Source organism: Carex rostrata, chromosome 8 (assembly GCF_964058835.1).
Source record: "Carex rostrata chromosome 8, lpCarRost1.2, whole genome shotgun sequence".
NCBI lineage: Eukaryota > Viridiplantae > Streptophyta > Magnoliopsida > Poales > Cyperaceae > Carex > Carex rostrata.
The window spans coordinates 1,226,954-1,299,042 of record NC_135925.1 but is presented as its reverse complement, the minus strand read 5'-3'; the positions used below and the strand labels follow the sequence as shown (position 1 = coordinate 1,299,042).

At 34.2% G+C, this 72,089-nt stretch overlaps 3 protein-coding genes across 3 annotated transcripts; 2 read left to right on the top strand and 1 right to left on the bottom strand.

Moving 5' to 3' along the window:
- Positions 1–1,535: 1,535 nt before the first annotated feature.
- On the top strand, positions 1,536–5,551 carry TTG1 (Transducin/WD40 repeat-like superfamily protein). Its single transcript, XM_078307080.1, has 3 exons — positions 1,536–2,181; positions 3,039–3,560; positions 5,231–5,551. Exons 1-2 carry the CDS (start codon positions 1,645–1,647, stop codon positions 3,549–3,551), a joined length of 1,050 nt encoding a protein of 349 aa, XP_078163206.1. The 5' UTR covers positions 1,536–1,644; the 3' UTR covers positions 3,552–3,560; positions 5,231–5,551.
- Positions 5,552–25,663: 20,112 nt separating this feature from the next.
- LOC144558303 (agamous-like MADS-box protein MADS3) lies at positions 25,664–33,127 on the bottom strand. Its single transcript, XM_078307118.1, has 8 exons — positions 32,796–33,127; positions 30,917–30,998; positions 30,058–30,119; positions 28,617–28,716; positions 27,983–28,024; positions 27,595–27,636; positions 27,356–27,498; positions 25,664–25,997 (listed from the first exon to the last, which is right to left on the bottom strand). Exons 1-8 carry the CDS (start codon positions 32,975–32,977, stop codon positions 25,913–25,915), a joined length of 738 nt encoding a protein of 245 aa, XP_078163244.1. The 5' UTR covers positions 32,978–33,127; the 3' UTR covers positions 25,664–25,912.
- A 32,270-nt stretch (positions 33,128–65,397) lies between these two features.
- LOC144557720 (uncharacterized) lies at positions 65,398–66,509 on the top strand. Its single transcript, XM_078306283.1, has one exon. It carries the CDS (start codon positions 65,473–65,475, stop codon positions 66,370–66,372), a length of 900 nt encoding a protein of 299 aa, XP_078162409.1. The 5' UTR covers positions 65,398–65,472; the 3' UTR covers positions 66,373–66,509.
- The last annotated feature ends 5,580 nt before the right edge of the window (positions 66,510–72,089 follow it).

Sequence of the window (72,089 nt, the reverse complement as noted above, 5' to 3'; positions counted from 1 at the left end):
ATTTTTATGATTACTATTTGAGATGTTATATTGATTAGTTTGTTAATTTACTCATTATATAACATTTTTATGATGATCAAGTCACATCTGACATCAATTGCGCATGTATTTAATGATCTTGGGTTCAAAATTATTCCCACGTCTGGTACTGCTAAGATTCTCCAGTTGGCCGGTATATCAGTGGAACCTGTATTGAAAATGCATGAAGGTAGGCCTCATGCTTGTGATATGTTCTGAAGCAAAGAAATAGCCTCTCAAGTTAATTGATTTTGCTCGTGATATGTCATTATCAGGTCTGTTTTATCTGCTTCGTCTCTACATGTAAATTAATTAAATATCAGCATGAAGGTAAGTTTCATGGCAAATGAAGATATACATGTATTAAAAATATGAGTCAGCTCGTGAGCCAGCTCGTGAGTTCGTGAGCCGAGTCAAGCTTTTTCTTTTATGAGCCGAGTCGAGTCGAGCTTTTTCTTTCATGAGCCGAGTCGAGCCGAGCTTTTTCTTTCAAAAATGAGCCGAGTTAAGAGCTGAATCATTGGGCTACAATTGACAAGCCGAGTCGAGTTTGAGCCGAATCTATCATTAGCAGCCCTACCCCCCCGGTCCAGATCCCCTAAATTAACAAAATCTTTGAGTTTTGGATTGGGACCATCCGATTTGAATATGTCGTTCGAGTTTGCTTCGCGATTCAAATTCATCCCTTGAGATGTGTGCACTCCACTTCGGATAGATTATCTCGGATTCGAATCGGACGGTCCCGATTTAAAACCCAAAAATTGGGTTACTTCGCTGGATCTGAACTCCCCCCCAGCCCCCACCCCTAGGTCCGAATCCCCTAAAGTAACTCAACTTTTTGAGTTTTGGATCGAGACCGTCTGATTTGAATCCATCGCTCGAGATCGTTTCAGAATTCAAATTCATTGCTCAGGATGCGTGTGCTCCATTTCGGATGAATTATCACAGATTCGAATTGGACAGTTCTAATCTAAAACCCAACTTTTGAGTTACTTCACTAAATCTAAATTTCAAGCCCCCACCCCACAAACAAACGAAAAAATCGATATTAGAACTGTCAATGGAGTAGAACTAGGGTGTTCTTAAGTTCATCAAACTCCTTGATGAACTCAAGTCTAAAACCCGTCAAATTGATTTCAAATGACGAATCTGAACCGTTAAAACCCGCCTACCTTACGAGTGATGCATCTACATATAAAATTTTTAAATATTCAAATTAATTTAATATGAAGTCCATCGGTCAAAAAACTTTCGAAAAATGAATGTATTAAAATTAATTTATTAATCTTATAATTTGTTGACCCTAAGATAAAACAATATTTCTTTATAGATCCGGATCGTCCTATCAAAATACGCACGAATATTAAGAAGATCCTATGCATTGCATCTCAAATCGATTGGCCCAAATTTTGATCGAACGGTCCTGATCTAAACATAAATATACCGTTACCTCACAGGATGTATTCGAGAGCACGTGATTTTGACCTCATCTCTACCCTTCTTTGACCTACGGACAAGTCCTCATCGACGGCGACCCGGCGCCTTCGTCTGATTAAATTCACAAAACCCCCTCAAAAAAATCCCCCAATCTTCTCCCTCTTCTCCCTCTTCTCCCTCCAGTCAACAATGGAGCACACCAGCTCTATCCTCAACCCCAACCCCAACCCCAACGCCTACACCTTGGACTCGCCGCACCCAGTCTATGCCATGGCGTTCTCTACCTCCACCTCCGCCCCCTTCCGCCTCGCTCTGGGCTCCTTTCTCGAAGAGTACAACAACAGGGTCGACATCGTGACCTTTGACGAGGAATCAACGACTTTTCGAGCCGAACCAGCTCTCTCCTTTGACCACCCATATCCAGCAACCAAGCTTATGTTTCACCCTCGAGAGATTCCGGGCTCCACATCGTCCTTGATCGCGTCGTCCGGGGATTTCCTGAGACTTTGGCAAGTAAACCATGACGGGGATGGTGCAGGGAAGAGCGAGCTCAGGTCAGTGTTGAATAATAGCAAGTCCAGTGATTTCTGTGCCCCTCTGACGTCGTTTGATTGGAACGATGCCGAACCAAGGCGAATTGGTACATCATCTATTGATACCACGTGCACTGTGTGGGATATTGAGCGTGGTGCTGTTGAGACTCAGCTCATTGCACATGATAAGGAGGTGAGGATGCAAGTCATTGTGTATTTAGGTACCTTTTCTGATTCAAATTGTATTGATAACCATCCGTACTGTTGAAACCAGATTTAGTTTGTGAGGCACACCAGTACCAGTTGTGAAATGTTACACTGATCTCAGGGCATTACTGATTGGGATAGAAATATTACAGGAAGAGACAGTGTATGGAGGAAGTTCAGCAAAAAATATTAGTAAAAGATAAAATTTAGGTTCAGCTAAAAAGGAACATAGGGACAAAACAAGCCATGGGACGTGAATACTATAGAAATATTGCTTGTATTATTAGAGATTATTATGCATGCCTGTACTGTGTCTAGACTGGGATCACTCATGGTTGGAAGTCTTGTACATAAGTATATAAGACTATTGGTGAAAAAGGAGGAACTAAAAAAAAATGCACACATATTTTTTTTTTTCAAGTTTACAAGTTGCTATGAGCCGTACAAAATAATGAAATATCAGTCTTTTTGTGTATGAAAAAATGCCACAAAGTATATAATAAGTCAGTGAGGAAAATTCTTTTCCTTTCTTCCCAATTTACATTTGTGATTATGATATCTCAATACAGTATAGTTCAAAAATAACAAATTTTTGAAAGACACAAAAATAGGGAGATAAAATCATCAATTAAATAAATTTTAAAATATAATGACGCTATAATGACAGAATTAATGGCTGTTACTTGTTCGCACCTTCTGGGACATCAAAAATATAGACATAATTAGAATACCAGAGGTTAATCAGAAGTCTGGAGTCAAGAATATAAGCTAAAAAATAAGATAAAGAGTAAAATAGTAACCCTAATTACCTGTACTGAAACTTGTGGTTTAAACACATGGCAGGTGTATGACATCGCATGGGGAGAAGCTGGTGTTTTTGCCAGTGTCTCGGCTGACAGTTCCGTTCGCATCTTTGACTTACGTGACAAGGAGCACTCAACTATAGTCTATGAGAGCCCGCGGCCTGACACACCCCTCCTCCGTCTCGCTTGGAACAAGTCCAACCTTCGGTACATGGCGGCCATCCAGATGGACAGCAACCGCATCATCATCCTCGACATCCGCTCACCTGCTGTACCTGTTGCCGAGCTGCAGCGTCACCGTGCCTGTGTCAATGCCCTAGCATGGGCCCCGCAGGCACCACGTCACCTCTGTTCAGCTGGGGATGACGGCCAGGCATTGATATGGGAGGTCCCAGCAGCTGACACACCAGGGACAATGCTCCCGCCTGAAGGGCTGGACCCACTGCTGGGATATTCAGCACCAGCCGAGATAAACCAGCTGCAGTGGTCAGCGGCACATCCGGATTGGATTGGGATTGCCTTTGCGAACAAGGTTCAACTGCTTAGAGTTTAGTTAGACATGGTTGGTTTCTCTACCTCCTTTGTTTTTCATTTTAATTGATTTACGGAGTGAAACATGTAGTTTAACATAAATAATGTTCTTAATGACGTGCTTTAGTACTCAGATGTCACTGTTTTAATTTCGACAATGATATGTCAATAGTAGTTTCAACGGGTACGAGTTTCCTAGCATTGCTATCTTTTAACGGTTTATTATCTCTGTTATTTATAAACTCTTTTTATAGGAGCAAGGTAGTATTTACTTTTTCACATATAGTTTTATCTAACAGTTCCTCACAAGCTGAGCGGGCAAAATCTAGGTTATTGACTCAACTGTGAATAACCTGACTGAACCAAACCCTCATCCACTTCAAACTTTTTGAAAAATGTGCGACCGACCTTGATCAACCTGCAGCTCAAGCTGTCTGAATTTGAATGACCCCGAATTCCGACAGCCCCGAAATCAATTTTATTACAATAATAAGTTGAAATGATCTGGATTAGGACTTGATTGATAATAACCTAAACTGAAGCAATCTAAAACCCTGAACAAATTGAGGCCGAAAATGACCTGAACTGAGACCAAAAAAAAAAAAAAAAACCTTTCTGACTTAATTGTTCCAAGATAACTCCTCCTGCCACTATAATAAAAAGGCTAAGACTATGTTTGTCTGTGGATCATGACTTTTTTTGAAGATTGGCGGCGAAATGCCGCCAACAATTGGATTGGTATATATAAAAAGGTTTATTTACAAACAAAAGGCAGCCCTAAATGAGCATGCAATTAAAATAACAAAACAGAAGAAAGAAAGAAAAAGGCCCAAAAGAAAGCAAAGGAGAGATTCTCTAGCTATTTGAAATTGCCACCAGGAGAGCGGAATAAACACCATCATGCCCTATGATACCCCCTCTCCTATAGCTATCTGCTTTGCAGCCAAAAAACAATATTGAGAGTTGTATCATTAATTAACAAAACCATCAGTTTCCTCTTATTCTCTCCCACCACAAGGCCCAGACTCCTGCCATCCAAATCACATTGTTTCAATCGCGAGTCCTTGTTACATTCGGTTGTCCCAATTTCCAGCTTCGACGAATGCTACCTCTATCCACGAGCTGCATGTTGTGATGTGCGAGAAGGCCTTGCCAAAAACTTCTCGCATAACTGCAGGTCCACATGATGTGGTTAGATGTCTTCATTAAGGTGGAGTCGCACAAGTGGCAGCCTAGTTGAACTATACAGCCCCTCCTGGACAACTGTGGATCATGATTTTACTGGCTTTGTAACTTGTTTGTACATGACCTTGATTCTATGTGCATTTTTTTTTCTTTTTTCGTTTGCTCTCTGTAAATTTAGCGATGCTTCTGTTTAATTTGTGCTCCCCAACCCTAATTAACTTTTACACAATTTTCTTCAAATAGGCGGAAGGTATGAATCAGCTGTATCATACGACATGGTACCAATATCGGTTAATAGATGGTATAGATGTTCTTTCCTTCCATGCAAAATTTTACCGACAGATTCATTGTGTTAATTATTATATTGAAAACTTACAACTTTGGTTTTTTTGTTTTTGAGTGCTTAATCAGTTTTTTTTTCCTCATTAAGGTTAAGGTCCTTGTTTCAACTGACTAGCTGTGGATCTTCTATAGTTCTATTGTTAGATCTGAGACATTATTTTTTTGTAATTTCAGATAACTGATATTGCAATGAAACTTGTTGGTGTAGATGCTCTGTTTGCTGAGAAATACAAGTGCAAGTGACATGGTAAAAATGCTGTTGTAGAAAACTAGCACATTTGTAAGTTTGGGAAGTAAGATTAAATTCTAGGATCTCTGTTTTCTCTCTCTCTCTCTCTCTCTCTCTCTCTCTCTCTCTCTCTCTCTTTCCTGTATGCCTTATCGTTTTAGTTTCCTTCGTTATGCAATAATTTAATTTTTGGTGGTGATTATTGTATAGCATTGATACTCAAATCTTTCAAAATACTATAACATGGGCTTATGATTTCCTTGTGATTTAGGTCCGTTGAAGTGTTTACGGTGGCTTTTAGCAATTTGGGTTTTCTGGATTCCTTAATGTTAAATTTTATGGTTCTTAGGATTACGCAAGGAGAAATGGAAAAAGAGTTGGATCAATTATATCTTGATAATACGAACAACATTTTATCAGATAAAAAAAAAGTAATTTGACTTAGATAAAACAATTATAGGCGTATGATACTTTATAGATTAGTTGTGTCAAACTTCATGTAATTTTAGTGTTATTTGAATGGAATTCACATCCTCTCCAATACCTGATAAGGAAATCTCTTACAATTATTAGATCTGGATAGTTCTTTTTAACTTGGCACGAATCTCAAAGTCCAAAAATACTACCCCTATGATGGCCCGAATTCCAAACCGGTTGAAATTTAATCTCAAACTGTAAAGTGAGGGTGATCCTCTGCAATACCTGAGAGGATATGGATTCATTTGAATGTACATAGTTATTGCAGAGAGGATATGGATTCATTTGAATGTACATAGTTATAATTGATACGAACTCTTTCTCTTAATTAATGAAGTTTGTTGGTTGGCTATTGGCTGACCGACCCTCAAATGTTTTTTAAGTGTTATTTGATATTTCATCAAAGAATTTTAAATAAAGATTTTGTAAATTATAAATCATTGAAAGATAAAATTTGCATCAAATTTTATTATTTTACCTGTGTATAATATGCAAATAGTATTGACAATTATTTATCGGTCAAATTTTCAAATTACAAGTTATTTTGATAATTATGGTGATTGTAATAAATTTGTTGTTGATGAATTTCGACTGTAGAAGGAAAGTAAAGAAAAAGGTTGTCAATAAGGCACTAGCAATGGCCACCTCTATGAAAAATACTGTTTGTCCAGATCAGCAAAAAAAAAAAAAAGCAAGAGAGAGAGAGAGAGTTAGGCTGCAACTTTTTTTCGTGAAAACAATTCTTTGGGTGAGTCTATGGTACTATGCATATCACGGGTTGGCACCGTGTTACGGCTCTATATTCGAGTTTTTAAATCCTAATGGTCGATCCGAACCGTTCATCTTGTTCTCCATATTAATATGTGTTTGGAGACCAAATTTTACATTTTTTGAAATTTTTTTACTATTTTTTTAGATTTATTGAAAATCACTGTTTTTGGATGGTCCAGAATTTTCAGATCAAGTGATTTTCTAAATATCTAAAAAAATAGTAAACAAATTTCAAAAAATGTAAAATTTGGTCTCAAAACACATATTAATATGAAGAACAAGATGAACGGTTCGGATCGACCGTTAGAACTTGAAAACTTGAATATAGAGCCGTAGCATAGTAACAACCCGTGATATGCATAGTACCATAGACTCACTCTTTTGAAAGAATCTGATCATTAATTCGGTCAAGTACTACTAAGAACTATCAAAGATTGTTTATATTTCAAAAATTAAGTTTTGGGGTAGGAAAATAAAATCAGTAAATCATCATGGTTGGATTGAAACTTTCGGGCGAGGGAAGGAAGAAGAAGAGAGAAGAAAGAAAGAAAGAAAGAGAAGTGATCAGAATTTGAAAATTATGGATGGAGCAAAGCATTGATTTTGTCACTTGCCATTTCAGATTTTGTGAAAATGTGTGATAATGGTGACTGGATTAAAATAATAGTCCGGTCATTACTATTTTTAGAGAAGAAAACAAATTGTTTGTTTTTTCTAAAAAAGAAATTTATATCTGATACGTGTTATCTTTTTTTAAAAGAAATCTGAAGTTAGGCTGAGTGTAGTGTTATAAAGAAACTCAGATTGCGATACTTTTTGATTAGTTAACATCTCATTTACTGGTAACCACCGAACGATAGGGACAACAAATCAGAAAGAACAAGTCCGTATCACCACGTAACATGCAAACTGAAATTCAACTAAGGATGCGTACACACTTTCCAAATATATATAAAATATTTTTAATGAAATATTACGGTCTGGGGTTGCACAAAAAGCTCTTTGGCTTATGATTCGAAAAAAGTTTGGTTTGAAACAAATCAAATTAGTTTGGTTTTGAAACAAATTAAACTCGGTTTGGTTCGAAACTCTTTTTTTTTTTAGTTTTAAACTCTGCTTCAATTTCAAACTAGTTCGGTTCGAAACTAGTTCGAATCACATCAAATCAAACTCGGACTTCTTTTCAGTTCGAAACCCTGTGTCAATTTCAACAGTTCGATTCGAAATTGGTTTGAACTCGAACTGGGTTAAGTTGGATTTGTATCGATTCGTTTGCAGCCCTATTGGGGTCTGACAAAATAAGAAACATGGTAATTAATGTACATTTGTTTGTATTTGTTCAAGAACACTAAAATTTTAGGGTATATTTGATTGGATTGAGAATAGGCTATTTTTGAAATTAAGCTATGCCTAATCGGTGTTTAATTAGGTTAGAATAGTTAGAATAGTAAATCCAAACTTTTTGTCTTATTAGAATATGATATTTCTAAGAGTTTTAAAATTTGACTATTCTAATAAAACAAACAATAACTATTATTAATTTGACCATTCTAGCTATTTTTATTTATCATCCAAACACTCTTTAAACACCCTTTAAGGGAGAGGAATAAAGAAATATAAAGAGGAAAAAAATATTTTATACAAATCTTTCAATTTTTATAATTTTAAATCGGAATGCAGAGCATGCGAACTTCTTATGTTGTCTTTTTTCCCTTCTCTTTTAATTCCTCTTCTTACGTATTCTCTTGTCAAACACAGTGTTTAAAATTTTCCGTACGATCTCAAACAGTCCAAATTAATACAAAATTGAGCATGTCATTGTTGCCATTAATACCGAGATTTTTAAAAATATCCAAAAAAAATTTATTTTATTAAAAATAACTAGGTTCCAGTCAGAATTTTAAAAATATCCAGACCGCGGAAAAAAACCGCGCCCCGGATTTTTTATTTTTTATTTTTTAGAGTTTGGAGAAAGAAAATATTCATGATTTGGTTTTTTTTTTATAAACTCAATTTTTTTTATAATATATGTATAATATATGTATATGTATATGTGTGTGTGTGTGTGTGCGTGTGTGTGTGTATGTGTATATATAATATAAGAGGAGGGATCGGATGACATCATTTTTGGTGACATCGGATAACATCGTGCATTTTTAAAAATTTTAAAGTCCAACCAATCGATCCAAACCGTTCAACATAATGGATATGTTAAAATATGCTTACAGATCAAATTTTATATTTTTTGGAATTTTTTTACTATTTATTAAGTATTTAACAAAATCGCTATATTCAGACCGTTGAATTTTTGTACCCATCATAATAAATAGTAAAAAAATTTAGAAAAATGTAAAATTTGATCTGCAAGCACATTTTAACATATTCATCAAGTTGAACGGTTTGGATCGACTGTTTGGACTTTGAAAATGTACGATGTCATCCGATGTCACCAAAAAAGGGTGTCATCCGATCCCTCCTCATAATGATGCATGGAGATGAAATTTTATATTTTTTGGAAATTTTGTGCTATTTTTTAAGATAGGTACAAAATCACTCTTTTTGAATCGTTCAAAAAACAGTGATTTTCTACCCATCTTAAAAAATAGTAAAATTTTTTTAAAAATTATAAAATTTCATCCCTAACCATATTTTAGTATGGATATTATGTTGAACGGTTCAGATCGACAATTTAGACTTTGAATATGAAGAAAATGAAGATATAAAATATGAGGTATGATGAGGTATAAAAAAAATGAGGCATTGGAACCCTCCTCATGTATCTATAATATAATATATGTATATATAATATATGTATATGTATATATTATATTTATATATACATATAAGAGGTGGGCTACGATGAGTTGCGAAGTAAAACGCGTTTCTACTTCACGCCGTATTTTTATTTTGAAAGTCCAAACGACTGATCCGAACCGTTAGATGTTTAATCCATATTGAAATGTGCTTGGAGACCAAATTTTACATTTTTTGGAATTTTTTTACTATTTATTTTGCATTTTTTAAAATTGTTGTTTTGCTGTGAACAGTAAAAAACTGTAAAATTTTCTGAACCATCAGATCAGCAACTTTCAAAATTGCTTAATAAATAGTAAAAATTCCAAAAAATGTAAAATTTGGTCTCCAAGCACATTTCAATATGGAGAACAAGATGAATGGTTCGGATCGACTTTTTAAACTTAAAAATTGCAAAATATGAGCGTGAAGTAAAATAGTCGCTTTACTTCACAACTCACCGTAGCCCATCTCTACATATAATTATATATAATTAAGGTTTTTGTATAATTATATAAAAACTTAAATTACTCTACATGCAAACTAAAAAATTTCACAATTAATAATTACACTACAAAAACCTAAATTATACCAAACAAAATACCGATCGTCGTACGCCTATCGTCGCACAAAAACTTAAATTGTATTTTTGAGGCATTAAACGATATTTTTTTTTAAATTCTGATGCTTCCGATGCGACAATGCTCGGTGTACCACCCGGGCAAAATAGATCCGTCTCGTCTTCCCCTTTTCGAAAAGTCATCATATGCGCAAATCCGACTTTCTTAGCCAAAGTTATGGCTGTTTGAAGTTTTTCTGAAAAACTAAACTTTAGAAATTCATAACTAATTGTAGAAAAATCCAAAAAAGTTGAAATTTGTGTCAATTCTGTGTATTTGTCAATGCTCTACGTGCTGGTATAATCACTTTTGCACTTTTGCAGACCCTGTATCAGTCCAGACTTGCTGATTTACTAGCAGATGTCAAATTTGATATACATATACACATAGATATACATATATACATATATTATATTATATATACATATACATATATTATATATACATATACATATATTATACATATATTATACATATATTATACATATATTATATTATATATACATATACATATATTATACATATATTATATATACATATATACATATACATATATTATACATATATTAAAAAAAAAAACCAAACTAGGGATATTTTCTTTCTCCAAACTCTAAAAAAAATAAAAAATTCCGAAGCGCGAATTTTTTCCGCGGCTCGAAATAAAAATTCTGGGACGCAGATTTTTTTCGCGGTCTGGATATTTTTAAAAATCTGACTGGAACCTGGTTATTTTAATAAAATAATTTTTGGGGGGTATTTTTAAAAATCTCGGCCATTAATAACACTGAAAGATCATTGCATCCATCCATATTTTTTGTTGATGTTACAAATACCAACATCATAATGCAACCACATCATAATGCAATTAATGTACTAATTAAAACCAAATAACTACTTAATTATTTGATACAAATTTAATATTTTCAATTTTTCAATTTTTCAAAATTTCAAAATTTATTTCAAACAAGGAGTATTTTGTTTACATCCCAGTGATAGTAGACCAACAATTGTCCTATATATTATGTTTCAAAGAAATGGACGTAGTTTAATTAGTTGCGAGTCATTTTTTTCAAAAACCCACACAAAATTAAGTACATCCAAATATAAACGCTATGAACTTATTATATTTGATGAGGAGCTTAAAATAGAACATATCATATATGTCGAGGCGGAGGCGGAGGCAGACTTTCGAACTATAACGTGAAAAGATTATAATTTTTTATCTGGACCGTCGGATTATAAATGGACGTTCTAGATCTGTCCATAATCGTCTAAAAATTTGTGTAGAGATGTCCATCATCTGATTTTTTCTAGAAAAAAAAATCTTTAAAGGAGGCAGTTGAATGTCAACTCAAGACTTAAGAGGCCAGCACTTGACAGTTATATATACCCACCAATGGGATTTATTCCTGGTACCACAAAGTCATGAATTGGTTCCGAATACTTGAGTAATTCAATGAAACGGATTCAGTGCTTAATTAATTAAGTTATGTTCCTTCAATAACGGATGCTTCAGGATATGGTATCGTACTATGCATATGCTTATATTGGTTCATATTATAGATTTAATATCTTTATTTTTAAATATATTTGTAGATTAAATTTTATATTTTTTAAAAAGAAATTAACTAATTTTTAAATAGGTAGAAAAACACTTCAATCTAACAATTTTGTACCATTTAATATATAGTTGATTTTCTACGTATCTAAAAATATAGTAAAATATATTTGATTTACATAAAAAAAAATTGATGCTTCAATCACATAATTGAGTCATTTTATTAATCACATCCACATGTATAGCACGAAGATTGAGAAATATCAATGTTTTGATATATTCGGATAAAATTTTCATGAACAGATTAGAAATTGAGAACTTGTTGTGAGAGAGAGAGAGAGAGAGACTCCTGCAATCAAAGTAGACATGTCGTACAAATTAACACGATTACAAATCATATAAGAATCTTTAGTCTTATCTATTGCCATATACACGTGTATATATAACATGCCACGTCACCCATCTCTGTGTTCCATTTGAATTTTTCACTCAGTCAACTTGCAATTTTTCCGCATGTTCTTTTGACCCATGCCTCTCACCGACTCCAATCACTGGCACGGGTTAAGATATTAACAGAGTAGTTCTGGCTTAATACAGAGCACAAACAATATGCAGCGCTGTTTTAAGTGTATAGTTCGTGCTCTGCATGAAGTAAAAACTGTATTAGTCCTGTTTCGTGTGAGAGAGAGTTTGATTATTAGCACATGCTTCTCTATTTCTTCTTGTATTCTTGCCCAACTAACGCCTTATCTGTCATTTATAAAGCCCCTTCTTTGTCATAATACAAACTGAGAAGGCAAGATCACTTCTGATTTTGTTCTTATCTTTTCACTAAAGAATCAATCAATAATTATATTTTTCCTCTGATGGGCATCCCTTTGGTGTCTTACTGTATTGCGGTGCCAAGGCCTCTGTTTCTCCTTGTAAAATTCTTGAGCAAAATCAGAGATGCCATTTTGGTATCTGTGTCTTATCTCTTTCTCTGTTTTCTACCTGGTCGAAATAACAATAGATCCGGTCATCAGCTCCATGCTTCAGTTCGGGAACCTCTGCCGCCGCCCTCGACAATTAAAGAACAGCTACCAGTGACCGAATTCACGAGCATCAGTCATAAATCACATGATGAAAGGAAATGTCAGAGCGAGGCAAAACATCTATGCATTGTATGCTTGGAGAATTTGGAGCAAGCTGATGAGGTTAGACTGCTGGGAAATTGTGTTCATGCATTCCATAGAGAATGTATCGATCAATGGATCGATGTCGGCCAAGCGATGTGTCCGTTATGTCGAGCGCAGCTATTACCTCAAAAACAAAAGGGAATTATCAGTATGTTACTGAGAATATTTTCATCACATTATTCTTCATAAATAGATCGATGAGCTTATTAATCAAGTTATAAGGTCAGGATGAGTCTTTTTTTTTTTTTTTTTTTTGTACAATTTTTTCGTTATGAATTAGTTTGTTTGTAAAGATATGTTCTTGGAGACTGACAATCAGAGTTCAAATTGTGTAATTGGATCAAATATTTAATGAGTTAGTGCAGTGGAGCTGTCGTAAATTAAATTAAAGGTGTTGAAAAATCTAAATCACAAAATTTAAGGTTGTGGGCGCTGATAGAGACAGGATTCTTCCCGGACAATGATAATTGATAAAAGATATACAAACCTATAAACCTAGCAATTTAAAATAACTTATGAATACATTAATTGTTCTTGTTTCAAATTTGTTCAAACACTTTTTATTAAACTTTCAGTGCTGGAGAAGACTTATAATTAATGTCTATTAAAATTTGAATTCTATAATCTTCAGAATTAGGCTTCATGATATATATAACGTACCTGTGCGATGAATCAATTCTCTACTAATTAAGTTCTGTACATTTTATTTCAAATAAAAGCAATTAATTTCTATACATTTTGTCCATTAACCAAGAAAATCCATCTTTAGGGTTTAAGAAATATTATATGTAGTTCTCAATTTTTCATTTTGAAAATATTTCATAATTATTTTTGGTCAATTATTAAAAAAAAACTAAATAAGTATGAATTGACGCGATAAGTATGTATATCGCCAAGCCCGGCCTTGACCCAGGGCAGCCAGGGCAACGGCCCCGGGCCCCAAAATTCAATGGGGCCCCAAAAAAAAATTGTATATGTTAAAAATCATAGAATGAAAAATCGGATCAAACTGGCTTAATCAAGCGATTCTTCACCGATTCTTGACGTTTGGAGCCGGTTTGGAGATGATTCTCAAGATTTGAAGCAATTTTTGAGGAGAAGTGAAGTGTTATGACTTACCACCCACGTCCGATTTGGGAGAGAAATTTGCAATTTTGACTGGATTAAAATAATTGGAGAAGAAGGGTTCTCGGACTGTTTGGTAAAGTGCGGGACAGAAAAACATTAGAAAGAATGACGCTGTAGGTGGGCCCAAATTATTAATATGAAACCTACATCGCAGTACTAGAGAAATCAATACATAAGAAATGGAGACAATCCATGGTATATTTGAAGAGGTTCTAGTCAACTAAGACGAAATGAAGACAAGCTTACTGTCTCGTTAATTTTTATTAAAAAAATGAAGACAGTCCATGCTGTGAAGTTTGTCATTTTTATTAAAATTGGTTTGAAATTAATTTTAACTTATTGAACACTAAAAGAAAAATAATAATTTCAGCACTAATGTCTCATATTAATTAATTATTTATTTTACCTAATTTTTCTATTATTTTAGTGAAAAAACAAGTTTCTGCTAATAAAATATGAGTTTCCGATTCGATTTGGCCGATTAGAAATTTGCTTGTTGAGAATGGTCTTATTAGAAATTCTAATATTAATTATTCTAAAGATAAATACAATAGGGGTTCTCCACATATTATTTTGATAAAAAAATTGTTCAAAAAATATCCATAATTTGCTCCCGCCCTGGGCCCCAAAATCTTCAGGACCGGCCCTGTATATCGCGTCAATTATTTTGTAAGCATATATTGAGTAATAGTCAAGTATATATACATTTTAAGAGATTTGTAAAATGAGTTTAAATGATTAAGAAAACTGTTAATTAAATGCTCTAATAAGAATTATGTGGTAGCTGTCAACATTATGTCTTGATTATTCATGAGCATAATATACACAAATATGCATTTCAATACGCGTGAAAATTATATTGGGCACATTTAAGAGGTGAGTGAGTTCATGAAAGATAGTTATTAGACATGCATTTTTTAAATACAAGAGATTTAAAAGAGCTGCCTAAGAGTCATTAATTGTTGTGGGATCCCATTTTGAATCATTCACATCTTTTATTTGCTTCCAAATTACAGATAGACATGGGCAGAGGAAAAAGCTTTATGGATGCATTGTGTTTAACCAAAAGTGTGCAACAAGCATTGCTTAGAGGTTATCACAAACAATAGTATATACTCACGACTTTTCCTATATATATATATATATATATATATATGATTTGGCTAATATGCTATGGGTAGCTAAGAGGCCTCCTGTGCTACAGCTCAATATTCGACTTTTCAAAATTCTAACGGTCGATCCGAACCGTTCATCTTGTTCTCCATATTAATATGTGCTTGGAGATCAAATTTTACATTTTTTGGAAATTTTTTACTATTTTTTTAGATTTATTGAATATCGCTGTTTTTTATGGTCCAGATTTGTCTGAAAAACAGCGATTTTCAATAAATCTAAAAAAATAGTAAAAAATTTCCAAAAAATGTAAAATTTGGTCTCCAAGCATATATTAATATGGAGAACAAGATGAATGGTTCGGATCGACCGTTAGAATTTTGAAAAGTCGAATATTGAGCCGTAGCACGGGAGGCCTCTTAGCTACCCATAGCACCGTAGCCAAGTTCTATATATATATATATATATGGTCCGGCTAATTTGCTGCCGGCAGTGCTGCCGGCCCTTTTTTGTTTTTTTGATGTCCAAACAACAAATCTAAACCGTTAGATGTTTAATCTATATTATAATCTACTTGGAGACCAAATTTTACATTTTTTGGAATTTTTTTGCTATTTATTAAGCTGGTTTGAAAACTGCTGATTTCAATGCTGCAGAATTTACTGAAATCAGCGGTTTTCAAACTAGCTTAATAAATAGCAAAAAAATTCAAAAAAAATGTAAAATTTGGTCTCCAAGTAGATTATAATATAGATTAAACATCTAACGATTTAGATTTGTTATTTGGACATCAAAAAAACAAACTTGTCTTCTTTTGAATTTGGACTTTCAAGTTGAATATCAACTATTCAATCACATAATTTGTCTTCTTTTGATTAAATACATATATTTTATGTGTAGAAGTCTAAATATAGTTAAAAACAAACTTGCACAATAACTGCTACATGATTTGTCACAATTAAAATTAAATAAATCCCTAACGATCCGTTTCTTTATTTCTCTTTATAACTATCTCCATTTCCTACAATTAAATTATTTTCTTATTTATCTGTTTTCTCCATTTCATTTCTCCCCTTCCTCCATAGTTTCGACAATGAAAATGAAAATTATCATATCTTTCCGAATTTTATTTAGAGCTGTTGTATCTTTGTAAATAGATAAATAGCAGATCTTGTGCTGGATGTAGGGGTGGCAACGAACCGAACCGAACTTACCTTAGATTTGAGTTTGGTTTGAATTAATTTCGAACCGAACCTAGTTTGATTCGTTTCGAACCGAACCCATTTCGAATCGAATTAATTGCGAACTACACATTTTTCGAATCGAACCCGAATCGAATCACGAACTAAATTATTTTTTAGCAGTCCTAGTTATACCGGTAGTTTATACATTAATTTTTTCTCGCGGGACAATTCACATGGCTTCCTTTTACCGGTATGAACTATGAAATTAGTGTTTTTAAGTTGAAAAATTGTTTATGAAAAAATACATCAGAGACGGCTTTCCTGGTATGAACTATGAGAGACGACCGAAGAGAGAGGAGAGACAGTCATCTAGGCCAGAGAGAGGAGTGACAGCCGGAGAGACAGCCAGTCGCCGAGAGCGTCGGCTAGATTTTAGAGCTAGAGAGAGAGTGAGTTAGGGAGAGGTGGAGAGAGAACTAGGTTATTGAGATTTGAGAGCGAGAGAGTGTCGGCTAAGTTAAATTATGACTCTTTATCTTGAATTTTAATTTCATCAGGTAAATGGACGGCCGATGTTATTATGAGATTCGAATCATAAAAATGATCGAACCCATTTCGATCGAACCAGGCTAGGTTTGGGTTTGGTTTGAATTAATTCCGAACCGAACCTGATTTGGTTCGTTTCAATTCGAACCCATTTCGAATCGAATCAAACCCGAATCAAACCCGAATCGAATCACGAACCTCGAATTTTTTTGCCAGCCCTAGCTGGATGTAGATTTTAACAGAAACATTTTGACTCAAGCAGCGCTTGAGGTGAAGGAAAGATTTTATCTGGACCATAATGCCCTTCATTCATAAAGCAAACTAATAAAGAAGCTATTATATTGGTTGTTTGAACGATTGACATAAATAGATAAACTCTCTAACGGAGCAAATAATTACATCATATCTTACGGATCTAAATAAATGGATTTAAATAGAGATTACAAATTTGCAATAATGCCAACGCCCTATGTGAAATATTTTATTCACAAAATAGTATATTGTTATTATATGCAATTAAATTAGATCATTGTATGATTAAAAGAAAAATACTATACTCTGTTTTTTTTTTTTTATGAGAAAACTTAGAGCTTTCTTAGATTTTTTTTTTATATTAGAGTTGGAATATATATTAACTATTAAGTATGAAATTTGGAAATTTTTTCAGTCCCGTCACTGATTATACACTATTACAAAAACACTACTACATAATACACAACTATATAAGTTTAAAAAGCTAATAACGCACTATTTCGCAACCGTGTTCGCGCGCATCGTGTAGGACAAGATCGATACATTGTACACGGTTACAGAGCCGTGTCGATATAGTTAAAACATATGCTTTATACACAGTCATAATAACCAAAGAATGTAGTCATTCTCATGTGTCATTAGCTTTTTTTACCTTGTATAGTTGCGTTTTCTTTAGTAGTGTTTTTTGTAATATTAATGCATAAATCAGTGATGAGATCCAAAATATTTTCAAATTTCATACTTGATATGTCCAACTCAAATATAAAAAAAAAAAAAAAAACTAGCAAAGCTCTAATTTTGTTTATAAAAAAAAGTATAGTATTTTTTTATTATTATACAACTATACAAGGATCCAATCTTTGCAAATAATAATATAGAATTTTAGACTGCTACTACATAACACGAAAACTTCGTGCATCACCAAAATTGTTACATTTATATCAGTTTTAAAATTAAGCTTGAATATTTTTTTTTTCATTTTTTTTTTGTTGACAGAATTTTGTTGCCAATTATGGAAGGAATACAGTGAAAATGAGGTATCTTTTATTTCTTCTATATCTAGGAGTTTAATTTTTTTTTCCATACATCCCGCATCTTTCACCAAGCTTTTTTCCCTGGATATTTATGTTTGGGTTTAAAATAACCCATAAATAGTTTATAAATATAAGGTTATTGAAAAAATATATACAAGTAAAGGATGTATGTCAATCATATTAATTACATTTTTCTCACTACTCTACGCAAGATACAATCTGAGAGACTCAGACCCAACTAAAATTAATTGGTCTAAACGATTTTATTTTGTGCATAAAATATTTCACACATGGTGTTGTTTTTATTGTAAATTTGTAATCTCAATTTTAAGTCCATTTATATAGATTCGCAAGACATGATTAGAGGTACTACTTTTACCCGATTACCCGGATCCGATCCGGATCCAATTAATTTATATAGGGTATGATTTAAAAAATATAACCGATTAAATTATGGATACGGTTACAAAATTAATAATTTAATATCTGAACCGGAGCTGATACTGTAATGAGTAGGATATGAGATTCATTTAATTATCCGACCCATAACCGAATCCGACCCGATACCCGTATAAATGCCCCATAAAAAATATATTAATAACTATTAATATATAAAAATACAACTTTGCATATTAATTTTTGCATAGGCCGTGGTGAGCCCAGTACTTTTTCACAATTTGAATGTGAGAAAATATAATGTAGTCACATATTCGCTATGTTTATACACACAGATGGATGTTAAATTTATTCCTTCCGTAAAAGCCGCATTAATTTTTTAAATAAAATTTATTGCTATGAATACATCATTCAATATTTGCCTTAATATGCTCTGCATAATAATGAAAATTTATTGTTCTCATTGATATGTCCTTTCTACAAATTATTAGTATTTCATTCATATATTTTTTGAACCATAAAAAAGGAAATCGTCATCTTCAATATTTTACTTTCTAAAAATTATATATCTTCTTCAACCATAGAGTTGTTATTTTTATTGTGTTATGTAGCATGATATATTTTATTATTTATGAACAAGATCAATAGTATAATTTTTATTTTGTAGTAGTTTTTAATTTATATTATAATGATTTATGATATGAGATGTTTAAGAAATTATTATATTTAATTGTAAATAATTTTTCAAATGTTTTGGAGTTGTGACATATACCCGCTTTGGATCCGGAACCGCCCCATATCTGAACCGGACCCGATAGTCTACAAATAAGTTATATCTATCTACCCAGAACCGAAAGACTAGACCCGAAATATCTTCGAGTTGATAGGTATCCAGATCTAGATCCGACCCGATTTGAAACAAATAAGTATATGGATCGAAATTCGAATCCGAACGCTTTTAGAGTACGGATCCAAATATAATAGTATCCGAACCCGACTTGACCCGATAACACCTCTATCACATGATGTCATTATTTCCTCCGTATAGTGTTGGATCTTCTCTTTTTATCTCAATCGTTCAAACAGCCAATATAATAGCGTCTTTATTAGTTTCCTTTACGAAGGAAGGGCATTATTGTCTAAATAAGATCTTTCTCTCACCTCAAACGCTGCTTGAGCCAAAATGATGCTGTTAAAATCTACAACCTTTGTGCTGATGAAAACAATCATATCTTTCCGATCTAAATATATATGTAGAGAAAATCCTAATTTCAATTATTTAATCATATCTTTTCCAATTTTGTTTATTTACATATTATTTCTCCTCTAAATCGTTTAATAACATATCTTGTTTATGGAGAAAATTAGATATTAAATTGCAATGATATTTCAAGAATTTTTTCATATTATATTTGATCTTTTTTTATTGTTATTTATTATTTGGATATCTATTTTTTCTCATTTGTGTCTTTTATTGTCATTTAAATATATTTTTTCTTAATTCTGTGTGAATGTCAAACAAAAAGGTCTCTTTATATTCTATTCAATCTTATAATATGTCCCCGTTGCAACGCACAAGCACGATACTAGTATATATATATGACATTAAAAATGCTAACTCAGGCTATTCTCGGAAGGAACTAGTTGCAGGATGTAATTAACATCGTTTTCATCTGGTTATCTTTCGAATAAAGAATAATTATATGAAACCCCCCACTCCCATCCCCCCATCTCTTAAACAAATTTTAACTTCTATAAACTAACTTAACTAACTAGTTTAATTAAATTTATTCAAAACACTGTGGTCTCCTAAGTTTAATTAAATTCATAGGTATAAATACTTGGAAGATAATAAATTAATACTTGCAAACTAAAATATTAATACTTGCATGTCTAATTTGATATAATTATATGGGGGGACCACTCAAACTACATGGAGAGAAAAATCATACATGTTTTTAGAGATGAGTTTTTTCTTCTTCTTTTTTTCAATGTCGTTCACATTTCTCACGATCTATGAAAAATTTTGCGAATCTAAAACCACGAACGTATTCTACACAATTTTATCTTTCAAATGAGATTCATGATGACATACTTTCGGGCTCATCGTTACACAAATATTTATACCTCATTGTGCAAGTATTTATACCTATACTTGTAAGTATTTATCCCCAATCGTTGACCCCGCATCTTCGCATCAACCTTCTCCAATCGTCCATGCGTCAACCTTTCTCTAACAAAAATAGTTTACCACATAGGTATAAATAATTCAGTGCATAGGTATAAATATTTGTAATACTTTATATTAATACTTTTAAATGTCAGCAGTGTCATATGTAGAAAATACTAGGTATAAATACTTAAATGACGTGGTATAAACACTTGTGTGACGACGAGCTCGAAAGTATGTCATCATGGATCTCATTTGAAAAATAAAATTGCGTAGAAGACGTTCGTGGTTTTAGATTCGCAAAATTTCTTATAGATCGTGAGAAATGTGAACGAGATTGAACCAATAAAATTGGAGAATAATGGAGGAATGAGAGTAAGGAAACAATTATCAGGGTCCTCGAATAAAAAAGAGACATGTTAACTGTTAAGAATTTAATAATCTGTTCTGGCTCGATCATCAATGAAAGCGTACTATATTAACAGCAACCAATTCAATTAAATTTAAGGACGACATAGAATACATGCTAATTGATTGAGCTAGGACAAAATTCATTTTCTAAATAGAAATATACCACAACATAATTCTATTGCAACGCTATTACAATAATCTAATAGTGAAGGAGAATATGATTATGTCTCTGAAACAGTATTGAATTACATTATTGCAACACTTGGAATTAAATATGAGCAATAGATATAGGCATGTAGAGAAGTACGATTTTGGAGCCATTTTGGAGGAACCAAACCAATGAAAAGCCGAAAAACATGGGGTCCAATTGTCCAATTAAACCAAACCAAACCAAACAAAATTGAGTTATTTGTTAAACGATAAAAAGTTGTCAACCATGTCCACAAATTATTAATCCCTAAATAATGGTGAAACGGTGATTACTGCTGTTGCACATTCATTCATTAATTGCAACCTGTTGTAGCCTTGTAGGACTGGGTCTGACTCGGATTTGCTTTTTGGGGGCAAGAAAGGGTCTCCATTCATTGAACAGGGATGATTCTTTGTTTGAGCCTCAGAAATACATATTGGGCCGAATGAGCTGTTTCTTAATATTTATAGACCATAATGGGCTGTTATTTGGGCTCTTTGGTTGCGTTTCTGGACAATTCAATTACATCTTGGTCTAGGGCTTACGTCTCATATTATTCATAGGTAGTATTTATTAATTAGTAAGTACTAAATAGTAATCAATTGGAAATTATATAAATTTGATGAAATCTAATTTTTTTTATTTAAATATAATATCGATATAGTTAAAAAAAATAATATAATACAAATAATATGTTAATATTCTTTAATTAGTAAGTACTATGGATACATATCATTTTAAAGCCTTATATATCAATAATGGAATTATAGGGTAGATATATAATTGTCATTAAAAAAAAATACAAGTTAAGAGGCATGCATATATTACAATTAACAAGTTAAATAGATTATGACCTTAACAGTGCTAAAAAGGACAAAAAAGTTCCGCATATTCTCTCGCTTTGCACTTTCACATTACAAGGTACATATATTTGCTTAGGTCATGATAATATAGCTACTGCAGAATATCAAACTTAAGAATAATCTCAACAAAACATAACTGTCGAGAACTAGCATTTGATCTAGTGGCAAAAACAATACTTTTCGTATGAGAGATCATAACTCGCAATTCAAAAGTGAGACGAGATGGGCCGAGCGAGCAATGACTAGCTAGAGATCTGTTGAATGTAAGCACTTGCTCGAACATAATAGTGAGATCGAAAGTTGAGTGGTGACAAGACAGAGGAGCAGAATGGACGGACGACTCTTACAACTTCTGTCTTCAAAATTATCCAAATCGTTAGGAGCGGAGCGTACAAGAAAAATTTCTTAACGAATACTTGATGTCCTTTTTTTTGACATTTTCATTTCTAGTTATTTATTATTTTCCGAATTTTTGTGGCACCTCTGATTGACCACGAATTATCCTTAACAAATATTTTAATTCATCTCCTTTTTCTTCACATACAAGTTCAATATGAACCAGTTCAAAATATATAGACCCATCATCTTAGAGAATTCCTGTCCCAGAAAGTAACTCAAAATTTTGAACTCAAGTCACGGACCGTTGGATCAGATTCTACACAAATATTAAAATAACACCATGAATTCTAACTTGGATCAGATTTGTCTAGATCCAAACTCATAGCTGGACCGAAATTAATTCGGTACTTATTTGGAATCTAGGGGTTGCCTTGAGATTCGTGCAATATTACAACGGATGACTCAGCCGTTCCGCCGTTTGCACTGGATCTGAATTCCTTGCGGCCGTTCAGCCGTTCAGCCGTTTGCCGCCTCTTACAATTTTAAATTAACCCTGAAATCTAAACTATTTCCTAAAATCATGGCGTTTAGTTTTAGGAAAAGAAATCTCGAATCCAGCTTTTTCAGTCCGTACATAATTCTAGGGAAATACACCCCGGATATTCGGCTGAAAGTAGTACAATTCAATGACCTCTCCCAAGTCATTTCCTCAGCATAATTAGACTAGCACCTCATGACATGCCATGCCAGTCATGCCACCATCTCACTGTCTCTCATATACTATAGTAATAGCAGTCAATCAAATTGACACGCCAATTAAAGCTCGCCACCTATACCCCCTCCCCAAAAACCAAGAAAAAACAAAAACAAAAAGTAAATAGGACTGCATAACTCATCCCCTAAACAGCTACACTCATAGCTGCAAACTCATATTAAACTCATACAAGTCATGTTCTTGAATAATTCGGCAGTTAGCGTTATGGCCTATACTTTAACCTAGATTAACACAGCTTCATAATTCATTCAAGGGCTACCATAAAGAGACAGATTTTTATTTATATATGTTTTTTTCATACTTATTTCTTTTGATGTAATTAAGCTGCTCCTTTATAAATGAACCCTTGAAATTATTTCAGGATTTCTTTCGGTGCTTAGTCATCTTTGTAATTTATTTTTTTAATTAATGTATTGAAATTTAATTAAATTATTTCTTAAAGTTTTTATACAGTTCGGTCCTCTTATAAACTTTTAAATGTGTATTTGTAGTTAGTAGTTAGAATTCCACTTTGTGATTGTGAAGACTTGAGTTTAATTAAATCTCAGCTACCACATATTATGTATTTTTAACTTCAGCCCTTTGCAATCTAAATTTTCTTATTTCTTTTCAATGTGAGTGTTTTTTTTTGGAAATGACTTTTCAAAGTAGCTCGTTAATAAATAAGAATTAACCGTTCAAATTATTTGAGGATTTTTTTTTTTTTTTTTGTAAATTTGGCACCTCTCATTATTAATTACTTCAGCACCATGTTGTGTATTAATTAGAGGAGACCGGCCTATCCAGATTGGCATGAAAAGAGTATGTGCTCTATCTTTGTTATAACTGATGGGTAAATGTTTTAACAGAGCAGTTTTGACCTTATGCAGCACACAAGTCATATGCACGTTTTTGGATTTTATATGTAGTTAGTGTGCTGCACGAAGTCAAAACTGTTGTGTAAAAATCTTTATCCATGACTGATCAATACTGTGCTATATATCCAAACGGAACTATCTCATAGAAGAGAAAAGTTTGGATCTGATGCCCATAGGAAATAAATTTGGTCCAATGGACATCCAAGTCGTCCAATGCAATTTAAGATTCATGTGCGCCACGTTCTAAAACTTGTGCACACAAACCTTAAAGCGCATCGGACAATTTGGAGGTCCATCGGATCCAAACTGCAGAACTCAACCATTTGATCAATTGATCATACTCTTTATGATAGACATGGTTTGAGAAAAAAAATTGAACTGATTGTCTTGTCAAATCTAGTTTTGTCTCCGACTTTGCTAAGGACTACAATTGGATAACTGGCAAGCAATGTCCTGCTCTACCAATTTAAAGTAAGTATCAGAAATTAAATATCAGTTGAATCAACCAAAACTATGGATCGTAGACTGTAAAATTGGATAAAATGAGACATTAGATATATAGATAAGGCGAGTAATTGCACATGAAGTTACTGCAGATATATATATATATATATATATATAGAGTTAGGCTGGGGTGCTATGGATAGCATAGTGGCCTCTATGCTACGGCTCAATATTCGAGTTTTCAAAATCCAAACGGTCGATCCGAACCGTTCATCTTATTATCCATATTAATATCTGCTTGGAGACCAAATTTTATAATTTTCTGAATTTTTTTACTATTTATTAAGCCACTTTGAAAATCGCTAATCCAACGGTTTTACTGTTTTGTGCAGCCACCGTTGGATCAACAATTTTGTAAAATACTTAATAAATAGTAAAAAAATTCAGAAAATTATAAAATTTGGTCTCCAAGCAGATATTAATATGGAGAATAAGATGAACGGTTCGGATCGACCGTTTGGATTTTGAAAACTCGAATATTGAGCCGTAGCATAGAGGCCACTATGCTATCCATAGCACCCCAGCCTAACTCTATATATATATATATTATGATGTCTATACTCTATAGCTAAAGAGAAGACAAATTTTGCCATCTCACACAGGCCTTTCTGGAAAAGAAATAAACGGAAACACTTTTTTGTTTCTTTTTTCAATGAACTTGCACTTGACAGTACTGTTATATATTCCAGATATATTTCATTCCACATTCTGACAAAACAATTGTACAACAATTTTGTTTGCTGTACATTCTGACTATAGTAAATTTAGGTTTTTTAATTAACTTATAATTAAGCTGATTACGATGCTTAGAACTATGTAAAGGGGTTGCTTTTTACTGTTTCAATTTTGCTTTTCTTCGTGTCATGATTTTTTTTTTACCGTAGCTTTTCTTCCTTGTACTCTTTTCTTTACCTTTTTTGTTTCAATTTTACCTTCCATAAAAAGGAAATTTATTGCTAGCTTAAAAAAGATATATAACACTTTCTTTCTGTAATACTATTACATCTTCTCAACAATGAAAATATATATAGGTGCAAGTTCAATTAAACTTCCTGCTTTAACAAGTAGAATACTAAAAATTCACCAGACATGCATTATACAAGACACACACACACACACACACACACACACATATGCATGAAGTGCATTGGATGAATTACTGAGTCAACAATTAAATAATTAAAATATGTAATTAAAGTCTGATATCACCAGATATTATTGAACCTTCCCAGGAAAATTAAAATAGACACACTGTGTATATTTTACAAAGTCCAATAGCATAATGCATCTAAAGATAAATTTGTTGAGCATTGAACTGCACACTGCTGAGAAGTCAGAAAACACAACAAAAGCAAGCTAGGTTATTATAAACTACAAACCACAAAACATGTCAATAATTAATAAGATAATTTCAATACTTGTTTAAGAGGACCAAAGGACCCCTAATTGCAATATTGATTTAATAATCTCAAAGAACCCAGCCAAGCATGAAGTTGTTCTCTCCTCCATTGTTCCTTGGCATTGTTGCCTCAGGAGTAACAAACTGGTGATACCTAAAATTACAACAAAATAATTGTTTATTAGTGTATGCTTATTATTAGAAATTGGAACTTAATTAGGCGCGTCTTCTCTGTGTGCCATCCTTTAATGACACACAAACTAGGTATGCATCTCTGCTGAGATTCAAGATTTTAAAAACAGCATGCTACATTTGAATTTTGAATTTTGGAAATGATACAAATAATAAATTTGGAAAATGAAATTCAAATCCACCCAACCTTCTAATGAAAAAGGTGAATGTCCAAATTCAAATCCAGGTTTTTAGGGATGTAGATAGCTAGGTTAGGGGAATAATTCTCTGGCTAAATTTCCCAACGCTATAGCTACCTAACACATTCCAGGAAGCCATGCCATTCCATAGGTTTCTCCGTCCAGTCATAGAAAATAAAGGTCTCAAATCACAACTAGGCCTTCTTATTTACAATAAAGGTCTCAAATCTCAACTATATATATTATGGTTCAAATTTTCTATATGAAATAATAGTTCCAATATTCAGATTTTTGTGGGGTGAGTACAAATTCAGGACCATCAATCAGTGGGTTATTGCAGAACCATTGAGAATTTGAGACAACTTATGATGCTTGGACACTGATTTCGGTATATATAATGCAGAGTTAGGCTGGGGTGCTATGGATAGCATAGAGGCCTCTATGCTACGGCTCAATATTCAAGTTTTCAAAATCCAAACGGTCGATCCGAACCGTTCATCTTATTCTCCATATTAATATCTGCTTGGAGACCAAATTTTACATTTTTCTGAATTGTTTTACTATTTATTAAGTATTTTACAAAATTGTTGATCCAACGGTGGCTGCACAAAACAGTAAAACCGTTGGATTAGCGATTTTCAAAGTGGCTTAATAAATAGTAAAAAAATTCAGAAAAATGTAAAATTTGGTCTCCAAGCAGATATTAATATGGAGAACAAGATGAACAGTTCGGATCGACCGTTTGGATTTTGAAAACTCGAATATTGAGCCGTAGCATAGAGGCCTCTATGCTATCCATAGCACCCCAGCCTAACTCATATAATGCATATATGAAACCTCAACTAAATTCAACTAGTCTAAGAAATAGAAAACTAAAGAAAAACATTGAACATTTCAACTACACCAGCTACTGTCAATTATGCAAGATTAAAGCATATTAAGCATATATAACAACATTGAAGTAACTAATATATGATTGATATTATAAGTTGTGGCATGTAATAGATAGCATGAAATGATACCCATTTTAATTAAAAATCAATCTCCCATTTGTAATTGATTGTCTCCAAAGATTGCTGCTTTGATTTATTTACAGAAAATAAATCTTTACATTTATTTAAAGAAATAGTACAAGTTTTACCCGATTTGGAGTGTAGGTTCGCAATCCATGGAATTTGAATGAGAAGCTTGAACCGGGAAACCGCCATCCGCCGTAACTACGGAATCTGGTGGTCCCCATGTACCTTGAATGGATCTTAAAGGCCCAGCTCCTTCAGCATCAAGCTACATATAATTTAAGCAAGTAAATTAGGAACTAAATATTATTATATAAATTATTGTTTTGTTATAAAAATTGTTCTTAGTTTCTAGTAAAAGTACCCTGCTCTTGAGCTGCTTGTTTATCTCGCCAAGCTGACGCTCCTATAAAGAGTATCAGTTATAAGCTTAACAAGATTAGAAATGGAAAGTACAATACAGGTCCTGTTATAAGTTATAACACTAGAAAATATATAAAGTTTTGAGTATATATCTTCCTATACAAAAATATGAAAAGTATATATTCTCATAACTCTCCATTTCACACAATTTGACTTAACAATAATTAGGGAGAAGAACATAGTTGCTTTACTATTACATTAAGGAAATAACATAATATATGTCCAAATATTAACAAAAATTTAATGATGTTAGCCTAATGAGTGACACGGAGATAGCTTTGGATGTTCTTTTGAAAAATAGCAAAATAATAAATAAAAGATCAACATACCTTCCGGCGAAGTTCTTCAACTTGATCCATCATAATCTGGGTCTGTTTCAATATTGTTATGATGTATTAAAGATACAAATTTGGTTTGAATTCTTCGAGAACATTAGATTTATGAGTGCAAATAAAAATAATATAAAATGGTCTGTAGCAATAATTATTATTTCTATTGGAAAAAAATAAACTAAATTTGATTAGAAGGTTTTTGCTATTTTGGATAGTAGGCAAGTATGCTTGGTAATTAAATCTGACAATAATACAACCTTACTAATCCACATCTAGTATAAAGACCATTTTGACAAGGAACCAATTAAGATTAAAGCATGATGATAAATCATAGCATAGACTACGTACATTACCTAATTTAAAAAACATGTAAAATAGTTATTAATATACTCTACAGATAATATATATACAGTGGTACATGGTCTCACATCACAAGAGCAATTGTTATACGACATACCATAAAATACCTTTTTGTTCATAGGTTAGTAACCAACAGGTTTTATTTTTGTTTCATTACTAACTAATTACAGGTTTTCTTTTTTGTCTGAATCCGAATAGATTGCTAAAACAGCATCACCCAGTTAATATATGTGCATTAACCACTGAAATTAAAAGTGAAATAAGATTATACCTTCCTTTGTCTAGCTTGTGACAGAGCTGTTTCAAGTTGTCGCTCTAGTTGTTGTAGTTCTTTAACACTGAGAGGTCCGAGGTCCTCACCGAGCAAATTCCTTAAATTAATATTTTTATAAACTACTTATTAGCAAAACTTTTGTAGGCATTGGAACATATTTCTTAGACTCAGAAAATAATTTGAACTTCATACAGATATTCAGTTTAAGTACAATTAATTAAGCACCTAGTTCAGTTTCTAAAAATTTAGTAGTAGATGGTTTTAAAATAACTTGCCAAATAGAATAATAGTAACTTTTCCAATCAATATACAAATAGGGGCTTGACCCTTATTTTTACTCAAAAATAGAATAATAGTAACTTAATGGTGAAGAAACATGTTACCTAGATTTTCTTGTTATGGACAAATATAGAACTAATTAATTCAAAGTGTGAGAGAATTCTTCACATAGATGTTTTAATCAAGAAAAGTATCAGTAGTAAAATCTCTTATTTATATTTTGAAATATACATTATAAGCCATCATTGGAGTAATGACTGTTCTATTAATAACCAGGAATAATGGTTCACATCTTGTCGTGTAAGCTATGATCGAAAAAGACATTTTACTTGAGAAAAAAAATAATACTCTCTCAATTTCTCTTCAAAGGTAATGCATACCTCATGGTTTGTCAAAATTGAGCTCATTTTTTTATAATTAAAATAATCATACTCTTATGTTTTATGTGCATATTATTGCAAAGTTGCAGATGTATATAGTTTTTTTTTTCCAACATTTAACTCGATATTATTGCAAAACTATAGTAATATTGAATCAATCCACCAATATTCTTGCAAAAGTATATAAATTATATATCCATGTTAAAATTTCAAGAAATCTCCTATTATTCAAATACAATTGTAAGATTTGGATGATATAAGTATACATTTGTTTAGGCCAAAACCTAATTGATGAAACATAACTGTTTTTATTGAAAGCTTTGATTATATATGTGTGTGTGTGAATATTCTAGAACCCTGAGTCCACTACAAAATGCATTGCAAAAAATTTCTTAACTCTTAATTTAAGCATGTGATACATCTTGAAATAATATATGAAATTAGATGCTTTCATTCACTATACTGCTGTTGAATAACACATGTCTATCAATCAAAAAAAAAATAACACATGTCCAATCAAATTGCTATAACTAAATTGTAGTTTTCATATGAAAATAAAAACAGACAAAATTTCACTCAAATTTATGTACTGTTGCAGACACCATAGATTTTGGAAAGATCTTTTTTGGTTATAATGTCTTCAATTTTTCCAATTTTATATTCAAATTATTATTAATTTTTTGCATTTTATGCATTGTTCTTAATTGATCTTTGGATGTAGGGACCTGAATGTAAAGCCTCGAACGGCTTCCTCTAAATATAGTCAAACAAAGATGCACCTCTGAGTTCGTTGCAGATTCTCTAATTTGGCCTTCAGCTTTGACATTTCTTGATACCAGCTCTGCAAATTGAAAGAACCCTAATTAGTGAATTATCACCAAAAGATCAACCAATCCGAACATCTTAAAAATAGTGCTATGTTGACAATTGCCAAGTAATGAAGCAAAAATTTTGGTCAAATTTATTTTACATACAACTTAAGCATCTTTGCATAACACAAAAATAGTTTATCGCTTCTCCGTGGGTTTCTTTCGAAAATATATAGTTGCATTTCATTTTGTTGTGGAATATATGTATTCGGCTTCGTGCAGGAAACAAAGAAAAATGAAACAAACTGTTGATGTCAGCTTGAATTGATTGTTTTCAATTAATATATCCAATTATAAAATTTAATATTATTTCTATATAAATTAAACCAATCAAGCATCGCATTACATAAAACTAATTATAATGACAAAAATATAAGTACTTTAATCATGTATGTTTAAAAAATTAATAGTCATTGTCACAAAATGGTATTTCTATTCTTCTTTCCTTTAGTTTTTGTTTCTGATGGGAGAAAAGGAGGGAAACTCAAGTCCTGCCCTCATTGTACAGAGTGTGTTTTTACTAAGGAATAAGAATTGAAGTAAAAACAGCGAACATTCATTAGAGAAGCTATTCTTCAGCTAAAATTTACAAATTTTGTTCTTTTTTCTTTTGTAAAAGATAAATAATGCAAGATGCACATATTAATTAATAGTTGAGTCAAGGGGAAACAAGTCAGTTCTTGTGTAATCTTGTACTAATAGAAAAAAAAAACATTTAATGCTGAAAATATTAGTATACAAAATTCTTCTCCATTCAGATATAGAGTACCTGTGTCTCACAAATTGCAGCAGCAGTACCATCTTGAGAGTTGAAACAGGTGCGCTGGTACCTCTCCAAAGTCTTGGGTATGCTATAAGAGAAATTAAAGGCAAATGTTCATACAACAAATCAAGTCAACTTAGTAATACTAATATCATAAAAGCATAATTGGTATCAAGAATCAACTAGTTATATATCATGCGATCATGAATCGGTGTAGAGATATATGTTATGATGTGTCATTTTCTGCAAAATTAATTATTCTAGATAATTCTTTGAAATGTTGGTTTATTGTATTATTTCATCTACAATTAGATGAAATTAAAGTTAAAACGAAATTTTAATGTTTATTAGTCAGAAATAGCTATAAGATTTTTGTAAAACAACATAGTAAAAATGACCAGACGTTTTGGATATAATGCTATGCTAAAATTATTTTCTTGTAACCTGGAAGAAGCTAATAAAGCTCCACAATTCATATATAAATAAAGCTTTTAAGGGAAAATAGAAAAATGAAGCTACAAATTAGCATAACTTACAATCGGCAGTCCAAGATAAGTATCGTATCAGATCAGTATACAATTAGGCATTTAGAAGGATAAGAGAGTTAGAGACAACTAAATCTTCCCCAAAATATATAAAGAATTTAATTTGAGAAATTTTTTTCCTTACGAAAAGAATAACGATGATTAAAAGACTCTCTTTCAAAAATTTTGTTCATAGTAGTTCCACTCCAGTTATGATCAGGCTTGGCTTGAGACAACTAAAGATAATTTATCTTAAGAAAAAAAAAATAAGATAGAACATATTGAAAAAAGGAGCGCCACTGTTTCATTAAGAGAGAGAGAGAGAGAGAGAGAGAGAAATTATGAATAAGAAGCCAACTGAAGGAATTGCAGTTGCGCCATACAACAAAACAAAAGCTTTGTATTTATGAATTAAAAAGAAAAAAAAAAACTTTACTTGATGTTAAAAAAAAAAAAAAAATCAGTCAACAAAAGTTAGCCTGAAGTGAGAGCACAATTAAAATAGAAAGGGCAGTTCCTTCTTTTCTTGCATTTCCTCTTGCTTAGACATCAGGAGAGAGAGAGAGAGAGGATATTGAGTAGTAAAGCAAATAAGAGAAACAAAGATAAGGTTTGGGTTATAGATCAGAGGTGGTAAGAGATTCAGTATCTAATTGTGACCATACCAAAATCTAAATCTCTAGAGAGTTTAATTTGGAGGAGAGAGCTAAGGAAAAGACCCACAAAAAGTGAAGTTAGACATTACTAAAAGAACAAAACCTACACAATTCATCAACTCTCAAAATAAACAAAGAGGAAAAAAAATGAGAGAAAGTGTAAATCTTGAAAGAAAAAGAGTTTGAAGCCTTGCTAACTTTTTGTTTAGACCAAACTTTACATATAAATGGAAAAAAGAATAAACAAGAATAGATCTCCAGCCTAGGTACAATAATGGTAAACTAAATAACCATTAAAAATCAGTTACCAAATGGAAGAAAAGATGCAACTATTTTAGATAAAACAGTACTCCCTAGAAAAATACACAAGTGTTGAAGCAAAGCTAAGAAATATAGAACAAGATCGTCAGAGATATATCATGACACAAAACTTTACCTAGTTATCTACCAAACTAAACAAGCTACGGAAAACCACCAAAAAATTAAAATAAAATCACCTAAAAAGAGCAAACAAAAGATCTGACCATTTTAGATAAAACAGTAGTCTCGTTAGGGAAATACAGTACTTGAAACGAAAGCCAAAACAGTGCTTACAAGAAAAGAATTATTACAAGGTAAATATACCATGAAATCACGAAAGAGAAAAAGAAGTAGACCAATAGCTGAATTAATTTCTTTTAATTGGAAAAGAAAGAATTATCTTACCCAGCACTGCCAAACTCGTAAAGCTTGCCGCGGCTCGAGAAGATTATGAGTGCCACCTCCGCATCGCAAAGAACGGAGAGCTCGTAGGCCTTCTTGAGGAGGCCGTTGCGACGCTTCGAGAAGGTCACTTGACGGTTGATCTTATTCTCGATGCGTTTCAGCTCAACTCTACCTCGCCCCATGATCGATCGATCTGACCTCCTCTCTTAATTCTCTCTTCTCTTATCTCTTCTAGATCTAGTGCACTGTTTCTGTTGTGTGAAGCTGGAGAGGGTAGAAATAGAATATAATGACCTGAGAAGGAATATTATTTAGTGGAGACAGGAAAAGCACAAAGTACTGTAGCTCAGTATTAATTTTTTTCTCCCTCCAGCATTTTAATTAATTTGGAATAACTAATTAATTAGTGGGGATAATGGACATGGCGTATGAGCTAGCTAACACTCTGACAATCCCTGCTTGTTAAAATTGGAAAAAAGGTTAATACAAAATGTAAACTGGAAAATTCTAACTAAATTTGGATGGGTACAATGCAGTTGTTGTTCATTTTGGGTCAAGCTCCCAAGCTGCTCTTGGATAAACCTAAATCATTGCAGTGGTCCAATTGTTAAACTTTCACCTACTAGTCCCTTCTTTGGTCTCTGTTAACATCTCTTACATTTCCTATTCGAACCCATGATCCTCTACAATTGTTAAACATATAATATGGTGCAATAATAGTTGGAGTGATGATCAGTACTTGACATCATACCAAATTCGGAGCCTTTCGATCTGCTTCAAGATTCGTGTGCACTTGCTGGGTAGTCATTGGGCCGCTCCCGGTTCCTTTTCCAAAGTCCATGACATTTTCTGTTCATCCATTTTTCATTCTTTTTTTTTTAAATTATGTTTGTCAATCTGTTAATTGATATTAATAATTTCTTAGTGATTATCAATTAAACAAATTACTTATTTGTATAGATTCATAAAATCTTTGTCGTTGTAAGTATGTGTTTTCAGTTAATAAATAGTACAATTATATATGATTAACAGATAACTAATTAAAGAGGTGGAAAATGGAGGGCTGACAAGATTCAATGGCAGCTAGCTAGCTTGATGTGTAATTGTTTTTTTTACTTAGAAGAGGTGAACCACTGTAATTAGGCTATTCTAATTCCCCCTCCTCTTAGACTATAGGTAGGTTCTTTACAACCCAACAATTACGAATAGGAATATATTTTATTCCAAATTCTGTTGAGAACAATAAAATTGACTTAACTTTGAGACCGAAAGAATATATTAATTAATTCAAACCCTTTTATTTCTGTAGAAAAACTCAATTGCATGCATTCCCCTTTTCATAGAATGAGATGTATGTCAACGAATTGGAATAAAGATGGATATAATTACAAAATAGAAGGATTTATATTTACATTATTTTTAATTTATATGACGGCAATATATTTACATTCTTTAATTTTAATTTATATGACGTACGGCAAGATTATGTAAGAAAATTATCATTGTAATGAAATAAATATCATGTTTTTCATTACGAATATCTATAGTTGTTAAATGAAAACGAAAAATCTCAAGAAAGAACAAAATCATGTTCTTGGACGTGGTTTAATTTGGCAAATGGGTAGGCTGATTATAATTAGAATGAAAATTTAAATAACAGCAATCACATGAAAACAGATTAGTTTGATATTAATTGAATTATAGATCTCTAAAATCAATTTGAACAAGGTTAAATTACAAAAGTATAAAAATGGGTATTTTTAAGTATATAGATATAGACTAACTAATATAATTTTATACAATGAATAAGGATCGATCAGTAAATGTATTGGTAAAATATTTAAATAATTTGATAAAAAATATGGATAAAATCTCATTATATAAATGGGTGATGCGCTGATGCTCCTACACTATAAAATGTTGGACGGGGACAATTACAATTAATTTATTTAAAAAATTAATATTAGAGGGGTATTAAAGTAAATCTATAAAAAATCCACAAGATATATATTAATTGAAGGTTTATCTGTGATAGCTGCTGAGATAGAGATTTCTTAAGATTCAGACTGAGAATTAAGATAGGAACAAAAGAAGTCTAAAGGAAGTGATCTTAATCCGCATTAAAAATTCAATATTAAGCAGCAAAATTAAGTCACTAAAGAAGCTAAAAGAAACAGATTAATTTCATAAATATATACATATAATTATCTATATATATATGCTCCTATACATATCTTCTATTTATGTGTGTGTGCGTGCGTACATTAATTATCTATATATGCTCCTATATCATATCATATCATATCATATCATATCATATCATATCATATATACATGTATAAAAAATGATGAGATTTAATCGATGTTGTTGAACAATTCATAAATAGGTTTGGAAATAGTCAAAGTTCAATAAGTGTGAAATATTATTACAGATGACCAATTTTGAAAAATTCTAAAAAAATAGTAAAAAATTTCCAAAAAATATAAAATTTAGTCTTCAAGCACATTTCAATATGAAGAACATGTTGAGAAGTTTGAATTAACTATTTGAGCTTTGAAATAAGAGATATAAGCGCAAATTAAAACATCCATTTTAATCATGCAAAACATGGTTTGAATTTAACTAGTTTTTGTACTCATCTTAATAAATAGTAAAAAAATTCAAAAAAATGTAAAATTTGATCTGGAAGCACATTTTATTGTGGAGATCATGTTTAATGGTTTGGATCGACGATTTAGAGTTTGAAAATGTAGAAAATGATTGTGATAACTTTGTGGTAATCGATCGGATCCCTCCTCAATATATAATTACCATAAAATTTGTCATCTGTAATTGCATTGTAAGCAGTCTATTTATCAACGATGTCCATAAACTTTTATAACATATTTAATTAACTTGATGTGCGAAATATTATTATCAAAATATCATTTATGTTTGAATGCTTACTGTCAAAGCATTAAAAAGACGTTGCTTGCCACCATTCTCATTTAGTCAAACAATAAGTGCATATATGTTGGATTGTATGAGATTATGTGGAATGTAATTTAATTTACGAGTACAAGAACCTTAAGGTTAATTTAAAAGAACTTCTATTGATTATGAAACTGAGCTAATTAAATGAATATTTGATTGTAACATGTGAATAGATGTGGAAAATTTTAAATTTCTTCAAAATATGTATACCCTATTCAAATTTTCATACATATATCAACATTGAATTTACTAGAGTCAAAACTAAATAAATTAAATAAATATTGTGAAAATTGTTCATATAAATTAAAAATTATTCTAAAAGGAAAAACAAATTGTGCATGGAACTCACAAATTAAGGTAAAACATAAATACTAATTGAAGTATAAAGCATATTATGTTTAATTTTCCATGTCCTTCTATTTTCGATGGGTCGATCTCGTCAAACAAGAATATATTCTTAATTAATTTTTCTATTATCTTATTTACTTAATGGCACTGTGGAAAAGATAAATGATATTTGGTGTGGGAAAAGATTCTTTGGTCTTAATTACTTTATTTTTATTTTTCAACCTTTTGACTTGCAAACCAAATTTTTATTGAAAAACAAATATATATAATTTACGGATCGATAAAAAAGAATCATAGATTGTGATATCCACGAAATTTCCATGGGATTCAATTCGACAAAGCAGGACGGAAGAGAATTGTGTCATCCGATTGACATTTTTATTGGGTTACAATACAAAGAATTAGCCTATGAATTATTGGAGAATTAAACATTGATCTCTTGATCACAAATGGCTGCTCTATATTTTGCATTAAGTGCGACAATTTTATGTTTGATTGGCAATCAAAAGCTCTGCTCTGTATATAATTAGTTGATTATGCTTTTTATTTAAGTTTTGTGAAAATTGTTCATGCGTGTTGGATGATATACAAGTCATGTGATTTATTCACCTGCGACATATATGTATGTATTTTTTATGGGTGTTTTATAGGCCGGGGTATTTGGAAGCAAAGAAACGAGTATGCCTTCAGAAGTAAAAGATTGTCTCCGATTGATGATGTTGGCAGTGTAAATTTTGGAGGAAAATGAACTCTAATTTCTCTCTACGGTTGTCATCTTTGGCCTTAATAAGATTTGGAGGGGGAGATTAGTTATCTACGATTACCATTCTTTAATTATTCAAGTCCTACCTGATAGAAAATTTTCATCCTTTCGAAGAAATTATTATCCATTCAATTTCTTCTTGTATGTTTTTCCAGAATATAACCCATAGATTTGTACTAAGAAAATTTCTTGTAATTGCTCATAGTCCAAGGTGAAAACGGAGCGGATAGTGGTAAAACCATATTTATTTCTTTTTTATTTTTCGGATACGGATATGGATACGGAGTAGATATCAGACAGATATGGATACAAATCTGGATCAAATCGGATATTATTAAAATAATATAAAAGATATTAAAGTTCGTAATATTTATCTAATTATAATGATGAATAACATAAATTTTTCCACTACAGCAGAAAAGACTATCAGCGACCGGTTTTCCGGTCGCTGATAGTCATGACGCCGGTCTCTGATAGTAATCCCGGTCGCAGATATCCGATTCCGGTCGCTGATAGTCCGGTCGCTAAAAGCATTGTCGCAGATACTCTTCTGATGACGTCACCGGTCGCTGATTGATGTCATCCGGTCTCTGATAAGTTTTCTGCGACTAATTTTTTTTGTCGCTGTTGTTTTTTGCTGACATCAGAAAAAAATATCAGAGACCGGTTTTCCGGTCGCTGATACTCAAAACCGGTCGCTGATGATTCTACCAACATTTTTTTTTGTTTGTTTTATTATTTACATTTCTTCATAATATTTGATAACAAACATACAACATTACATCAATACACATAAATAAGACAACAAATATCAAACATACAAGTGCCAAAAAAACATAAAAAATTAAACATACCAAAAATCAAACATAAATGCCAATCATATCTCAAATAATATCTAAACAAAACATTTAAACTACATAAGTCATTGTACCATACCAAATAACATCTAAACTACACAAACCTATATCTAACTTGTCAATACCAGTACCGTTCTAATTTGGTACCACCCGGATACAATTATTTAAATACATGATAATTAAGTACCGTTCTCTGGCTGCGATCAAGGTAGCTTCTGAACTCAAACTCTGCTGGCCCTCTTCCTAATTGCTTCTTCAATTCTTTTAGCAGTCTCCTCTTCCAATAGCTAGATTAATATCAAATTAACGAAAAAAAAATTAATCCAGAATCTCACTAAGCAAAATCGAACAAGGGAAAAGAGAGAAGATACCAGTGTCGCCTCTGCTGGTCCACTCAAGCTCCTTCTAACCACGAATTGAAAAAAATACGAATTGAATAGAAAATCGAATTGAGCAGAAATTTGAGAAGAGATTCGAGGTTCTAACCTGTTGAGCAGAGATTTGAGCACAAAATCGCAGCAAATCACCAAAAATCACTGAAATTTGAATTGGGCGCGGGGGAAAATTGAAAAAACTAGGGTTCTGTCTGGCGCGGGGGAGAAGGCTGACGCCTTTTTTTTTTTACCCAATACTTTCAGCGACCGGTAATGGCGCCGGTCGCTGATATGGTCGCAGATGCCAGTGGTCGCCTGATGAATGGAATTTATTTTATTTTTTTTCGAGAAATTGAATTTCTGCGACCGGCGTCAGCCCCGGTCGCTAATACCGGTCGCAGAAATTCCATTTTGCTGTAGTGTTCATAATATGTATTAAAATATATGATATTAAAGTTCATAAAACCATATAATTATCCTTATCCATATGGATATTCGAATATAAAATATCCACATCTAAGTTTTCAAATATAAATCAAATACAGATCGAATATTATCTATATCGTTTTTCACCCTACTCATAGTGCACTTATAAATGTTAAATACAATAAAAAAGGTAAACTCAATTGTTCGCTTTAGAAAGTATATAGCTAGTGCCTAGAACAATATTTTCTTTGAAGTTACTACTCTTTAAAGCGCATTGTATGAATGTTCTGAATAAAAATACTTTGAGGGGCATGGGTGAAAAACACTAAATTTAATACTTTTTTGTGGTTTACCTCGGAAAAGTTCACCTGAGAAGAGAGAACACGATGGTTCGATGTGATTTCTGAAATTACTAGGTTCTAGTGACTAGGTTGAACTGACCATTCCTAGGTAAAATTTGGGCGGTAGATAAAATCACATGCTACGTGTCGGCTTTTGGTTCCTTCTCTTTGTATTTGTCACAGAATTCACGCTCCATATTCCCTCTCTTTTTCACTTTCACTTCAGGAACCAAAAAATTTAACCCATTTGTTTTCATTTGCAGGATCTTCTATAAACACAAGTAACTGAACTAAAATTATGTCGAGCATTACATATAGGAGCAACTAAATATTAGAGCATTACATATAGGAGCAACTAATATTCGTTTTCAGAATCTTGCAAACCAAATCAACCAGTTATATATTGACGAATATGTAATCTATGTTATTTTCTCTATGTGTCCATAAAAAATTATCACATTTTGATTTTGCTTTTATATGAATCAATAAGTTGAAAAATTAATGTTTAGAAATTATTCACATTTGTATACATTTTTACAAGCTCAAGATGACAATCAAAACAAAGTTGAAATGCCATAATTTTTTGCATGTGCATAGATAAAATGATATAGTTCATATCCAACGGTTTTATTTTGAATTTTAAGATTTAAATTTTGAGTTATTAAAGTTTTTAAAAATGGAGGCATGATGGAGGCACAAAAAATGGAGGCATTTGAACCCTCCTCTTACTATATTATATGTATTATGTAAGAATTGTTACCAAAGTTTACTAATACATTTATTCCTGAATGATTGGTAATATTTATTAACTTCTATTTGCTTTCTAAAATTATCAATATATTTGTAAATTATTTACGATATATAAATTAATAAAACTATTTTCCAATTATATTTAGTTACAGATTTTAATCTAGTAGATTTTGTACGAATTTCAAATTGTGTAGTTATCTATTATAGAAACAAGTTTTTTCTACCACACAAAATCATCGTTTTTCTACCACACGAAATCATAGTTACAAATTTTAACTACTTGCACAATATATAATGAGTGAGGCTATGGCAATATTCATATTATGGTGGATGCTATGGATTCATATTTTTATTTTTAAAATTCAAACAATTCATCTAAACCGTCAAAATATAATCTTCATATGAAAATATATTCGGACACCAAATCTTATATTTTATAGGAAGAACTTTTCTTACAATCTTATTAAATAGGTAAAAAATCACTAGTTTGGAATATATGGTTTAGAATTTTAAAATAAGTGATTTTCTACCTATAAAAAATAATTATAAAATTCTACAAAATTTAAAATTTGGTACAATTTTTTTTTGGTGCTGCAAGTACAATATCATATGGTCAGGAATCATGTTTAATAATTTGGATCGACTGTTTGAACTTAAAAACATAAATATGAGTCCATAGTACGAACTGCTTCGTAATATGCATATTACCATTGCCTCACTCGCATGTGAGCTATTGTTTCGATATATATGGGACCATAGATCAAAATGTCATTCGTTTCACAGCCCAAACGAAAACAAACAAGAACAGATTTTTTATTTTATTTTTTAAAAAAAAAGAACAAAACTAATTTAGCAAACTGACATTTCTTAGCTTAGTAAGGCGAATTAAACTTGGGTTTTGGAACTAAAATCTTACATTCCTTGTACGAAGGAAATATTTCCTTTCCTTTCTCTTGCTATTTATTTTGCATTTTTAGCATAGTTTCTACATTGGCATTGACTCACTGCGGTGTGCCCAGACTTTGTATGGTAACTGGTAAGGTAAGGTAAGGTAAGGTAAGGTCGATTTATACATAATCAGAGAAAGGAACAAATAATTCAAAAAAGTTGGAGAGGGTAGCTAATTAAAGGAAGTGCTTGTTGTAGTGGGTGGGGTGACCTCTTTCTCAAAGAACACACTCATTAATGCAATAGTGATGGCTGAGAACAAAGGATCCTGCTCCACTTGTTTAATCATTTACAATTACAATTGCCTCCTCTTTTATATTAATTCATTCATTTTATATAACCAAAAGGAAATGTTATTTGTATCCAAGAAAAATTTAAGAGAATCATATCACCTAAAGTAACTCAATTTTTTAGTTTAGATTCAAACCGTCAGATCTGTTTTGACACGAATATTATAGGGTCATGTGCAATTCCACTTGAGACAAAATTGGCCCGAATTCTGATCAGACGGTCCAGATCAAACTCAAAATTTGAGTTAATTACTTCATAGGATCCGGACTTGAAAAAGGAACATATCACCATTTATATCTTCTTGACTAGCTAGGCATAGCTATTTGTTTTTGTCTAAATAACTTGTATATACATATATATATTTGTTTTCCATACACACACATGTACACAAATTATGCAATAAACTGAGGATTCAGGGACTTCTCCTCTGAAGGTTGATGTCCATTTGAAAACGGATAATTTTATTTTCAATATCAGCCAAGAATGGTTTAAAATTTTAAATCCATCAGTTTGAATGTGGTACTTCAAATTATGCTTATAATTCACACCAAAAATGATAAATTTTTATTTTCTTTTACAAAATTTAATAATTTTAATGCCACTTTCTTTGCCAATCACCAACGGACATTAAAAACTAAATTTACAACACTTCCAAGAAATCACAATAAGTTTGGCAAATTTAATACAAATGAATTTATACAGGTTAATTATATTCTTTGCGTAATATACAAAAGTAGGTTCATAAAAACAATCTTAATTATACCGCTAGAAAAAATAGATATCGCGGATATTTTATTTTATAATTATGTCAATTTCTTCATGTAAAATGTAAAAAATGAACCAATCATATACTAATTGTTTTGAAATCTCATTTTAATTATCAAAACAAAATAAAATAAAGTGCAGAGTGGTAACGCGTGCTGATCTTATAACTCTATGTTAATCAATAATTAAGATTGTCATATCTTTTTTTTTTTTTGTATCGATAAGATTGATCTTGATCTCAACTTTATTTCAATAAAGTTCTTAATTGTGTCCATTGAACTATTAAAGAAGAAACAAGCAGTGCAAGGGACATCAATGCTAATTGCATGTCTTTTCTTTCAATGGAATCCAACTCACAGGGGGCTCATAATGTCATTTTCCAAAGTTGCCTTCATGCTCATCACATGAAACCCTATTTCTATGTACTTTTCATTGAACCAAGGACCCCACTGCAATCGTTTTCTAGGGTTAGTTGCAGCAAATGTTCTTTCAACAATTGCTTATTGACTGGATCGAGTAGTCTGGTACGAGGAATATGCATGAACCCATGCACCTAGAATCATATTTTAAGTGTTAATTCTTATCTTTTGTAAATGGGTTCATAATTTGTTATTATTTGACAGTAAATTAAAAAACCAAAGCTAGCTACATGATACATCTATGATGTTTAGATAGGTTGCACATATATATCTATCTGCTTTGCATATATCTAGAGCGGGTCACATCGCATGTGAGGTGGAGATACTTATGAGATGGTGGTAGTTAGATATCTCTTTCAACTAGCTAGGATTCGTAACATTCTGTCAATGGCACAGCTAACATGTAGACACTCTGAGTTGCTAATTTTTAGGGGTTGAGTCTTTAGACCTGCGCATAGCCTGTTCCAGTTCAATGCAAACATGTTGTAGTTAATTGCTTGGCTAGGTCTCAATTTGGAACTCGAAGCAATAGAGCAGTCACTACATTGTATTTAATTTGCTCTCTAGACAATATATATTCTGAGGTAAACAGGTTTTGGTGTTACTTGTCTGATTATGTCCCATAATGCATGATTTATTTTATCAAGAAATTCACAGGTAGATTTTTAACGGTATATATATATACAAGTACAAATCTCATATTCCTATTTATGGAATTTAGTTACGTATAAATTAATACACAATCTCAGATTTATGCTTGATTTTGTTAAAGATATATGTATATTTGAAAATATTGGGGCTGCTAATTTTCAGAAAAAAATAAGAAGAAAAAAAAATACAATCTCCCAAGTCCTAAGATGGTGCACAAAAGAAAATTTACTTCCGAATTCCATGATAGCATGTAATTAGAAACACAATTCTGTTCACATCCAATATCTCATAATCTAGAATACTAAGATTTGAACCTGAAATATAACTGCACATCGATCTTTCTTTGGCAATACATCTTACATGTATGATTGTGTATTATATATATTCCGTTCACAAAATTCACTTATTTTTTTACATTAGTTGTTCACGTCCAGGTTCAAGATAGCGACTACATAAACAGCGTAAAAAATTCCTAACCAAATCATAAAATGCATGGGCGCGAGGTTGGAGAAGTGGAACTACTGTTATGTTGTAAAGGTCAAGTTGCACTTGATGATGGAGATATATAATGAAAGCACCAACGGGGATGTCAACTCGGTGTCTACATTTTCTGGGACCTTTATTTTCAACGAAAGGGATCACGTTTTGTCATGGATCGCAACTGCAGAGTACGTAATTGATCGATGTGGTTTATCAATTAAATTGTTAGTAGGCAATAAAGCCACTAATCTTAAAAAAAATTGATCGATGTGGTGGCACAGTTGTAATTTCACATCTCTTTGAAAAAAAAAAAGGGTTTTTGTTAGAGCAAAAGTTGGTTTCAATTGAAGTAAACCTTTACTAATTTTTACGTAATGCTGGATTTAGCTGGCATTGTAATTGTATAAGATATTATTAGTTGATGAGGGCTAATTAATGTATTTCTTTTATCAAGCCTTAATTTCACAAATTTAGTAAAACCAAATTTGAAACATATATAAAATGCAAAATAAAAATTCAACGATTAGACATAATTTATATATATCAAATTATGTCTAATCGATGAATTTTTATTTTGCATTTTAATATTTTATATATGTGTCAAATTTGGTATATATCATTTTTGGACAGATGAACAAAGAGAAGTATGATATATTTTTGTTTGGATAGTAGGATACAAAATTGTTTTTATTTATTTATTGTATTTTATTATTATTATTTTCATATAAGTAGATCAATTTTAACCCACATAAGTTTCTATGATGCTTAAGAGATTTTGAAGATATGGCGTGTGTTATATCCCGAAATTTTAATTAAGTATTAATCATGCTAATTTAAAATTTTCACCCAAATTAAAATTTTACTAATTAAACTAATGATCATTTAGAAATTTTATTATCAATTTGAAATATAAACTAAAAATTTCGAGATATAAATAATTTATGAAACTATGTAATTAAAAGGAGAATTTGGAAATAAAGTAAAATGATTTGTGTAAAGAAATAAATAAATAGATTTGAAAATTAGTAGAATAAATATACAAATTTACGTACAAATAATTTTATATATAAGCTACACATTTTATTTTAGGAATTATAAAGATTGATTTGATTGATAATTATATGTATATATATTTATATATACTAATTCAATCAATTAAAGTATTCGGATTCGAAAAAAATTAATAATCAAATTATAAACACTTGAAGGTTTCGTACGAAATTATGATAAATTTTACAAAGATTCGAATCGAAACTTTGCAACTGTAACGAATTTTAATTGAATTGAAAACCAAATTGAATTTCAGAATTTGTTGAACCATTTGATTATGATCCAGCACGAATTTCAGCACCATCTCAACCTCTCCTTTTGATTCAAATTGAAAATTGAAAAGTTTAACCCTTTTTAATGAATTATAATTGCTGTAATGAATTCTAATTGCTCTTTACTATAATATTTATTTTTCTTTTATGTCTATTTGAGATTTCGTTATACTTAGAATGCTTTTGAAATATGTCCTTGCATACATAAGTCTGTCTACAGATGGTCCAGTGTCCTTCACATACCAATAGGTGTTATAAGTCGTTGTACCTCAGTGTGAGAGGGGATACATGTAAGTACTATAAACACTTCGGCTAACGAGGCCTAGCCGTGGTTCAAAGGCTAGGGTTCGAACCCAGTAGACTCCCTTGGCAGGATATAGATTAGATAGCATCTCAAGGTTTAATTAGGAATTTATTTATTACTTGTATTGAATAGGGTTTAGGGTTATTACTTAGCGAGTAACAGGGGAATATAATTACTTAAATTGGTGTGAGTGGTTAATTACATTATATCCTGTGATAATCAGAATTGTCCCCCACAAGGCGACCTTAGAGTCAGAGAACCTTTCAAATATGCATAGAATCGAACCCAAGTAATCCGCAGGGAATAACAGTACCGGTATGCGGCTCTACTCTACGGGGTGGTCTATATCGCATATGGCAGTGACAGAAGGCTGTAGGCGAGGCCGTATGCGGCAGTGACAGTGCCATATACGGGTAGACATGAGTACCATAAATATTGTATTGAGTTAATTAGAAGGAATTCGTCCAAAACTTGGTTTACAGCAATTAGCATCTCCACCTGTAAATTCGCCAGAGTAAACTGTAAAATCAACTTGCACCTATTACTATTATTATTTACTTATTTTAATTAGTATTCGCGCATATCAAACAAACCCAAAGAACCTAGACTAGTATTATTGTTGTTAAACTACTAAGATCTATCCCTGTGGATCGACACCCGACACTACTACACGGTGGGATTATGCGCTTGTAATCCGACAGAGTAGCATTAGGGTAACTAAGTATATATTTATATATACTCAAATTTAGTAGTCTCATTTCGAGTCATCACCGGACGGTAGAGTTCTCTCCTGCTCATGAGGGAAGAGATTAACTATTTTACGACTTGCATTGTATGATTTCTCCTATTTTATATGTTTGGGTGATGAATCGTTAGGCAAGATGACACACCAGATTTTGATATAACCATCGGCTAGTGTGTTGTATAACTTGTGGGCAATGCTCGATGTCATTAGGCAACGCGTATCATTGTACCTATGAACACAGTCCTTGGATTATATTGTTTGGATCTTTTGATCCTATTGGCACGGCACAGGGTGATTTACTTAATCTGTATTATTATTATTATTATTATTATTATTATTATTATTATTATTATTATTATTATTATATTTGGGGCACATAGTGCTAGGAGTACTAGATTCCGACTTGATTTCTATCCGATATTGTATTTTGACTTTGGGTTTATTTTGCATGTTGGCATAATAGATTAACTGCATCATGGCATAAATTAAAAGTATTGTAAATTCTATTAGATATTGATATAGGTTCACACTTGTGCAAATTTTAAATTATATTCATAACTGAACGCAATTTATAAATAAAAGTGCTTTGACCACAAGTTGTTTCGTGGGTTTTAGGTACAGCATCTGGCGATCCGCGGTGGGAGTTGTCAGGAGCTGTCCCCGATGGCCACGCCGCTTGACTTAGCTAGGATTAGGCTTTGATTAGGTTTACGAGTCCCGTATTTCTTGTATTATATATACGGGCTCGATAGATCATGTATCCCCTTTTATTAGATGATGTTATTTTGGATCCGAGACGGATCATATTGAATGATATGTATGTTTATTTATTTGTTATGTGACTGATGCTTGATACTTTATATTATTATGCTTCTGCTGCTATTTGATTTATTATTTTGTTTATTTTAGCCTTGCGTGCTTAATGAGTAATTAAGCACGAGGCGAGGTTGATCATACTCTAATCTATGATTCCTTGTTTGAGGTGTGACAGCGTGCATGTAGAAATCATATCACAATATATTTGTACTTCCCTGCAGAGATTTAATCATTTTTAGCGTCAATTTTTTAAAATTTTAGAAAATTCTGCATAAAAATTATATTGATGGCAACAATCGGCATGACATGTTATTAAGAAATTCAATGGACAAGAATGGGACAATAACACAGTTGGTTAGGAAAAAGTCTTAATTGGAATCTTTGGATATCCAAAAGTCTAGAGTTCGAGCCCCGCTAACCACTTTGCAGCCTCTATGAAGCTTTTAAAAATGGACGGTTCAAACCAAACTAAGTATATATCAATTTAGATGTACAATTTGATAAAACTATTTAGTCAGATTTTTGGATATGAAGCGTTTATTCTGAAATCAAGTAATTGGAATATCATATATTTGAAAGATCAATGAATGTATCACGGTATCCGTACTGTAATTAATTGAGCGTGTTGCAATTCCTCTCTCTTTGAATTTGGGTGAGGATGACGTGCCACCAAATAACCTAGTTGCTAGCTTATAAACACATTGCAAGCAAAAAGATTCTCAGTTCTTGAAATAGAACAACTATAGACTTTAACCCTTTACCTTTTTGTTTTGTTTTTTGGGATATAATCGATGACAACTATAGAGCTAGATTTCAGAATGGGCATTATGAGATTTCCTGTCACAACTTAATTTATACTTTTATTCTTAAGAAAAATTGTATATGATGTAGGGGCCAGACTTATATTTGATATCCGGTCAATATTTGGTTCAATTGAACAAGGAATAAAAGAAAGGATACCATGGAATTGGTTTATATTAGAGATCCAAATTGCCACGGCGTCCATTTTTTTTTGTCTTTTTGTTCATACTCTTTTCTGGTGTTTCTTTTTTTTCCTTTTCAAATGTCCAACCAAGATTGTATACTTATTACTCTACTAATTAAGTATATTTCGATTATACTAAATTTGATGAAAAATAACCTTATTGTTGTCGCAGCCCAGTTGGGATCGTGCATATATGATAAACAACATTTGACGGTGCGTATGTCAACCTCTACATTATAAATACAAATAAAGAAAGAAAATAGAGTAAGAAGTTGCAAAGGCAATGCTCTTCATGTAGGTCGTAAGTTCGACTTAATTGAAGAGGCAATCCAGTCTTTTTGGATATTAAATAGTTGGGTGGTTAGATCTCCAACTTTTATTCAAAAAAAATAAAAATAGAGTAAGTGTTGAAATATAAAATAGGAATTAAATTATAACAGCTAGTTTATTTAATATAATAGAATATAGTATTTTGTAATTAATAGCAATATGGAATAGTGCATTTCAACGGCTAGTTTTTGTTGCCTAGTAAGTATAAATAGGGACACATGTAATCAGAAAAATAAGATTGCAAATATAATTTATTTTTTTAATATCTTCTCTCTTTATCTTACAAAAATAACATGGTATCAGAGCCATAAGAGTTATGTGACCGACAAAATACAAAATCACAACAAAATTTAGCAAAGAGAAAGATGGCTCAAGAAGGGAAAATCGAGGCAATGAATTTCTCCAAGCTAACAAACACGTTGCTCAATGGAAAAAATTATTTGTCATGGGCAAGGGCAACATTCAGGATACATCACAACCAGATCGCAGATTCAAACAAACTAACTGCTGACGAAAAGAAGGCAGTAAAATAGTGGAGAACCACAAATGATAGAATCATCATGTCACACCCCGCGGCCACGGGTCGTAACAGTCCCCCGCCGTAAGCATACAATGCCGTGTATGCTTACAAGGCAATTAACAATTCAAACCCAACAACAAGCAACAAAAACAAGTTTCTAATATAAAATCAGAGTACACAGTCTGGACAGTAAATAATACAACAAAAGTATCTCATCCGGATACCAACCACGAGGCCTACCCTAAATCTATACCACCAAAACATATCTAGGGTCATATACTGGTAAGCTACTAAGGCCTACTCCTCTCGTGCCTCTCCGGAATCAGTCGCACCAGTACCTGTAAAATAACCGGGAGGGTGGGGGTGAGAATAAATTCTCAGTGCGAAATTTGCCACAGTTTAGATTATTGGACTTGCAATCAAACTCTATATTCAACAATGAAACCCAAACAATAACAATGCAAACAGATATATGTATAATCATAAATAGCAGAATGCCAATACTCGACAACAATTTATCAACCTGAAAACAGTTTACGGAATTTACAAGATGGATTTCAAAACACAACATATATTTTGGCTTAACTCGATTCATAACTCAGTTCATTAGGTCTTGTAGCAATTACAGATGTTCTCTCGAGCTGAACCGTTATCAAACCCACATCTGTAGGGTTACAGACGCCTACAGATGGCCAACCAAGCTGGACCCTTTATCAGACACCCATCTGCAATTACTGTTTGGCTTAACCATTACCTAAGGTCCGGTTACAAGTCACCAATACAGGTCAACTTGACAAATGCAATCACACGGAATCAAAGTTACCTATACAGGTCAACTTTGTTAAATCTCAAGCAAATATATATATCAAAGCCACACATACAGGTCAGTCTCGCAAAATCATAACAGGTCAAACGCATAAGTCAGCAGCGTCACCCTATCCAGCCACCTAAACAGGTCGGCTTGGCAAATTCTAACAGGTCAAACGCATAAGTCAACAGCGTCACCCTATCCAGCCACCTAAACAGGTCGGTCTGGCAAATTCTAACAGGTCAAACGCATAAGTCAGCAGAGTCACCTTATCCAGCCACCTAAACAGGTCGGCCTGGCAAATTCTAAAACACAGGTCAACGGATAGGTCACCGTTACCTTATCCAGCCACCTAAACAGATCGGCCTGGCGAATTCATTCACATCAAGAACAATTAATAGAACTAATCAAATAATAACCATACCAACATGCCAAGTAATCTTAACCAAACAATTCAACTCATTCTCAGTTATGCAAGAATCAATCTACAGCATGAATTCCAAAATATGCAACAATTAATCATTCAACATGACAAACGAATAAACAGTTTAATTCCTGAAAATAAAGTATCAAACAAGTCCAAGAATCCCGCACCTGAATAAGACGAGCGTACCGCTTAGCTACGGATCGGGCGTCTCGAATTGCCTCGTTAAGTCTTGCTCGACCGAGCCTACCCCTATATTATACGTATACTTGGTTTAATTCGGGTTCAGTGGTCTATACGTTTACTTAGGGTTTGTACAGTCCTAAATCAATTCTTATGTTTTGGTATCGATTCTTTTCGGTTCCTTCTTTCTTATTAAAAATCTCATATAACGGTGCACAATTGCATCTAGGCCCTCTAGCCATATACCCTTTCACTTTGGTAACCATCAATCACCGTTTCACTACTTTGGTTCTCGGATCAATTCAATTTACCGATTGGTTAAACCCTAATTTGGTCAAAACCTCAAATCAGCCGTTAAACGTTCTAAAAATTCAAGATCAGGAAGCAACCCTATCGATTACAAGTCTAATTGGTCGGGTTAAACAAATCAAATCACGATTATGCCAACTTCCAATTTTGGCACGAAACCCTAGAAATTAGATTTCACAAATCGGAAGAAATAGGGAAAAAGATTGACAAACAAACTAGTAAGGAGTGTAGAGGAACTAGTCCTCGAGCAATTTGAACACAAATCTCGAGTTTAAAACGAGAATATGAGAAATCGAGAAAATTCGAGGTTTCGAAAGCAAAAAGGAGAGAAAGAAATACCAAATAGAAGGGTTCGGAGAGATCCTTGGCTGCTTTCTCGGTTCCAGACTCGATTTCTCGCAATAATCGGGAGTCTGAAAGAAACGGAAACTCACGGGCTCTTTTCCTTCTCTCTTGGACGAAAATAACTTAAAAATGGGGAAATGATGGAGGAGAGAGAGAGAGAAGCTTTGATTTGGATTTTAGGGTTAATTTTACCCTGAATGCGGATGTACCCATCCGCACTGCGGGTGGCTTGATCCGCACTCGAGACTTAGTCGGTTGTCAACAGAATCCAGGAAAACTCCGAGCCTAGTGCGGATGAATCCCACCCGCACTGCGGGTCAACCTCATCCGCACTCACTACTTAGCCGATTTCAGGAAAATTCAGTGCAATACAGAAATTCATGAGTGCGGCTGGACCCATCCGCACTGCGGATCCCTCACCCGCACTCACTACTTAGTCAATTTTAGACACAAGTCCAGAGAAAGTCTGAGCCAATTGCGGATGACTTCCACCCGCACTGCGGGTCCATCCATCCGCACTCAGTACTTAGAAAAATGCAGACCAACACAGAATGGCATGAGTGTGGATGCACCCACCCGCACTGCGGGTCAATCTCATCCGCACTGAGCCTATAAAGTTCCGAAATCTCGAAATTTCGACGCGGTTTCGATTCACACTTAACTTAATTATTTAGGGGAACCTTAATTAAGGTTTAAACTTCTATTTTGGTAACATGATTTATCGATTCCTTCTATTAAATTATTTGAATTTAATTGTAAAAATTTCGTAACGTAACATTTCTCCCCCCCTTAAAATAGAGTTCAGTCCTCTGAACTAAATTGCGTACCTTAGTCGTTGAATAGTTCTGGGTACTTCTCACGAATGGTCTCCTCATGTTCCCACGTTGCTTCTTTCGTCGAATGGCGTCCCCATTTGACCAGGACAAGCTTAATCGTCTTGCTCCGAAGTTGTTGTTCTTTTCGGTCCAATATCTGCATTGGCTCTTCTTGATAGGACAAGTCACCTTGGACATGCAAGTCGGAGTGATCAATGCAGTGGGATGGATCTCGTACGTACCGGCGTAATTGTGACACATGAAACATCGGATGAACCCGGTCCAATGCTGGTGGCAATACAAGCTCATATGCCACCGGTCCCATTCGTCTCAAAATCTGAAATGGTCCGATATATCTAGGACTCAACTTGCCTGATACGCCAAATCGGTGCACACCCCTGACGGGTGAAACTCGAAGCCACACGTGATCCCCTTCTTGAAACTCCAACGGTCTTCTATGCACATCTGCATATTTCTTTTGTCGCTCTTGGGCCGACTTAAGCCGACTCAAAATGACTTTCGTCTTTTCGGCAATCTCTTCTAACATTTGAGGCCCGGTAGGTAAATACGTACCTGCGGGTCCCCACCACAGCGGTGTGCGACACTGCTGTCCCGTAAGTGCCTCTTGTGGTGACATTCCGATACTCGAATGGTAGCTATTGTTGTACGCAAACTCCACCAAGTACAAATGGTTGATCCAGGATTCTCGGAAACTTAAAGCACAGGATCGAAGCATGTCCTCCAATGTTTGTATTGTTCGTTCGGATTGACCATCGGTTTGCGGATGATGGGCTGTACTGAATCTCAATTTCGTGCCCATGGCTTCTTGAAAACTTTCCCAAAAGTGAGATGTAAATCGAGGGTCTCGGTCGGAGACAATGTGCCGCGAACATCCATGGTATTTAAATTGGTATTGCAAGAACAGATCAGCCAACTCTCTTCCGGATGTCTCGATCCGAAGTGGAATGAAGTGTGCAATCTTCGTCAGCCTATCCACTATCACCCATATGGCATCGTATCGCCCAACGGTTCTCGGAAATCCCGTCATGAAGTCCATAGTGATCGACTCAAATTTTCTCATGGGTATCTCCAGAGGTCTTAGTAATCCCGCCTTCTTCCGTCTATCTGCTTTGACCTGCTGACAGACTTGACATTTCTCCACATAGTTTTGCACGTTCCTTTTCATCTTTGGCCACCAGAAATATCGCTTTAAATCTTGGTACATCTTGACTTCACCCGGGTGAATGGTATACCCCGAGTCGTGTGCTTCTGACAGAATCATATTCTTCAGTTCTGAGTCATTCGGAACGCATATGCGGTCATGGAACCGCAGAATGCCATCTTCGTGGAGTCGGAATGGCGAGTCTGCATTTGACTCGAAATGTTGTCGGAATTTCTGGCACTTTGGGTCCTCTTGTTGTGCTGCTCGAATCTGCTCGTGTAACTCTGGTCGAACCTCGACCGCGGCCAAGATAATCGAGGCAACTGTAGATGTACCTGCACTATTGCTATCTCCAATCAATCGAGATGAGGTTTCAAATGCAAACTCACGGGACGCACCTACGTGCAGATTCATTCTTCTCATTTCTTCGAGAAGATGTGTCTCGCTGGTGATAATCGATGCCAGATTGATCTGATTCTTCCTGCTCAACGCATCAGCTACCACGTTTGCCTTTCCTGCATGATACTGGATATCCAGATCGTAGTCCTTCATCAGCTCCAACCACCTCCTCTGCCTCAAATTCAACTCCCGTTGAGTGAAGATATACTTCAAACTTTGGTGATCCGTAAAGATACGGCACCTCACTCCATACAGGTAATGCCGCCAAATCTTTAAAGCGAAGATCACTGCAGCTAGCTCCAGATCATGGGTCGGATAATTCTGTTCGTGTGATCGTAACTGCCGAGAAGCATATGCTATAACATGGTCCTTCTGCATCAGTACACATCCCAAACCAGATCCGGATGCGTCGGTGTAGACGGTATACTCCTCGTCGGTGATGGGCATGGCAAGAACCGGTGCAGTTACCAACCGATTCTTCAACTCCTCAAAGCTTCGATCTTGAGTGGCACCCCACTCGAACTTCACACCTTTATGCAAAAGCTTCGTAAGGGGAGCAGCTAACTGTGAGAATCCAAGTACGAACCTTCTATAATAACCTGCTAGCCCCAGAAAACTACGAATCTCCGTAACTGTTTCTGGCCTCTTCCAATCGGTCACCGCCCGAATCTTTTCCGAATCCACTGCCAACCCTTCACCTGATATCACGTGACCAAGGAAGGCCACTTTCTCAAGCCAGAACTCACACTTCGAAAACTTTGCGAATAGTTGATGATCTCTCAATCTCTGCAGCACTATCCGCAGATGTACCTCATGCTCCTCACGTGACCTTGAATATACCAGGATGTCATCGATGAACACCACCACAGTTGAATCCAACAAGTCATGAAACACTCGCTGCATCATATCCATAAATGCAGCCGGAGCGTTCGTTAGCCCGAATGGCATAACCAGATATTCATAGTGCCCATAGTGCGTTCGGAAGGCTGTCTTTTCCACATCAGTCGTTCGTATTCTCAGCTGGTGGTACCCCGTTCTCAAGTCTATCTTGGAGTAGATCGAAGATCCTTGCAGCTGATCAAACAAGTCGTCGATTCGGGGTAACGGGTATCTATTCTTGACGGTTACCTTGTTCAATTCGCGGTAGTCGATACATAACCGTAAGGTACCATCCTTCTTCTTCACAAACAACACCGGAGCACCCCATGGAGATGTGCTCGGTCTAATAAACCCGCTTTCCAGCATCTCTTCTAGTTGGGCCTTGAGTTCCTTCAATTCAGCAGGAGCCATCCGATACGGACTCTTTGAAATTGGTGTCGTACCTGGTACCATTTCAATGCCAAACTCCACTTCTCGTTCCGGTGGTACCCCTACTATTTCCTCCGGAAACACGTCCGCGAATTCCGACACCACTGGGATCGTACTCATCTCAGTAACTTCTGCAGTAGTGTACACTATTGCCGCCAAATATGCAGTGCATCCTGAATCGATCAGATGCCTAACTTCCACAGCCGAAATGCATGGTATTACCCCTCCAACCTTTCTACAGTTCATCATGCATGACATACTACCTTTTGCGGTCACAAAACAAATCCTGCGGTGCGGACAGTCGATCGTCGCGGCATGTCTTGTTAACCAATCCATCCCCAATAGAACGTCGTAACCCGTGATCTCCATAACCAACAGGTCTATCTCGAGATCCCTTCCATCAACTCTGACTTTTCGGTTTCGGCATATGGTTATTTTTCGGTCAGTCGAACCGAAAGGGGTTTGAACACTCAGGACTTGGTTATTGGTTTCAGTTGACCAGTTATACTTTTCTACCCAAGCCTTCGATACAATGGAATGGCTACACCCAGTATCTATCAAACAATATGCACTCTCATCGGAGATAGAAAGTATACCTGTCATCACCTCAGCTCGAGAATCAGCCGGTTTCGAGCCCTCACCTTCCTCTAGAGCCCTTGTTGTGTCATATGCCACCTCTGCTATACCAAGCGCGTGGGCAGCCACTCGACCTCCAATCCTGCCTCCGCTGGTCTGAGAAGCACCTCGACCACGAAATGGTGGTCTACCAGATCCACGTCCCATGGGCCCTCTGCCCCCGCTGTCTCTCTGGAACCTTAGTGCCGCATTCGGGCACTCTCTCGCCCAATGCTCCATGCTGCCGCAGGTGTAACACGCTTGGTTACGGCGTCTGCAGTCTATCTCAGAGTGTGCCTGGTTGCACGAATTGCACCATACTGAAACAAAACCCGGCCGGAATACCGGTGTCGCTATCTGTCTCGGAGGGGGTCTAGGTGCCATGAACTGTCGACGGTCCTCCCCTTGACCTAAATTGTCGGTTTTGGTCCTCCCTCTGCTTCACATTCCTCTCTGTCATCTCCGACCTCCTTCTCTTGCTGTGCAACTCCACTTGCTCAGCGTGATCCATCATGGCCTGCAGCTCAGTAGCCATAGGGGTATCCACGATCATCGATATCCCTCCATCCAGTCCATCCAGGTATTGCCTATGGAATCTCACCACATCAGTCTGCACATCAGTCGCGTACCTGGACAAGGCAAGGAACTCATTGTTATAATCCGCCACTGCTCGCCCACTCTGCTTCAAGTCTAGGAATTTCCTTCGCAGCGCCTCTCGCTGGATGTTACTCAGAAACCGTCGGGTGAACTGTAATTCGAACCACTCCCACGGAATCTTGGCCTCCTCCCCGACATAACTACGTCGGGCTCCGTCCCACCAGAATCTTGCACCATCCTCCAACTGCTGCTCTGCCAGCTCCACCATATCTTGTTCTGGTGCTCGACACAGAACTAGCTTTGCACTCATGCTCGCGAGCCATTCTTCAGCAGCGGCATACTCGCCGGTGCCATTAAACTGAGGTGGTTTAAGGCGCATGAAGGAGTCGTACAACCTCCTAAAATCTTCCGGACCTCCTCGGGGAGCCTCCGGTGCCACCTCACGTCTCTCTGCTTGGCGGCCTCTCTCGTAAGCCGCAATCAATCTATCATCTAGATCTCGGTCCCGGTTCTGCACACCTCCAGGTCCCAAATCAACTCTCTGGACCTCAGGCCCAGCAGATCCAGCCTCACTCGCTTGAACGATTGGCTCGTTCTGTGGATCAAGGATAGGATCACGATTCCTGATTCTCGGTCGTCCCCTACTGCGACGTCCTTCCATAACTTAAATAAGAAGAGAATAATTTATTAAGTTTGCATATACGTATCTCATAGAACGAACAGGTCGTTAGCCGTGACGACCCCAAGTATAACGTACCCCACTCACGTATCCTATCAGTCTGGTTAGGTTTAACCTTGAGCTCTGATACCACCGAAGAGAGCTGTCACACCCCGCGGCCACGGGTTGTAACAGTCCCCCGCCGTAAGCATACAATGCCGTGTATGCTTACAAGGCAATTAACAATTCAAACCCAACAACAAGCAACAAAAACAAGTTTCTAATATAAAATCAGAGTACACAGTCTGGACAGTAAATAATACAACAAAAGTATCTCATCCGGATACCAACCACGAGGCCTACCCTAAATCTATACCACCAAAACATATCTAGGGTCATATACTGGTAAGCTACTAAGGCCTACTCCTCTCGTGCCTCTCCGGAATCAGTCGCACCAGTACCTGTAAAATAACCGGGAGGGTGGGGGTGAGAATAAATTCTCAGTGCGAAATTTGCCACAGTTTAGATTATTGGACTTGCAATCAAACTCTATATTCAACAATGAAACCCAAACAATAACAATGCAAACAGATATATGTATAATCATAAATAGCAGAATGCCAATACTCGACAACAATTTATCAACCTGAAAACAGTTTACGGAATTTACAAGATGGATTTCAAAACACAACATATATTTTGGCTTAACTCGATTCATAACTCAGTTCATTAGGTCTTGTAGCAATTACAGATGTTCTCTCGAGCTGAACCGTTATCAAACCCACATCTGTAGGGTTACAGACGCCTACAGATGGCCAACCAAGCTGGACCCTTTATCAGACACCCATCTGCAATTACTGTTTGGCTTAACCATTACCTAAGGTCCGGTTACAAGTCACCAATACAGGTCAACTTGACAAATGCAATCACACGGAATCAAAGTTACCTATACAGGTCAACTTTGTTAAATCTCAAGCAAATATATATATCAAAGCCACACATACAGGTCAGTCTCGCAAAATCATAACAGGTCAAACGCATAAGTCAGCAGCGTCACCCTATCCAGCCACCTAAACAGGTCGGCCTGGCAAATTCTAACAGGTCAAACGCATAAGTCAGCAGCGTCACCCTATCCAGCCACCTAAACAGGTCGGTCTGGCAAATTCTAACAGGTCAAACGCATAAGTCAGCAGCGTCACCCTATCCAGCCACCTAAACAGGTCGGCCTGGCAAATTCTAAAACACGGGTCAACGGATAGGTCACCGTTACCTTATCCAGCCACCTAAACAGGTCGGCCTGGCGGATTCATTCACATCAAGAACAATTAATAGAACTAATCAAATAATAACCATACCAACATGCCAAGTAATCTTAACCAAACAATTCAACTCATTCTCAGTTATGCAAGAATCAATCTACAGCATGAATTCCAAAATATGCAACAATTAATCATTCAACATGACAAACGAATAAACAGTTTAATTCCTGAAAATAAAGTATCAAACAAGTCCAAGAATCCCGCACCTGAATAAGACGAGCGTACCGCTTAGCTACGGATCGGGCGTCTCGAATTGCCTCGTTAAGTCTTGCTCGACCGAGCCTACCCCTATATTATACGTATACTTGGTTTAATTCGGGTTCAGTGGTCTATACGTTTACTTAGGGTTTGTACAGTCCTAAATCAATTCTTATGTTTTGGTATCGATTCTTTTCGGTTCCTTCTTTCTTATTAAAAATCTCATATAACGGTGCACAATTGCATCTAGGCCCTCTAGCCATATACTCTTTCACTTTGGTAACCATCAATCACCGTTTCACTACTTTGGTTCTCGGATCAATTCAATTTACCGATTGGTTAAACCCTAATTTGGTCAAAACCTCAAATTAGCCGTTAAACGTTCTAAAAATTCAAGATCAGGAAGCAACCCTACCGATTACAAGTCTAATTGGTCGGGTTAAACAAATCAAATCACGATTATGCCAACTTCCAATTTTGGCACGAAACCCTAGAAATCAGATTTCACAAATCGGAAGAAATAGGGAAAAAGATTGACAAACAAACTAGTAAGGAGTGTAGAGGAACTAGTCCTCGAGCAATTTGAACACAAATCTCGAGTTTAAAACGAGAATCTGAGAAATCGAGAAAATTCGAGGTTTCGAAAGCAAAAAGGAGAGAAAGAAATACCAAATAGAAGGGTTCGGAGAGATCCTCGGCTGCTTTCTCGGTTCCAGACTCGATTTCTCGTAACAATCGGGAGTCTGAAAGAAACGGAAACTCACGGGCTCTTTTCCTTCTCTCTTGGACGAAAATAACTTAAAAATGGGGAAATGATGGAGGAGAGAGAGAGAGAAGCTTTGATTTGGATTTTAGGGTTAATTTTACCCTGAATGCGGATGTACCCATCCGCACTGCGGGTGGCTTGATCCGCACTCGAGACTTAGTCGGTTGTCAACAGAATCCAGGAAAACTCCGAGCCTAGTGCGGATGAATCCCACCCGCACTGCGGGTCAACCTCATCCGCACTCACTACTTAGCCGATTTCAGGAAAATTCAGTGCAATACAGAAATTCATGAGTGCGGCTGGACCCATCCGCACTGCGGATCCCTCACCCGCACTCACTACTTAGTCAATTTTAGACACAAGTCCAGAGAAAGTCTGAGCCAACTGCGGATGACTTCCACCCGCACTGCGGGTCCATCCATCCGCACTCAGTACTTAGAAAAATGCAGACCAACACAAAATGGCATGAGTGCGGATGCACCCACCCGCACTGCGGGTCAATCTCATCCGCACTGAGCCTATAAAGTTCCGAAATCTCGAAATTTCGACGCGGTTTCGATTCACACTTAACTTAATTATTTAGGGGAACCTTAATTAAGGTTTAAACTTCTATTTTGGTAACATGATTTATCGATTCCTTCTATTAAATCATTTGAATTTAATTGTAAAAATTTCGTAACGTAACACATCATCTCACTCTTATACTCAATGGAGCTGGTTGTATCCGACCTCTTTATGATGGCGGAAACAACACATGCGTTGTGAGAAACAGTAAAAGTTATATACATATGACAAGAAAAATAATTTATCATATATATATTTATCAACTTATGAAGAAAATCTAACAAGAAAAACAAGAATCGAGAAGCAATATTGAGTACCTTGTTGTTCTTGAAAAGAAACGCAATGAGCTTCGATCCTACTTGCCAATAATAGCAAATCTGACCACACTCCAAAAGTAGGCTGAAGAGAATGATATTTTTCAATATCTTGCAGGACTAAACCTGAGTTATAAAGCAGTAAGATCTCAAATAGCAATTGAATCTCGATTTTCCATTAAAAAAAACAATTAATTTTCCTTTTTCTTATGTCTGTTTGTGGGTTAATTTGACACTGGTATATATATTTTGAACCTAAACATTATCACAGTCACTACATGAACAAAAAGTACACCGAACAAGAAGAACAAAAAAGTACAGCTAATTATTGTTTAATTTCTGTTAATTATTGAAGTGTTACTTTGCCAACAATTTTTTTTTTTTGGTGATATAAACAAAATTTGCTAGAAAGGGTAACTTCAATCTTTAATGTCAAATATTATAATTTTTAAATTACAAGTTTCTCCATTATTATTTCCAGCAATTAAGATATTATATGCATGCACCAAAATATGATTGAATCCTACGTGCATTTGGTAAAAATGGAAGAATCTGTTGTGCTTTTGACAAAACTATGATTTAAAAGAGAATGACTTAGCTTGATGTTTAAAGTGCAAGGATATTGTTTTAATTCATATATTGATTTACTTTAATCTGAAAACTGAAACATTATTATGCTCATTCTAATGTACTCAATGACAGAGTCGATTAAACTTTCAAACTATAGAGGTCAAATATATATGAAAATCAATCATATAAAAAATTTCTACGAAAATGGAGTTAATTTACAGTTTCTTAATATTTTACTTTAAATTATATAGAAAATGGTACAAAAATAAATAAAATTATCTTTAAAAAAAGGCACCTTTTAAGCTCATTTAAATAAAATTATTTCCAATAAATATCCTAACTTCATCTTGACAACGTACAAGTGCAAAGGTTTCTTTATAATCAACACCATAAATTTGGATGAATCCTTTAGTTAAAAGTCTGGTCTTACACATTTTCATGTAACGTCACTTGTGTATCTAATTGTAATTATATATGCATTCACAACCCTATAAGTTATTTCCGATGGATATATATATATCTGAACAATAGTACTACTAGGTAACGTCGTCTTTGTTAATGGCTTCGAGTTCTTCTAACAAATATGTAGTCAAATTTGACCACGGACGTTTCAGCACCTTTCAGACAAATAAATATGTAATCAAAATTGAATTTAACATCCGAAAAAAATGGAACCGCATTATTGGTGCAGTATCAGAAACCCCCTTCTCCCCAAATAATTATATATTTATTTAATTTCTTAAAAAAATCGTACCTAAGCTCACCCAGACGTACTGCCTTGTTGAGATATATATATATATATGGAGCATAAATACACAAACAAATTATATTTGACGGTGTAAAAAACAAGCACATTTAACTGTGTTCCCATTAAAGGAATCCGGTTCTCTACACTTGAAAGTGCTTCAGACTCTTTCTCAACAAAACATGAGGATTGGATTCCATACATTATGTGCACGAGTGCTCCTTTCTTTCTTTGAAGCAAACAGACAAATAACATTCTTTTGTGACTTAAATAAAAAAAAATAAAAAAAATTAGCATGCATGCTGCAATTAGAAGCCTATACAACCCACTAAGTGTAGGCAAGATTATTGTTCTTTGTTTTTGAAATATTTTACTCTTTTTTATTTTTAAGTAATTATTGCATGTCATCAATTTTTATCAGAGATAAGATTGATTTTTTTTTTCTTCGATAAATAGATGAAATCTAATCATTATTGGTTCAATGTCACCAAATACATGCTAATTAATGAGATCTCAAATTTAGGGTTTATATTTTTCATCTTCTTTTTATTCTTTGCAGTCCATTTTCAGCAAAGTTTCTTATTCATTCTATATATATTTGCTCAAATTCAATTAATTCTAGATGTTTACATCTCAACAGATTGCCATTATATCACTGTATAATTTAACATTATTAGCGGTTTTAAAATTTGTACTGAACCCTTATTATTATTATTTTTAGCATTTTTATTCTGACAATAATTAGTGTAAGAATACAAAATACTTATCATTTTATTTTAATTAGTTTTGATGTAATGCGATGCTTGATTTGACATAATAACTATTAGACAATAATGATTTACTTGTAAAATTTGTATTATTATTGAAAAATTATTTAATTTGATATTGCAATGTGGCCTCGTATTTTTTATATGTTTTATTGAATTTCATTGTCAACAAAGTACAAAATAATTAGTCAAAAATAATAATTTCTGCTATGAACTGATGGCATCCACTAGATATCCGTTATCTGCTATTTGCTATCTACTATGACAAATTAATGCTCACCGCATAAATATGTTATCCACTATATAAATCTTTGGATATGTCATATCACTGCTACTCAGTTTTCTCTTTTCATTTTTTGACCCACTCTTTTATTATTTATAGAGTACTAGGGCTTTTTTAAGTTGACCAATTGGTTTGGTGAGCTTAACCTCAAACTTATTGGATGACTTCAAATGATCAATTCAAACTGTTGAAAGTTGAAACTAATTTACTTCACAAATAATAAATTTTCATTCAAAGTTTTTAATGTTTTGAATTAATTAAATATATTGTCGAGAACTACTAGCTTTTGCTCTAGTGACATAAGCAATGCTCTCTGTGTGAGAGGTCGCAGGTTCGAAACTCAATTGAATGGATGATTTTTTATGGATATTAAATAGTTGTGTGACCTCCGGCCTTTACTCAAATATATATATGTATATATTGTCAAACAGTAAAAAGATCTTTAAAATATAAATGTATTAAAATTAATTTATAAACCTTATAAATGTGACTGCTTGATTTTACACTAAATTTATTTGAAATTTTAAAAACATTGCATGTAAACACATCACTTGTGAGCAGCTCGGATTCAACGGTTTAAATTTGTCATTTGATACCAATTCTATAGGTTTTGGAGCTAAGCTCACAAAGAAACTGGTAAGCTTAATTAAGAACTACCTAAGTTCTACTCTATTATATAGAGTAGAGCTAGCATGCATTATGCTCACCAAGAAGGTTTGGAGAGCATTACTTCAAAACCTATCGAATTGGTATCACACGATGAATCTTAACCCTAGAAACCGATCTACTTCACAAGTGATGTGTGTACATATAATATTTTTGAAATTTCAAATTCATTTAGTACAAAGTCAAGCGGCCAAAAGAATGAAGGTTAATGAGTTATTTTAATGCATTCATATTTCATTATTTTTTGACTGCTTGATTTTGTAGTAAATGGATTTGAAAAATTTACATATACACATGGCACTTGTAAAGTAGATCAATTTCAATAATTTGAATTCATCATTTGAAATTCTAGATAAACATAATGCATGCTAACTTTACTCCTATTATATTATACTTCTTTCCCCTCATTTAAAAGTCGTATGTTTAAAGTGTGTCTAGCTAGAAATAGTACATATAATTCTTAAAATAATGCAATTTTTTGTAGTACTATATGTTGATAATTACTCTTAATTGTATATTTGTGTTGTTTAGCATATAAATGTCCTTATGTAACGTTTCGGGGAAATATTTTTTCAGAAATAATTTTATTATAAAAACTAACTCTGCCTGTGTAGAACTACACAGCATGTTTCAAGTCAGAAAAAAGAAAGAAGATTGTGATAAACGTAACGAGTCAACATAAAATATCTCTTATAGAAATAAAACTCTCATGATTTATGATTTGGATCGGTTCGATTTTATTTCTAACTTATGTATCTCAATTTATTTGAAACTAAAGATTTAGTTATTGTTGTTGTTGATATTTTTTCTTCTAAACTATAGTTTCTTCAATTGATTTTTTTATTTGAAACTAAAGATTTAGTTATTTTTTTGCTATTTGCTGGTTTTGTGGAGGGCGCACAACAGGAAGATTTTTGAAGATTGCCAAATAGACCGGTTTGGATTGCATATCATGCCAGTAGAGAAGTTAAGTTGTGGATGAAATTTTGTTAAATAGTAATACTGCAGATCTTCTGAAGGATAGGTACCAGTAGTTGAATTCTGTTTTATTATTCTGATAAAGTAGATTTCAACAGTGGAGGTGGTGTAAAGGTTGAGTAATAGACAGTATTTAGCAACTATTGTAATTCTAATTTTGATAGTTTCTTCAATTGATATTTTTTGTATCAGATATTTTCAAAAAAAAAGATATTTTTTTCTTCTAGACTATAGTTTCTTCAATTGATATTTTTTGTCTGAAGCGAAGTTTGAAAAATAAAAGAGTTACTCATATATATTATCAATACCAAAGTGCGTTCTTGCTTGTTTCATCGATATAATATACCATTTGAATTCTCAAACTCAAGACAACTGTTATTTAATTTAGTGGCAAAGACAATATTATTGTTCATGTGTAAAATCGCATGTTCAAATTCAGAATAAATAATACTTTGTGGATAAATATTAAGTGACTTTACATCCAATTTTTACTAAAAAAATATCTCAAACTTAATAATCTTTCTAATTTTTTTTAACAAATTGTTCTAGATTAGTAAGTTTGTGAGAAGCCTCACTATGCCTGGTTTGTACCAATTCAATACACCATAATTTATACATTATAGTACAGTCGAGCGGCCAATTAATATATATAATGCGCTCTCAATGTCTCTTACTCTATTTCAAAAAATCATTTCATGCACTATTTGGTTTATTAATTTTTTTAGATGAATTTGGTATATTAATTATTATAGTACTTTAGAAGAGTTTCTATGTATTCACTTAATTATAATTCCTTTATTAAAATTATACTTATATCTTTTTTCTAAAAATAAAATAAGGTTGTATTAGTGAATTGTCTGCTAGTTGTTATTGAAGGAACAATTATCTATTATGGTCAACAGAAAGTTCTTAAAACAATCCCAAAAATCCAAATCCATTATTTCAAACAATGGGTCAGTGTCACTATTCATCTCCTAGTTTGTCTTGTTTTTTTTGAGAAAAAAAAAAAAAAAGACAAACTAGGAGATGAACAGTGACACTGACCCATTGTTTTGCATCTCCTAGTTTGTCTTGTTGGGCTGGAGAATTTATCAAAGTTTGCATCTCCTGACCTAATAAGGAATATCTCGTGTTCACACAAAAGGCCCAAATACGGCTGTGCAATTGGCCCAATTCAAATTTCTATTGGACCTAATTTTTACCTGCTCATGTACAGCCTGAATTATAGGCCATTTTGGACGATTTAGTGTATATAACGGTAATATTTTAAATGTATTTGACCTTGTTGCAAGGCGGGCCGATCAACCACAAAGGCCCAAATATATTTCGGCCTTTTTCTATCTAATATTTCCAGCGAAGAAAATTTAGTTGTGCCGTTATATGACGTGTATTGGTCATGTGACGTCGTTTGTCTCGAAAGATGATTTTTTTTTCAATCGAAAATAACACATTAAGTCAAATAACATGTTATCTAATTAATTTTTAATAATTATTTCTTTATTTCAATTTATTTTAAAATATTTGCTAGCATCTTTTTATTTATTTTTATGAGCTAACATAAAATTTTAAAGAAAAAAGATAACTAAACTTGACTAGTCAAACCACATTTAATCACGTCATGTCATGTGTGATCACGGTGATCAAATCACGTTATGTTAAAATCTATTCACGTGAAGTGTGACGTGACGACTTATTAGTCACATCATGCTATTTAACAAATCTATTTGTCAGCTCTGTTTGAAAATCCAATAAAAATTTCACAATTGTGATTTTTAAAAAGAGTATGGTATATTAGTTGGATATAGAAGAAACTAAATTTCAATGTAAAAAGAACCGTTGGATCCCAGATAGCTTTGCAGTGTAACGTAATTCTTACTTGTTATAGTCCTGCTAACAATTTTAAAAAAAAAAGAAAAAAAAAAGAATAGAAATAATAATTAATAAAATGGTCTGGATTCAGTGGGAGTCAATAGCATGCCTTTGGAACAATGATTTCCTCAAGAGGGAAGTGTCACAAGCCTTACTCCTAAAAGGGGAGGCAACATGTGTTATAATCAATCCATGCCTTGTACCTTTCTTGCCTCCTCTCCCCTTCTCCCGGCCACAATCATCAATTCCCCAATACAGCCTTGCAAACATTTCTTTCTGTGTCATGCCAACTTGTAAACAACTTGTGGTACCTTAACATTTATAATGTTTTTCTTGCTCTTCTTAAAGCCACACAGATTCTTTACACCTGACTGTTACAAAAGATCAAATTTTAGAGAACCTCATCACGTGCCAAGCACCTAATGGAATGGAATTACCAGTGCCTCTTCTTCTTTTGAAAAAAATATATTCAAAACCCATTTGCTCTAATCATGCTTACTCATACTGTTCACAACTTGCATCTTCCCCTTCTCTCTTATCTAACCACAAAAAATTAGTACTGATCCATATAGGTTTTCTCTGACAAATCTTTACCAGAAGGCACCAATGAGCATTAGTACCCTGTTATTTCTTCTATTTCTACATCATGCATCTTCACATAAAACTGAATACGCCTCTCTAATCGACCAAATTGTCAGAGATGCTGCCATGCGATCCTACCATACTCAAAAGCATCAGAAAACAGCTGTTCATTACAGTCTTTCGCTACCTCCAAGCCTTTCTGGAATTTCAGCAGAGACAGTCAGATACCGAACCGGAAGTCTATGGCGGTACGGTGCTTCACTCGGGGAATTTTCATTACCACCCGGCATTATTATTCACCCCCATGTCAAGCGCCTAATTGTCATTCGCGAAAACATGGGACAATTCTCTTCGATGTACGAGCATTACATAAGCTCAAACACAAGGCTACGGCTCGTATCTCCTGTTCTAGGTCTTCTTTTCTACAATGCAACGTCATTTCATAGTCCTTCGGTAGCGGGTGTTAACATCTTGGTTACGAAAACACCAATTATCGTGAACTTCTCGTCGCTTGTTGAAGCCCAACAGGTGCAGAATGCACATTGCATAGTGTTTCAATTAGACGGCAACATAAGCGTAACAACTCAACCCTGGAATAATGTGTGCATTACATGGCAGCAAGGCCACTTTGCACTTATGATGGAAGAGATCAATGGTGGAGATAACCAAAATAATACGAAAGGTGTGAGTACATGGAAGCTGGTAGCAATGGGGGTTTTGGTCGGTACAACAGGGGCGGTGCTTATCGGGCTGTTGGTGGTGGCATTGGTGAGTGTCAGAAGAAAAAAGGTTTTACTCGCAGAGATGGAGAGAAGAGCGTATGAAGAAGAAGCACTGCATGTGTCAATGGTGGGGCATGTCAGAGCGCCAACTGCAACTGGGGCCCGCACGAAACCTTCGTTCGAGGACGAGTTTGCACCTTAGTTGTAATAGATTGATTTTTCCTTTGGCAAGGTTAATAATTTGAAATAGATTGATTTTCCCTTGTATTTTAATTTATTTATACATTTTTCGGCTTTAGGAGAGTAGTTGTTTCGGAATAATCAGGCTAATGACATGAATATTGTGTAGCTTAATTTTGACCTTTGTTAAAAAATCCTGTTTTAAATTTGCATTTAAACAAAGCTGTAATTTTCTTGGATAAATTAATGTACGTCTTGTTCATATTTGTGGTTCCAAATAGCATATTGAAATTTGAATGTACCAAACAAGAACTAGTAAAATGAAACGATTTGAATATAAAGAGAATATATATTTTGTATTTAATTGGAGGCAATTGAGGCAATTAATGATTTAATTGACCCTTTTTGATAGTTTGACTTCATCTGTTTTACTGGGCTTCATCTTCTGCATAATTAACGGACCAAAACTTGACCCTTTTTTGATAAAAAAAAATTACACTGCCGGAGTTTACTTTCATATACAACTTGTCCAAATGCACATGGTAGCTTTAAATCAACTAGGTAGAGATTCCGTATTGAAACTTTTGTTTAATGGGTTCATCTTCTATTTATCGGGCCAGTAATTATTGGGCTGTGCGCTGTTTAATGGGCTCTCTTAAATCCTGTAAGTTCCAGTAGTCCGGGAATCGAGGAAAATGTGGTATTATATGTCAATATTCCTACTAGAACAGCACAAGCTTCTAGGGAACTCCGCTTCTTCTCTCGTTAATTCCGCTGGCGATTCAAAAAGCCATATTGAGAGTTGATTAATTTCAACAGTTTCTCCGCCCCGTCCCACCCTCTTCTCCTTCACTCGGTTCATCTTTCCTCATTTTATTCGAGCCGATGATTTCGTCTAACGGATCTAGCCACCACTCATCGCTCCGCTTCATTCTATTTGAGCAAGTGCTTCCGTCCAACAGATCTGGCCATCACTCTTCGATCCATCTCGTCTCACTCCAATCGAGTAGGTGCTTCTGTCTGACAGCCACCGCTCTTCGCTCCATCTCGACTCTCCGTGTTCGAATGGAGGTGTTGTGAATTCGCTCCACCTCTATCGTTGTCTACTATATATATATATATAGAGAGAGAGAGAGAGAGAGATGGGCTATGGTGCATTGCAATGCATAGGCCATGGTGTGCATTGGACCATAAATCACCGATTCAAAGTCCAAATGACCGATCCAAACCGTTCATCTTGTTCTCCATATTAATATGTGCTTGGAGACCAAATTTTATATTTTTTGGAATTTTTTTACTATTTATTAAGCCACTTTGAAAATCGCTGATCCAACGGTGACTGTTTGGAACAGTAAAATCAGAAGCCACCGTTGGATCAGTGATTTTCAAAGTGGCTTAATAAATACTAAAAAAATTCCAAAAAATATAAAATTTGGTCTCCAAGCACATATTAATATGGAGAACAAGATGAACGGTTTGGATCGGTCATTTGGACTTTGAATCGGTGATTTATGGTCCAATGCACACCATGACCTATGCATTGCAATGCACCATACCCCATCTCTCTCTCTCTCTCTCTCTCTCTCTCTCTATATATATATATATATATATATATATATATATATATATATATATATATATATATATATATATATATATATATATATATATATATATATATATATATATATATATAAGGAACGTGTTATGTCTGATGACAGTGATGAAGATGATGTGTTGATGTTGTCGCTTTCCCTCCTCTTCTTCTCTTTTATTCTTTCTCTTCTTCTCCCTCTCCTTATCTTCTTGTGTTTTAAAACTGAATAATCAGGCACAAATTTAATTTGAGCACCAAGGCTTCTCTGAATTCCCCTGACTCGCTATGATACAACAATAGCACGATTTGTGCTAATGACACGAAACCATGCTGGCTCGCTACCTATCAATCTGAGCACAAGTACAGAAAACCATGCAGGCTCGCTATCTACCAATCTGAGCATGATAACCCAAAGGCTCATCTTTTTGTAATCAGAGCACGGTTTTATTTTTCTGTTTTTTCTTGTCTAGCTTTAAAGAAGGAGAATCTGTTTGTAATTGATAGACCTAAATTATATACATATTCGATCTAATTTTTATCACAAAATAACATCAAATATCTTGTATTTTGAATATAAAATTAATATAATACACCTAGGATCAAGTTATTGCGTTTGTTTGATTTTAATTTGCAGAAAATGAAGAAAAATGCGTAGTGCGGACGCACGGTTTGCAATACGGCCGCACTAAGTACTTAGATGGATTTCTGGACGCGCGCTAATTTTAAAAAGGTATAATAAGCTATTCATCAAAATCCGTGCAGACACATGGATATTGATGCGGCCGAAATCTAGACGCACAGGAAAAACCGAGCCCAGTGCGGGTGGCCTGGCCGCACTGTAGCAGAACGCATAACTATAGTCTGAACTTAAAATAGCCATAACTTTTGACTCGTAACTCTGTTTTGGGCATATGACCACTTTTTAGAAAGCTAACGAGAAGATCTACAACCTAAGAATCTAAAAAAGGAAACTTGGAGTCGAAGCATCCGCCTGGACTCGCAGACAGCCAGAAATACGCGTTTTTGACATGGTTTCTATTTCTAGCGCACCAAGGACGTGTTTTGACAACTAAATGTGGACAAGGCAAAATGAAAAACAATCCAAATATAGTACCCATTAACTCCACTTTCTAGCCTCTGAATTGGGCATAGCCCTTGGTTATAAAAGAGGGGATTAATTCTCATTAAAAAAAAAACACAACTCTCATCTCTCTCTCTCTCACCCTTGGTGCATGTCCATTTCCAAGGAAACACACACTTAGCGTAAAATTCAGCAGCTAAGGAAAGCTTTTCTAGGAGGGAGAAGAAGGAGATTCGAGCAAGAAGTCGGCAAGATTGAGGGTTTTGATCCAAGAAAGGGTGTAATCATTTCTTTGTTTCATTTCTTCTTATTTTTGTCAAACTTTGTAATGGATCTCTCCAAGAAAGAGTAGATCTCTCTATAGGGGTTTAGGTCAATGCATGAACTTGTTTAATTCTATTTTATTCGGTTATTTGTTTTTGTTATGATTGTTTTATGGGATTTGATATTAATTTCTGTGATTTATCATTTGTGTTAATTACATAATTAGTACTTGAATTGTAGTTATCCCGTTTTGGATTCGAAAGAACCAAAATTGACTAGGATCAATAGGATAGTACCAAATTATGAATGTAAATACCTTAGGTTTGGATTAGGATCTAACCAATTTGTAATATAAACTGGAACTACAGAAATTAAGGTTAGGAATTTGGTGAATGACCTAACCGTGAAGCCAAACCCTAATTAGGACATCTCAAATCGAATTGGGTATTGGTATGATGGACTTAATTGTCAAGTACCAATATTTGAGGAGATGAGAGGCTAACAAGAGCATATGGTCTAGGTAGCTAGGGTGAAGGACCTAATCGTGAAGTCCGAATTACTTAGATACGTTATTAATTTCACGAAAGTGACTCTTAATGACATATTAGGTTAGAAACCTCATCAAATCACACATGAACTTAAACAAATACTGAATAGATAGAATTAGCAAGATATTGTAGACCAAATGCCCCTAGATCTCCTTTATTTGAAAGCAAACCAATATTTCTTTCCTTTATTTACTTTTATTGTTTAAAACTCTCTTTTCGGGTATTGAACCCAAATTTAGGATTGTTAGAACAAAACCCCCATTTACTTTATTGTACTTTACTTTATTTACTTTTTTCTGAAATTAATTGACAAAGTACAAAACTTAGCTTTTAACCATACTCTCTGTGGATCGATACCCGATAATATACTACGTGATAGGATTGTATACTTGCAATCTGAACTGAAAGTGTATTTAGGGATAGAAGGTACATCTTGTTGTACTGAAACTTTGTACTATACCCTTTTGATATAACAGTAATATTTTAAGTACCAGTACAGTTGCTTTATGTATACTTATGTACTGATACGAACTACGAACAAATGGATGTAATCAGTTTTGTTCCTGATTAATGAATTACCTACGGGTTTTTTTTTCAGTTGAAAGCCCATAAGCGATTGCATTGATCCAACGATATACAAGATAGCTATTACATAGGTTTCTTTTGATTAAAATAAAATAAAAATATGAAAACCTATACATTGAGCTACCTGTAAAATCTTTTAATTTGCTATGCCAGAAAATAATAGATACGTGAAGCCAGAGAATGCGAATTGGTCTATTCGCGCCCGATTAGTAAGTAGGTGGGCCTTCTGATTTTCTTCTCTGGGAATGTAAACACAGCAATAATTTTTCGAGTTGCATGGTTGGCGGAGTACGCCATATAAAGCCATTCCTTAAGGACGAAACGTCTTCTTCTTTCCAAAATAGACGCCGCCCAGAGGAATTCGCAGCCAAGAAGAACTGAATCAAACCGGACCGAAGACAGTCACCACTTAGAGAGGAGGAGGAAGAGGGCACTGAATCAAATCAGACCGGGACAGTCACCACTCAGCCAAGAAGGCACTGAATCAACCGGCCCAGGACAGTCACCATTCAAAGAGGTGAAAGAAGAAGAAAGAGAAGAGGAAGGAGGCAACTCTTTGTAATCACGTCATCATCAACAACCATAAAAACACATACCTTATTCACATATATAGTTATAGTAGATACTACGAGGATGGAAACGAATATACAACACCCTCAGTCGAACCCGAAAAGTAGAGATAGACGGGCGAGACACTGAGCAGCAAAATCCTTAAACAGAGTCATCTGCTCAAATAAATCGAGACGAGGTAGACGAGAAGTGATGGAGGCGAGGCGGAGCGGAGTAACCGAACTGATATTGTGACTCTTAAAACGGCAGCCCTTGAATCCCTTTCAATATCGCTTGGGTGATTTTACCGAGGAGACTTGCGGAGTTTACAAAGTATAAATTAAGAATTTTACAATTATCTACGGGTTATTAACCAAAAAAAAGACTATATAATAATATATTTTATTCAAGAAAATTGAGATATAATTTGAAGTGTTTGAATTTTGATTTTAATCACACAACCCAAAGTGAATAAATGCTCGAGGTGTAATCGGGTCGGGTCGAATTTGGATCCGTATCCTAAAAATGTTCGGGTCTAAATTTCAATCCATACACTTATCTATTTCAATTCGGGTTGGGTTCGGATCCGGATACCTATCTACCCGTAGATATTTCGGATCTAGTATTTCGGTTCCGGGTAGATATATACCCATAACTTGTTTGTAGATTATCGGGTCCGGTTCGGATACGAGGCGGTTCCGGATCCAAAGCGGGTATATGTCACAAAAAAATCAGGAGGATGGAGAGAAAATAACTTTTGAAAAAAAATATTGAAGAAGAGATATAATTTTTAAAAAGTAAAATATTAGAGATGACGATTTCTTGTTCTATGGTTCAAAAAATCTATTAATAGAATACTAATAATTTGTAGAAATGACATATCAATGAGAGCAATAAATTTTTATTATTATGCAGAGGATATCAAGACAAATATTGAAGGATGCATCCACAGTAATAAATTTTATTTAAAAAATTAATGCAACTGTTATAGAAGGAATAAATTTGACATCCATCTATGTGTATAAACATAGCGAATATGTCACTGCATTATATTTTCTCACATTCAAAAAAGTACTGGGCTCCCCACAGCTTATACAAAAATTAATATGCAAAGT

What these genes read in the sequence shown, in the direction of transcription:
- LOC144558303 (XM_078307118.1), bottom strand. Translation starts at nt 32,977, where the DNA reads ATGGGGCGAGGTAGAGTTGAGCTGAAACGCATCGAGAATAAGATCAAC. An exon ending in TACGAGTTTGGCAGTGCTGG is followed by an intron (nt 30,999 to 32,795) that starts GTAAGATAATTC and finishes TTTCTCTTATAG; the next exon opens with CATACCCAAGACTTTGGAGA. An exon ending in CTGCAATTTGTGAGACACAG is followed by an intron (nt 30,120 to 30,916) that starts GTACTCTATATC and finishes TTCAATTTGCAG; the next exon opens with AGCTGGTATCAAGAAATGTC.
- TTG1 (XM_078307080.1), top strand. Translation starts at nt 1,645, where the DNA reads ATGGAGCACACCAGCTCTATCCTCAACCCCAACCCCAACCCCAACGCC. An exon ending in TCATTGCACATGATAAGGAG is followed by an intron (nt 2,182 to 3,038) that starts GTGAGGATGCAA and finishes AACACATGGCAG; the next exon opens with GTGTATGACATCGCATGGGG.
- LOC144557720 (XM_078306283.1), top strand. Translation starts at nt 65,473, where the DNA reads ATGAGCATTAGTACCCTGTTATTTCTTCTATTTCTACATCATGCATCT.